Genomic DNA, 71,802 nt, shown 5'->3' with positions numbered 1-71,802 from the left:
GAATGTAGAAGTAATATCTCTTCGTTTCCTTGGGATATCCTATAAAATAGCACTTATCGAATTTGAGTCCCAGTTTGTCCGAGACTTGACATCGAACGTAAGCCTCACAACCCCAAATCCTCATAAAAGACACCTGGGCATCTCTCCTAGTCCATATCCTATATGGTGTTTTTATCACAGCCTTAGATGGAACACGGTTAAGTATGAAGGTTGTTGTGTCTAGAGCATAGCCCCAAAGAGATATAGGAAGATTGTATGACTCATCATAGATCGCACCATATCTAATAGGGTACGATTTCTCCTTTCAGGTACACCATTCCACTGTGGTGTTCCAGGAGGAGTGAGTTGGGATAGAATCCAACCGTTGGAAAATGATATTTAGTATAAATATGATTTTTATCCTATCATCCAACCGTTGGAAAATGTCTATATTATACCCGATCAAATTGAGTTAACTAGTTGTACTCAATCTAATTGAGTTTATACTCACCCAAGCCTTGATAAGCGGGACCAAGATTGTCCCTCCGCACCCTACCAAGATAATATGTGTTGCTCTACTTTGGTAGATTCAACAACAACAAATGAACGAGGTAGTGATGGGTATCAAGACTTGGTAGGCATTTCGAGTTGACTCAATTAAGATCTAATCTAATCGTGGATTCGCATTTTATACGCATCAAGGCACTAATTATCCTACACTAGCATACATCACATACACACAAGCAATGAATAATTAAATTTTTGATTAGGTCATGGCCCTACTACAATCTTCTCAAGCCAATGAGAAGATCGAACGGTCAACCTAGGGTCAACAGCTTCTTCAAGTTCCTCCCTTTGACCGCCATGTGTTGCTCGCACCCTCCTCGTCGTTCCTTCTCGAGTGGACCTTCCACCGCTCCATTTTTGTACATTACAAATATGAAACTCAAGTTACATTCGAGTCTAAAACTATTTTACAACAAAAATATAAAAGGAGAGGTACGACGCGCAGGTCGCATATAACAAATACAACACGCACAACATACAAAAATGGCACGCAGGCCATATTATGAATTACAACACACTTTATCTAATCAAATTGGGTTTTTGGGCTATGACCATCACTAAATCATACATAATTCTAAATTATGTATTTAACATAAATTTCTGTAATTTTACTATTGTTTTTATAATTTTATGAGTTACAATTTCCCGACGGTCCCGTTTAGCGATTTTTGTGCGCGATCGCGGGACAATGCCCCTTGCAGGGTTAGGGGCAACGCCCCTTCTCGTGAAATGAGTATCACAAGTGTCCTACTGCGATCTAACAGCGCCTTAAGCCGCTTTCCCAAAATAATTTGTGTGAGAACTTGCCATTTCGGAAAATTTTTCTCGGTACACTACAAGAAAAAAGCTAATAGACAATGCTTTTAAAGCGTTGCCTTTGTGTCTGAAAAAGCGTTGTTAAAGACACTGTTGTTAAAAGTCTGCTCAATGACAACGCTTTTAAAGCGTTGTCGTTTGTAGCAAAGACAACGCTTTTGCAACTCTTTAAAAGCGTTGTATATTTTTTGCAAAAACATCATTATTGCAACGCTTTAAAAGCATTATCTTTTTAAAATAAAAAATAAAAAATTATATTTAATTTTTTATTTACAAAATTATTGTTTTTATATTTGCAAAACCATTATGTTTCTTTGACCCTACCATAGAAATGAAATCAATCATAAGTTAACAAAAAGAACAGAGTCATGACACATCAAAACCAGGTACACTATATATAATAGAGATAGATACACAGTGTACATAAAAACTAGGTACATAATTCCCAAAATGATGATACTATTGTCAACATGACATGACTATTCAATTTGCACAACAATCTAACATTGTATTTCCTTTGGTCTCTATTGAAGTTACAGATTACAGAATTCTCAAAGAAAATTGTTTGCACATGATTGGCAGACTTTGATTTAGAGCAACTAAATTTGTAACTTTACCAACTTTTGAATGCAACTTGAGCTTAAAGTTTCACTAATGTCCATCTGGGTTTCTGTTCCAAGATAAGTACGATGGATCTCCAAGGGTCCTGCAAGAACAAGTGAACCAATTTGCATGAGTTGTCACTAGGTAACATCGAAGTTGAAATCAATCGGAGCAACAAGTCTATTATTTCCAAGTCAAACCTTGTTAACCTGATTTTTGCTTATCAACTATAGAAAAATGTATTCATTGTACTGCGTACCATAAATGCTAACGACAAGCAAGATACTTACCAAGGCTTGAGCAGATAAAGAACCATGAAGGCTACCACAAGAAATATGCAAAGGCTACCGATTGTAAAATATGCAACACCAATGAAATCATTCTTCCCACCTATCCATGAGGTAGTAGAAAGTACCAACCTCTTCTCCCCTTCAAAATTATAAGTGTTGTAGTTGTTCTCTATTGTCATTGAGATTTGTTCATTGACTACGAGGTCTCTCTCAATTCTCCCATAGAGTTTTCTAAACTATGGCAAGGCAGCTGTCCTCATCCAAACAATGAGATATTCTTGCTCGCTCAAATGCAAATTTTATTACAATGATTGCTACCAACTTGAATACAACATATGATATAGAAATGAAAGACAGAAAAACACTTACAGCTTGGCACCTCATATGAGACCTCCCTGCTGGAAGTATTTAGGGTAGACATCACTACCAAATTTGTGATCTTTGTCACTTTGCCAGGTGATGTTTTTTTTCTTGTTCACCTCGATGACTTTGCTTTGTGTTGCAAATGAGTATGTGTCATTGAACAAACTTACATCCAAATGTAGTAGTTAAATGTGAAAAATAAATACCAATCAACAAGTATAACTCATAAGGACATTTCATCATACACCTAGTCGGCAATATTTAACATGAGTGGTTGAGCATACATACTTTTGATTCTTTTCCTTCTCCACCAAATGAACACAGACACGATCAAGAACAAAAGGATGCCCAAAGTTGTAGCAATGACTATGATCTTCACGAATCTCTTAGATTACTTTTCGGAATTTGTTGTTCTGAAACCTTTTGATTCTAATAAAAACAAGAGGAAAGGAGAGATTTTGATGTGTGCTTACAGATGTCAGGAGCTACAACAAGGCTAACAAAAAGCTCATCACTGCCTTGTGAGAACGTCCTCATGTCGATGGAGCTTCTGTGTGAACATAAAATAAATGAAATGGCTTTCCTAAGACCAGGAAAACAAATGAAAATCAACTAAATTAAATAAAACTGTAATTGCCTCTAATTACTACTAAATCTTGTAAGTTGCATAGAAGCAAAAAATAATCAACGCTAAACATGATCGCCAACAGTGAAGCAAGAACAAAATCTATGATGGAAGAGTAATAGAAGGAAATGTACAGTCGGCTTACCCTATGGTACTTAAGGAGCTCAAGGATGTCGAGGACAATGTCGTTGACGTAGCAGAAGTCGGAGGCCTCGCACTTCTTGGCATGGTGTAGTCTGTCGGCCCAGTTGATGGCAATGTCGGCATCTTCGCGGTTGATCTTCACGGCGGCGCTGATGGAGCCGTCGGCGGAGGCCTGGTAGAACTCAAGGAGGCCTTCAAATACAAGACAACCCTCTCCAATGTTGAACCACTTTAGCTGTCGAGCGGACGCAGAGGAGGAGGTGGAGTCGTACGTGAGTTGCCCTTGCGCGGAAACGAGGGCAGCGATGGCAAGCGAGACGGAGGCGAGAGGGCGGGAAAGGAGGAGTTGGATGGAGAAGGCGAGAGATGAGAAGTTGTGAGAGGAGTTCGGGAGGTTTTCGGAAGATTGGTGGGTGTGAGCGAGTGAAACCTAGGGTTTTTCAACTCCTTACTTGATCCAACGGTTTGTATCATTTTAGATTTAATTTAGATGAGAACTTGATAATAGACAACACTTAAAAAATGGTAATAGACAACACTTTTCAAGAAATGTTGTCGTTGACCCACAAAAATTGCTAAAAGACAACGATTTTTAAAAAAACGTTGTCTATCAGTAAGAAAATAAAGAAATAGACAACGCTTTTTACTAAAAGCGTTGTTAAAAAAAACGACAACGCTTTTTAAAAAAAGCGTTGTCTTTTAAGTGTTGTAAAAGCCCAATTTTCTTGTAGTGGTAGTCGAAGTCTACAAGTGTCCTAGCACTCGTTGCTTCGCCTCTACGAGAAAAATACTCATAAAAATCATAAAAATCATAAACTTACAGAAACTTACAGATCTGTAATTTTTCTAAAAATTAAAATAAAAACAAATACATGCTTCGCACGTGACTCTGATACCACTGTTAGAACTTTCGAGCCGCAAAAACCGCTTTTTTCGTTGCAGAAATCCCGAAGTTCTTAGCCACTGGATCTGTGCGAAGATAAAATTTTCATATACTTAGTTTTTTTATCCTAGATCTACAAGAAAGTGAGTATACCTTTGAAGCGAAGCCCTTCGCAAATCCCGCTCGTCCAAGGTTCTTCAGATCTCAAGTGTGTTCAAGCGTACACACCTCTAGAAGTATCCACACGGACAAAAAGGGTGGAGAGAAAAACACTTAGAGTGTGCTAGCACTCTTAAGGTGTTTTGGCCAAGGAGGAGAGGGAGAGTAGAGAAGAAGAAAGGAGGAAGAAGATGGAGTTACACCAAGCACACCCAATGCACTAAAGTGGCCGGCCACTTAATGAAGGGGGTTTTATCTCCATGTAATACCAAGAGTCAAGGCTCTTGGTATTCCTCATGAGGTAGCATACCATGAAGTAACCTTGATGATGTGGCACATCATCATTGGCCGGCCCTATGCCAAGTCACAATGACATGACATTTGGTCAAGTCAAGGTCATGTCAAACTTGACTCTTCATCTTCCCTCTCAAGTCAAGTCAAACTTAACTTAAATTCTCTCATAGTTGATCAAATCTAATCATTGATTCAAGCCAATTTGATTTAATGAATCTTTATTTATTAAACTAAATTGATTTAATGAGTCATAATCTAAATTAGACTCATTTGACACATGAATCAAATTGAGTCCAACTCAATTAGTTTAATTTGGATTACTCTTGATCCAATTTGGTTCATCATATGAACCTAATTCTCTTGGTTCATCATATGAACCTATTCTCCATCTAATTGCCCTTTGTGTGTGACCCTATAGGTTCTTGTAACGTTGACAATGCTCCTAAACTCATTTAGAAGTATAAGTAATGAGCGGTATCTAGTAACACATCATTACTACCCAAGTTACAAGAATGTTGAGATCCAACATCACCTTGTGACTACTAATTGTAACTCTCACAATATGTGACAATGTCCTTCTATCCTTGTCATCTAGATTGATCAAATGAGGCATAGACCGTGTCATCCTCTAATCAATCTATATCTTGAACTCCAATTAGACTCACTCTAAACAAATGAGCTCAATATCTCATATTGACTCATTTGTGCATGGCCATGTACTTAGTGGTCTCACTCTATCAAGAATGATGATGTCACTCCCGTCATATAGGAGGGATAGATCTCATCTACATCACTCATATCCCTCCACATAATTTGTTACACACCCAGTAATCGCCTTTATAGTCCACCCAGTTACGGGTGACGTTTGACGAAGCCAAAGTATGCAACTCCTTATATAGGGAACCATGGTGACTTCAGGTCCAAAGACTCATAGTCATACTAATAGTCACATGAGAAAGTATATGACACTCATATAATGATCCATGATACTTTCTCATGGTGGGTCATTCAGTATACATTCTCCAATGCATACTCATGTGTCAACTTGATATCTCTATATCCATGACTTGTGAGATCAAGTCATCGAGTTGACGTACATGCTAGTCTCATCGCATTAACATTGTCCCTGAATGTTAATATTTGACTATAAATGATTAAGAGTAGTGTTCTCTATATCATCTCACTATCGATTAAACCAATCGATTGATATAGATAAGAACCTTCTACTCAAGGACGCTATTATACTTAGTTATTTGACACCAATACAAGTAAGTATAATAACCATAAAGAAATGTCTTTATTAATATATAGGAATAAGATACATCGAGTTCATACAACAATCATCATATGATTGGCTCTAGGGCTCTAACTAACACCTCTCCCTCTCCGCACCGCTACTAGCGACCACCACCTCTTGCGCCACTTCCAACGGTCATTGCTTCCCTTCAACATCGCCTCAAGTGGCCAACGTTTACCTCCAGCAATTGAAGTCGCCCAACGCACATTGTCGCCCTTCGATTTGCATTGCCACACGTTTCTAGTGCCTGTCCAACCATTGATCCGCGTTACCACACATTGCCAGCGCCTGTTTGGCCACCGATCCACATTGTCATATGATTTTGGCATCAATCCAGCTTTCGATCCGTGTTGGCATGCACTTTTGATGTGTTCCAACCTCCTTCGAGTCATCGCGGCTGTGCACCTCACTATTGTGTTCTGGCCTTTGAGCTGATATGGTGTTTCGGCCTTCAAGCCAATGTCGTGTTTCAACCTTCAAGCTGAGGCTATGTTCCGATTGCACCGCCCGACCTGTGTGTCGTGTTTTAGCCTGTGTGTTGTTGTCATATCCCGACTTACGTGTCATCTTCCTGTTCCATGCTGCATCTGACTTTATACCGTCAGATCTAGCTTCTCATTCGATTCACATTCATCTACTCTTCTTAGTCATTACGCCTCAATCAGCGTCACGACCAGCTCACTGGTCTACTAGAGGGCACCCCCTAGGCTAGGGTACGATTTCCATACTTATTCTCCATGCACTTCATCATTCTACTATTTATTCAGCTACTTATATATTTTTGGAATGTGTCTCGAACATTAGGATACCAGGGATCGAGGCAACCCGATCGCTGTCTGCATGTAACGTTGATCAGAGGCCTTCTGATGATTTAATCAACATAGAGGATAACCTATCATACCCTCTCATTCAGTATCATAGTGATTTGATCAATATTCGAACCATCTCATCGATAATTTTATCTTCTCAACTTCTAGATGAGATCAGTATAATAACATTCACTTTAAATCTAAATCCTCATAATTTTATCTTTAAACTCTACTTAAAAAAAAAAATCACATACTAATAGAAATTTTCATCCTTTTAAATTTATAATTTCTTCCATTTATTTCCGAGATAAAACTTTGATTGTGAAGCCGATTTAATTTATGAAATGCGTAGGATCCTATTAAACTTAAATATTGAAATATAAAACTATCCTCAAAAAAAAAAAAGGAGTGAAGGTATCAAGATTTAGTGACTCAACAAATGAAAAAGAAATTTTAAATTTAGGACTATGCTTTAAATAATATTGATGAGAATTGAATAATGTGTCGGCTTTGACCCTCAAACGGAGACTATTCCACGAGTTGGGAATTTAATTATATTTTATAATCCTAAATATGGCCTATCCCAATATTGACGTGAATTATAGTGAGAACTTTCGTCCTTTATATTAGTCAACATCTACTTTATTTATGTATTTTTTTTATAATCTAGTTCTTGAGCCTTCAATCCCATTAATTAATTAGTATTTGTATCTATTTAATTTTTTTTAATTTTACTATTTTATTATGGTATGGATCTTTTATTAATTAATTTTAATGAAGTTTAAAATTAAATTAATTTAATAGTTTTTATATTTAAAATAAATTTAAGATTTATTAGTATTTTTTTTTAATTATTTTTTTATAAAAAAAATATGTTGTGTCAACTAAAATATATATATATTTTTACTAGATCAAAGAAATTATCAGTTTTTATTAATTTAATATCTAATATAAAAAAATTAATTAATTTTTTATGAGACGGAACTTAGCACATCAAATTTGAAAGTCATATGATTTTCTTAGATCCCCCATCCTTTTATTTCCATTGGCACGAATTATTTATCACGAAACGATTCTGCGACCATCAGGATTAGTGAGAAAGTGTCAGAGTTTAGCGCGGTAATATCTGGTTCATTATTTGTTGTGTTTTTTCAAATTTGAGAAAACAAATTTAAAATTACATTACGATTTTAGTTTTCGTTTAATATCAGTATTAATTCTAGTGACATTTCTTTAACATAAAAGACATATTTTTTTTTATAATCCAGGATTCAGTTTATTAATCCTATTCAACTATTTGAGTAAATTAAAAAAAACACACAGATTCAAATACCATAAATAGTGAAGATTAAAAATTTTAAACGGGTAAAGTAGAGAAAAATTCTTAATCACAATCACAACTTTGCATGTAATCCTCAATCACAAAAAACTTTGTTTCCACTCTCTTCCGATAAAATATTACTTGTTTCAACTCCCTCATGCGAATATTGTTACCTAAATTGCCCCTCAATTTTTTAGGTATAAAAAGTCTAAAAATAAATATGCAGGGAGTTAAATTCAGCACTTTACACTAGAATCCAGTACTTTATACTAGAATCGAGTATATTTTCTATCAAAATTAACCCTCATATTTTTTTCGATATAAACAGTCTAAAAATGAGTATAATTCCTATCAAATTCAGCACATTAAACTATAATTGAGTATATTTTCTATTAAATTGAGCACGATTTTTTTCTTATTTAATATAATTTCTCGTAAATTCAGCACTATTTACCATTTAAAAAAAATCTAATATATTTTTCATCAAATTAAGTATCATTTAAAGAAAATCTAGTATATTTTCCATCCAATTGAGATGAAAAAAGGATCGTACTCAATTTAATAGAAAATATAATAAATTCTAATTTAATGTACTAAATTTAAAAGGAAATATATTGATTTTTAGACTTTTTGTTAGAAGATGAAGAGTAAAAACCAAAAAAAAAACTATAACACTCAAAATGGGAGGAAACTACTTCTTCATATTTTCTTCATGTCTAAATTGTTAAATCTATAAGGTATTTATAGGGTATACCCAAGATGTATCTACATAAATACATGAATCAATATTAAATGATATACATGCATCATCCAAAGAGTTATTCATGAATCCTCCAAAAGTATTCATGCACACAATATTAAATACTTAATTAATCTAGTTTATATTTTTCAACATCCCCTTTTAAACTAGATTTATTACTCCAAGTAAAAAACGTAGCTTCTTGAAATCATCAAATTTCAACGGTTTCGTGAAGATATCGGCAACTTGATCTTGTGACTTCACGTATTCAAGCTTCACTTCTTCCTTCGATATACAATCTCGAATAAAATGATACCTTGTATCAATATGCTTGCTTCTTTCATGAAACACCGGATTCTTGGCCAATGCAATTGCAGATTTATTATCAACATAAATCTCCGTTGGATCTTCTTGTGACAGATTCAATTCTTTCAACAAACTCCTTAGCCAAATAGCATGGCAAACACAAGAAGTAGCAGGTACATACTACGCCTCACAAGTAGAAAGAGTCACAATAGGTTGCTTATTAGAATTCCAAGTAAAAGCTGAATTTCCCATAAAGAAAACAAACCCAGTAGTACTTTTTCGACTATCAATATCTCCGGCCCAATCACTATCACAATAGCCAACAAGCATAAAGTTGTCCGAGAAAGCATACAAGATACCATAATTAATTGTACCTTTGATGTAGCGAAGAATTCTTTTGGCAATTTTCAAATGTGAAGTAGTAGGAGCTTCCATGTAACGACTCACAAGTCCAATGCCAAAAAGAATATCCGGTCTAGTACAGGTTAAATACCTCAAGCTTCCAACAAGACTCTTGAATAAAGTTGGATCAACTTTTTCACCATCTTGATTTTTGTATGGCTTGATTCCACACTCCACGGGTGTCCCGACCGGCTTACAATTATTCATATCAAATTTCTTGAGAATTTCTTTAGCATATCTTTCTTGAGAAATAAATATGTCATCATCTCGTTGCTTCACTTCAATCCCAAGATAGTAGGACATTATGCCAATATCCGTCATCTCAAACTCCTTTGTCATAGCTCTCTTGAAATCTTCAAACATCTTTGGATTGTTCCCTGTAAAAATTAAGTCATCCACATACAAGCAAACAAGTAACATATCACCATTTTTATCATTCCTTGCATAGAGAGCATGTTCGTGTGGACACTTGATAAAACCATTTGCTTGAAAATATTTATCAATTCTACTATTCCAAGCACGAGGGGCTTGCTTCAAGCCATAGAGAGTCTTCTTCAATTTTAGCACTTTATTTTCTTCGTTAGGCACTACATAACCCAAAGGTTGATCAATATAGACTTCTTTCTCCAAGTCTCCATTTAAAAATGCGGATTTTACATCCATTTGATGGATTCTCCAACAGTTTTGAGCTGCAATAGAAATGATCAATCGAATTGTTTCAAGACAAGCAACAGGTGCAAATACCTCATCATAGTCAATTCCGGCCTTTTGCTTATACCCTTGACAACCAATCTTGCTTTGTATTTTTCAACCTCGCCTTGCGCATTTCTCTTTATTTTGTACACCCACTTCACACCAATTGTGTTCTTTCCATTCGGTAATGATACTAGCTCCCATGTATCATTCTTTGTAATTGCCTTGATTTCTTTATTCATGGCATTTCTCCATTTTTTATCATGAGCGGCATCATCATAACTTATAGGCTCAGTTTCTGCTAGTAAGCAAAATTGAGTAAAATCACCAACATTTACCTCTTCAGTGGCATCATAAATGTCACTCAAACTTCTGAATCTTTGAAGCCCTTCACTTGAGCTTGCTTCATTTGTTTGTGAATCTTGTGGCGGTGGTGTTGGTGGTGGAGTATTAGGTGGTGCCATGCCTTCTTCCCCCTCATCATCGTCAAGGAAAGAACTATATCCCCTCTCTTTCTTTGTAGTACTCCACTCCCAAACACCTGCTTCATCGAACTCCACATCTCTGCTTATGACAATCTTCCCATTGATTGGATTATACAACTTGTACCCTTTAGAGCTTTGATCATAGCCGATGAAGAGATACTTTGCACTTTTATCATCAAGCTTTGTTCTTTTCCCATCATGAACATGTGTGTAGGCAATGCTTCCAAAAACCCTCAAGTGTGAAACACTTGGCTTGTATCCACTCCAAGCTTCTTGAGGTGTCATACCATGAACACTTTTGGTGTGACATCGATTCATCAAGTATACTGCACAAGAGACAGCTTTGACCCAATATTTATTTGGCATATTCTTACTCTTTAACATACTCCTTACCATGTTGAGAATAGTTCGGTTCTTCCTCTCTGCTACTCCATTTTGTTGTGGTGAGTATGGAGTCGTCATGGTTCGATGAATGTCATTTTCTTCACAGAAAACCTTGAATTCATTAGATGTGAATTCTCCACCTCTATCAGACCGAAGAGCTTTTATTTGATAGCCACTATGTTTCTCCACCATTAATTTGAACCTTTTGAAGGTTCCAAACACCTCCGATTTTACCTTCAAAAAATGCACCCAAGTTTTCCGAGAATAGTCATCAATGAAAAGCACAAAGTAATTATTCTCACCAAGTGATGATGGCTTGATTGGTCCACACACATCCGAGTGTATCAACTCCAATGGATGTTGAGCCCTTGTTAAAGACTCCTTGGGAAAACCTTTTCTCGCTTGCTTGCCAAGAAGACATCCTTCACAAAGTTGATTAGGATGGTTTATGGGAGGCAATCCTTTCACCATTCTTCCTTTGCTCATCATTTTCAGCCCATCGAAGTTCAAATGCCCAAATCTCATGTGCCATAGCCAAGATGAATCTTTGAAACAAGATTTCAAACACATAGGAACATCACTTTGAATATTTAGCAAAAACATTCGGTTCTTTGTCATGGGCACCTTAGCAAGCAATCTTCCACTTTCATCTTTCAATGTCAAGTATTTATCTTTTAGATGAATATTATAATTCTTTTCCAATAATTGGCCCAAACTCAAAATGTTACTTTTCATGGCCGGCGCATAAAACACATTGGAAATTAATTGATGACTTCCATCTTTTGAACGAATCAAAATCGTACCTTTTCCTTTCACTTGAACTTTCGAAGAGTCGCCAAAAGTTATATCTCCATCGGTTGATTCATCAAGTTCCACGAACAAATTTCTCCTTCCGCAAATGTGGTTACTTGCACCGGAATCAAGATACCATGTGCTCTCATTCTCATCTTGATCATTTTTGCAAGCTAGAAGCAAAGTATGACCCAAATCTTCTTTTGCATCATTGCGCTCCTCAAAATTATTTGTCTCCTCCATATTATTTCTACATTCCCAAGAATAGTGGCCAAGACAATGACAAGTAAAACACTCAACTTCAGATTTGTCATACCTCATTTGATGGCCTCCACGACTTCTACCTTTTCCACGACTTCTTCTTTGATTGAAGTTTTGACTCCTCTCATTATTATATGAGGTGTTTTTGTCACCTCGTCCACCTCTTCCATGACCACGACCTCGACCTTGGCCTTGCCCTCGAGATCCTCCACGTCCGTGGCCTCTTTGGGATGTGCCTTGGAATGTGTCCTTCAATGATAGCTTTGCTTTCAAAGCTTGTTCAACCGATTCTTGAACTAGTTTTATCAATCTTTCTTCATGTGCTTGTAAAGATCCGGCAAGTTCATCAACGGTCATGGTGTCTAGATCTTTAGACTCTTCGATGGCAACCACGATATAATTAAATTTTGGATCCAAAGATCTCAAAATTTTTCCAACAATACGATCATCTTTCATATCATCTCCATATCTTTTCAATTGATTAGTGAAAGCCAATACTCTTGAAAAATAATCTGAAATGGATTCGGAATCCTTCATGCGTAGAGATTCAAACTCTCCTCTCAATGTTTGGAGACGTACCTTCTTCACTTTATCAACACCTTTAAATGAAGCTTGAAGAGTTTCCCATGCTTGCTTGGAAGTAGTTGCCGCAGCAACTTTCTCGAACATCTTTTCATCCAAACTTTAATGGATGAGGGTGAGCGCCTTTTGGTCCTTCTTCTTGGCGGATGCCACATTTTCATCAACGTCATTCTCCACAGGATCCCAAGCTTCATATGATCCAAGCAAAGCCTTCATTCTTATGCACCAATTATCATAATTTTCCTTGATGAGAGATGGAACAACAAATGGGGTTCCATTCGACATCTTCTTCAAGCTTTGTCTCCAAACACAAATGGTGGCTTTGATACCACTTTGTTAGAAGATGAAGAGTAAAAATCAAAAAAAACTATAACACTCAAAATGGGAGGAAACTACTTCTTCATATTTTCTTCATGTCTAAATTGTTAAATCTATAGGGTATTTTTTTAGGGTATACCCAAGATGTATCTACATAAATACATGAACCAATATTAAATGATATACATGCATCATCCAAAGAGTCATTCATGAATCCTCCAAAAGTATTCATGCACATAATATTAAATACTTAATTAATCTAGTTTATATTTTTCAACACTTTTTATACCGAAAAGTATTCTGGGTAATTAGGTAATATATATTTGACTAGGGAGTGGAAATAAAGATTTTTATAGATAGAGACTGTATACAAAAATGAATTTATGATTAAGAATTGTATACAAATTTATCCATTTAAAAACACTCACCGATGGTCCAGCAGCCGAGTATTACATGATTGTACATTCTATTTATAAAAAAAAATCTCTACGAGTATATTATAATTAAAGATTAAATTATAAATACCTAAATAACAACTTAATATCCTTATGCTGCACTATAATCCTAAAATATTATACTTATCATTGCTATTCCTAGAGTGAAAAAAAAACAGGCATGATCGTTTATCAAATACAATACATGTTTAAATGACAAAAAAAAAAAAAAAAAAACAGGATCATCAAGGGGCTGTCAAAAAACATAAAAGCTTTTTTTTTTTATTTGTCCTCCAATAAATTTTATTTATCTTCTGGACATCTAACCTATAAGTACTGATTTTTTTTTATTTTATTTTTCTCCCAGGTTTAGAATATCTAAGTTATCATCTAGATAATCATAATTCAATATCCAATTATTATAAATTTATAGATTTTTTTTTAAATAGGGCATATAATTAACGGATGCTAAATTTCTTATCCGTCCATTGTAATCATTTTTCTATTTATTTTGATAGTCAATAAAAAAATTTTATAACCAAATCCATCATTCAAAATTAACTGAATTTATCATTTTTTTTTTAACAAAACTTTTTTTATAAACTTTTTTTTTTAACAAAAATTAACTGAATTTAACATATGTTTAATGTCCGTGTATTTTTTTTATCCAGTATTATTTTACCCCTATATATTTAAAAAATAAAAAAATAACATTTAATCCTCAACAAAAAAATTAAATGTGAAAAATCTTAAAGGACAATTATACTCTAGTCTTCTTATTTTATTTATGATTTTTCAATAATAATAAAGGAAAAAATTTGACCGAATTAACTATTATATCATTTGATAAAAATTCTCATAAAAATGAAGATAAAATAAAATTTAATTTATGATTAAAAATCTCTTTCTTATCAACAAATATAACATACAATGAATTAGAAGTGAATTTGATTCATCCATTTATATTTTTTTTATTTTATGAGTATGGTGGAATGGGTTTATAGTTGTTTATCTTATTTCAAAGTTGATGTTTTTCTATTTTTTCTATAATAATGTATGTATAAATTTTATTAGAATTGTTATCGAAAAATATAATAATCAATCCAATATATTTTTTTTCTTAAAATGATAAAACAGAGGAGGACATAATTATCTTTATAAGATTTCTTACATTTGACTTTTGATAAAAAAAAATTAAATATTATTTTATAAACAAGGGGTAAAATATTACCGGATAGAAAATACATAGAATTAAAGGTATTTTACATAATTTATCAGATAGTTGGATCCTCCTATTATAATAATAATAATAATAATAATAATAATAATAATAATAATAATAATATAAAAATAACATATTTATTAGGGAGCTAGATGGAAATTTATAAATATAATTTTAAAGAAACAATAGATAACTGACGTAAGTAATAAACTCGTGGTGAATAATTGTTATTTTGATGAAAATATATGTGTAAAATTGTTTTTTGGTGGAAAAATAAAATGTTTTATTCTTATGAACCAAAGAAGTCTCATTGGAGTCGTCCACCGCTACCGTCGAGTCTTGCTTAATTACGTAGTAGTTACATTAACCCACTCACTTGTATCCAATTTAATTAACTAACCCCATTGCTACACCTCCAACACTCGCACTGCTATTTTGTCGTTTCCTCTCTCTCTCTCTCTCTCTATCTACTTCTACGATCGACGCCTCCAAGTCGACGCCACCACGCACTGCGACACGCCGGGGACATGGCGCCGCCTTTCTACCCAATCCTCTTCCTCCTCGGATTCCTCCTGAACCCTCCGCCCGCCTCTTGCTCATGCACTGCATCCGACCGCCTCTTCATCGCCAAGGCTTTCCGCTATATCTCCGGTTTCCGACTCCCCTCTCCCAACGCCACCGCAGCCCCCGGCGGCGGCGGCGGCGGCGGCGGCGGCTGCTCCCTTCTCCTCCCTTCCAAAAACCTCACAGGTACCATCTCCTGGGCCTACCTCCGCAACGTCTCGGCCCTTCGCACCATCGACCTCTCCGGCAACGCCCTCCACGGTTCCGTTCCCGGCGGCTTTTGGTCCACCCCCAACCTCCTCGATGTCAACTTCGCAGCCAACCGATTCGGCGGAGCGCTGCGTTTCGGCCACTCGCCGACGCTTATCAGATCTCTTAACTTTTCCGGAAACCGATTTAGCAGCGCCGCAGGCCTCGACACCATGCCAAGCTTGGAGGTCCTCGACCTGTCGAGAAACAGCCTCGCCGTCGTCCCACTAGGCCTGGCGAAGCTGAGAAATCTGAAGCATTTGGACTTGTCGCGGAATAACATGAGCGGAGTTTTCCCCGATGAATTTCCGTTATTTGTCGAAGGGTTCGATTACTTAAACGTTTCGTGGAATAAGTTGACCGGCGAGGTGCAGCCGGAGGTGGAGAAGAAGTTCGGGGTGTCGGCTTTTATTGAGTCAGGATCGCTTAAGTTTCTTCCCTCCGCTAGCACAGGACGACGTTCTTCCTCTTCTCCAACTGCCCCTCAGCCATCCCACAAGAAGAAACAGAGGCGAAGCAGAGCGAGAAAATTGGGACTCTTCGTAGCCGGAATTGCATCCGCTATTGTCGTGGTTTTGGCCTCGGTGATCTGCGTCGCGTGTGCCGTAATAAAAAAGAGAAGGAAAATTGATGGAAATAATTGCGAGAAGAAGGAGACGGAGGCTCCACAGGAGGTCAGGTGGGTGGCGGAGGCTATGCAGTCGGCGCCGGTGGTGCTATTTGAAAAGCCGCTGATGGAGCTCACGTTCGCGGACTTGGCGAAGGCCACGTCGGGCTTCGGGAAGGAATCGCAGCTAGCAGAGGGCAGTCGGAGGGGACCTGCATTCAGGGCGGTTCTTCCCGGCGACATGCACTTGGTGGCTCGCGTGGAGGAAGTCGCCGGAGATGCAGAGGAGAGTTCGGCCGCCGACTATTTTCGTGAGATCGCGCGCCTTCGCCACCCAAACCTTCTTCCTCTCCTCGGCTACTGCATCCCAGGTGAATTAAATTAGCTTTGAAGTTTAATTAGTTGAATTTCGATCGCGTTTGGAATTAGTATTAATTAATTAGTCGAATTCGACCGATTGCAGGGAAGCAGAAGATCGCGTTGTACGAATACATGGAAAGGGGCGACCTCCATCGGTGGCTCCACGAGCTACCGGCGGGGCAGCCAAATGTGGAGGACTGGAGCGGCGACACGTGGGAGCAGCCGGTCGTCGAGGACAAACGAGGGGCGGAGGTTTGCGCCTGGCCGACGAGGCACCGCATCGCTCTCGGCGTGGCGCGGGGTTTGGCATTCCTCCACCAGGGGTGGGTGGGCAACGCCCGAGGCGCGGCCCACGGTCACGTCGTCCTGTCGTCCAACATCCTCCTCGGCGACGACCTCGAGCCGCGCGTGGCGGACTATGGCGGTGGCGTTTACCGAGGCACGGCGGAGGGCGACGTGTACGACTTCGGGGTGGTAGTGATGGAACTTGTGACGGGGAGGGACGGATGGTCGGAGGAGGCAGTGAGCTGGGCTCGGAGTCTGGTCCGAGACGGCCGGGCGGCGGAGGCGTTGGACACGCGTCTGCGCTTGGCGAGCCGGAAGGAGGAGAAAGAGGTGGTCGAGTGCTTCCGCGTTGGCTATCTCTGCACCGCACCGAACCCAGAGAAGCGTCCCACCATGCAGCAAGTGGTCGGCCTCCTCAAAGACCTGCGCTGCTCCGTCTCCTCCGGCAACGGCGCCACCGCCAGCTCCATCTCCTGAATCATAAAAATCGATTTTTTTTCCAGTAAAAATTACATTTTTAATTAGCAAAATTTAGTCGGTCTTTATCCTCCCGTCTGTATCATTCTTGCATCAATTGTTTTTTTTTGTTTTTTTGTCTTACGTTGCCCGAGGAAGGCAGGCCACAGGGGCGGCGAGTGGTGGAAGGCGGAAAGCAGCGGGCGGTTGCTGTCGGACGACCAATCCAAGTGGTTTCAGTAAAAGTCACTGGGAACAAAAGAAGATAAACAAACAAACCAAAGCACAGTGCATCAATTTGTTGGTATGCGAATAGCTTGTTAATGGCGAAGGCATCTCCTTCCTCCCTTCTCATGTGTAAATTACCATTCCCTGCTCTTTAATTATTTTCTCGTGTATGGAAAAAGTAGGATGGCCATGCTCTTCTCTCGCCCTTTCGTCTTTTTCCTCTTTGTTTTTTGTAAGGTGCGAAGACTACTTGACGAAGCAAGTAATAATATAATAATAAAAGAATTTGCGCATTTCACCAAATCATGCTCTTTTAATCATTTTTTATTATCACTTTCTATTATTCCAACTCACTAGTCATTATCAGGTAAAGTAAGGTGTGAGTGCTTGTCTCAGTGAACTAACGTGTTTTCGATTTCACTTGTTCAATTCTTCATCGATTGAGCTTGATCTCTAAATTGTCTCCATAGTCCTAGGCTAGATTTGCACGCAAACATTTCAAATTATGTTACGTATAATCGAGCATCTTATATAACACGAGCATATACAAAATAGAACACAAGTCAAATTGTATTCTAATTTATTCAATATATGAATTAGATTGTTTAATTATTATATATATATATATATATATAATTAAAAAAATTCAATTAATCTTATTGATTAGTTTTAGAATGATCTGATCCCATAAAAAATTTTTATTAGACATAAGGTAAGTTGGAAAGCGTGCACTTCGAGGAAGTACAATATTCTTTGATTGCACGTCCTATTTGTAAACAAATTTCTATAATATATTATAACTAGGAATCAAATTATACATATCTAAATGATAATTTAAATACCTAGCACCATAATTCTAGAGACAAAATATATGAATAGGAGCTCCAATCCAATCAGACCTGACTTATAATTCCTAAATCTGGTCCACACAAAATGTCTTCTTCTTTTGGTGTGACAGTCTGGATGGCAAATGTGGATCGGTATCCAAAAACTTGTCTGTTTCTTAGGCTAAAAGTTGGATTGGGGCCCAGCAATTAATTATTTCTGGGTCTCCACGCCTGAGTCAGAGGGCCCAATTAGTCCATTAAGGTCCAAATTATTTGCATTTTAGATTTACTTAAAAGTAATTTAATTTTTTTAATTGTCATTCTCTACACCTAGTGGTGGTTTGTGTTTGATGGTCAGCAAATTTCTTATGACATTTCAAAGTCCAGGAGCCGTGTCATACATCATCAAAACATTAATGGACAAAAGAATTTCCTGAATTTTTTTAGAAAAATCTTGAGACTTTTGATAGAATTAAGAAATGCAGGCAGTCAATTTATTCAATTATCATAATATTAGACTTCCAAGTCATATTTAGTTGATTCTTTTCATGGACACAAATGAAGAGCGTTCCAATTTTTTTCAAATCATGAAAGGGAAACGCCCTTTTAAATTTTCCATCTACATTAATTGCCGTAATAATGTAGATTTTTAACTAAGCTGCTCTTGGTCTACAGGCATAATCCATTTCAGCCTTCTAGTTTTATTCCACTAATTACTTGTGATTAGGACAAATGCTTGGACTGGGCAGACTTGGCTATAAAGAAAGTTTTGCAGGATAGAAGATGCAAATATCGTGAGCTTCAATTGATTCACTCAATGGATCATCCTAATGTGATAGCTCTTAAGCACTGTTTCTTTTCCACAACCAACAAGGATGAACTGTTCCTTAATCTGGTCATGGAGTTTTTCCCAGAAACAATGTACCGTGTCTTGAAGCATTATAGTAATGTCTATCAGAGGATGCCACTTGTCAACATGAAGCTTTACATGTATCAGGTTTGTTTGGTATATTTCTTTCTAGTCTCATGTAAACTTGAAATTACTCTGCAAGTAAGGACCTGGATTTTTTTTTCTTCAGATATTTAGAGGGTTGTCATATATCCATAATATTTTGAGAATTTTCCATAGAGATGTGAAGCCACAAAATCTTCTGGTATGTTTTAAACTTTTTTTTAAAAAATGTTTTCATAGTCTTAAATACTTTGTTTTAGCTTTTCACTCATAGTTTCTTCTAATTGTGGAGGCTGATCCTCTTACTCATCAAGTAAAGCTTTGTGATTTTGGAAGTGCCAAAGTTTTAGTATGTCAATAGTGCAGACTGCTACTTTTTTAAAATTCCTTATTATCAAAGATAAGTAGACCAGCAAATTCTGATATTGATAAACAATAATGGAAGTGGAAGATGATGATGACGTTATATATATAGCTCTTGGAAATTGCACATAAGATGCCCAGCTGATAATTACTTGACTGTTTGTCACTTGGCAAACTTATAATTGTATTTAGATATGCAGCCTCATTGTCCTAAGCTATGATATGACACCATAATCTAGTCTTGCTTTGGAAATTATACATTTGTTAAGAAGGTTTATGAGAGACAACTATTTTGAACTAACTGATTTAGGCTTATCAAATTAATAGGTCAAAGATGTAACAATAAGCAAGCTAAAAAATCACAATTTGATGTTTCAAAGATGTTCATATGATAAATAAGTTACAAATTGAGTTATATGAAAAATGTGATGATAAATAAATTTATGATAAGCAATAATCTATCATATGTGTTTTGCACATAACAATAATTTTGCAGGTTTTTCACAGACATTTACCTCCAGAAGCTATAGATCTCACATCACGTCTCCTTAGTATTCACCAAGACTTCGTTGCACTGCTGTGAGATTTATTTTCTGTTTTTGGCTTCTACCGACAGAATTCTGCTCTTCTGTTACATAAGAAAATTATTGCACTAAATCTAGGCATTCGAAGTGGAAATAAAGCCTTGATAATTCATTGGTTTTATAGGATTTAATTCCAATTTCAAGAGAAAACACTATTGTCCAAAAAGCAAGTTTGTCTATGCTCAATTTTAAAATTTATGAGTTTAACTTCTAATGCTTTATCTAGCTTGAGGCATGCATTCATCCATTCTTTGATGAGCTAACGTGGGTCCTGTCGAACTCCCTCTCAATGGCGTGGGGCAATCGTGAGAGGGCCGCTAATGGGTGGTACCATGTTTTTTTGATGAACTACGAGAGCATAATGCAAGACTACCTAATGGTCGCTCATTTCCTCCACTTTTCAACTTCAACAAGCAAGAGGTAATTTTTTGATAAACAATAAATAGCACTCCGCTGCTTTCTTGAGGATTTTCTCACAATGTTTCAATGAAAAAATAAATATCAATTGTCCATTTGCAGCTTCTGTATGCTTTGCCTGAGCTTATCAACAAGCTGGTACCTGAGCAAGCTAGGCGACAGTGCGGGCTTAGCGCTGCCTAAGCAGCTGGTGCAGAGGATGACTAGAGTAAACCCTAAACCCCAATTTGGAAGCCCGTGAAAGAGTAAATCTGAATTTCATTCATGATTTTCATTAGAAATTCCACTTATGTAAGACTAGAGTTGCTGTTTTACAGTCTGGTCTCATGCCTCCTTTGATCACTTCTCTTGGCCTGTTGTTAGCGGGGTTAAGTTGTGTATCAGGGCCAGTAGTCCATTGGTTATTGTAAAGTGTTTATGAAGACAAACACCTGCTTAATTTTTGAGAACGCAAATGAATTAATATATTTACTATGGCATTTTTTAGAACGTAAATGAATATGGACACTGGTTGGAGTCAGACTGTTGAATCCGAGATGCTTTGTTATCAGTTAAGTTAGTACGATGTGCTGAACAATTCTTCAGAGCAATCCCACTCAAAATCATCACGACTGTGAAATTGCAGCTGTCACAGCCCCGAGCTTGCAACCCGATGGAGATTCGCAATCAAGTCGTTGAGAGCTTGCAACATGGCTGCAAATCGCAGACATTGCAGCTTGGTTGCCAAGCTGCAATTTGCAGCCATTGGGCAAGACGTTAAGAGCTTGTGGTCTGGCTGTGAACCACTCGCAACCATCACGACCTCATGGCCAAGTCACAAATTGCTTGCAGACAGGCCACAAATAGCTCACGGCAGCCACCACCAATTCGTTGCCAGGCTGCTGCAAGCTCATGGTCTAGCCGTAAGTCGTGCCCCTTTTCCTTCCTCTTCCATTTCCATTGAGAATTTGTTTTCTCCTCCATCGTAAGCACTTGAAGGTAAACAAACAGAGCATTAGAATCCATCTCCATAGGATCAAGCTCCACCCCGACCCTCATTTGGTCTACTGGATCAAACCTTGCTTGCTTGAAATGGTACCTCAATATGAAGGTGCTTGTGAGGGTTGTTAAGAGCTCATAGTGAAAGTGCAATTCAATAAAGCGCATGCCTACCTTTTGTTGAAGTTTTAATTCAAACTATTTCCTTTGGTTTTTAGTCCCACATTGTCAAGTTAAGAAGGTTGGAAGGACTTATATATGGAGCCCTTCCATCCATACTTAGCAATGTTAAAGGGGCCTACACGCATGCGCGGGCTGAACTCAAATCAGGTGATTTCGGGGGATTCGAGCCTGAAATCCATAAATCGGGCGCGACGCACGTGATCATTGCACGCAGGGGGGGTGCAAATCCCCATCTTGCGGGCGGCCTAGTTTGTTTTTGCCAGTCTGGTTTGGTTCTGTTCCCGTGAGAAAGCAAAACAGCGCGACGCACTGTTTCTGTCCGCTTGAACGAAGCGACACGGTCCTGTTCTCGTGAGGAAGCAAAGCGACGTACGCTTTGATGCGTGCACTGTTTCGAAGTGTATTTATACACTTCCTTTGCTCCTTCTCAAATCACTCCAAAGCAAAGCATTCCTCTGCTCTCTGCTTTCTCCTTTCTTCTTCCCGAGTTCGAGTTCTGAGGCTTGGTTTCTGCAATCTGAGGTTGAGTCCGAGTGCGGCGTTCGTCTTGGAGTGCACCTACGAACGGCGCGAGCGGTTGTCTGATCTTGGGAGGATTTTGTCGGAGAGCCTCTGTACCGTGGGCGGCAATAAATTCTCTAAAGACAGTCGGCAAGCCCGACGCTTCAACCGGAGATACACAAATTCTTAACTCTACTCTTATTACCGTTTATTGCATGCTCGTCATTTATTGGTGCAATTATAGATTAGATTACTGTGTTACTGTAATCATATCACTACAATTTTAGAGAATTTATTGTAGCATCAATAGACATGATGAATGATAGGGTAACAGGCCGCCCGCAAGCTGGGGGTGCAAATCCCCAGCTTGCGGGCTGCCTGGTTTGTTTTTACCAGTCTGGTTTGGTTCTGTTCCCGTGAGAAAGCAAAACAACGCGACGCACTGTTTCTGTCCGCGTGAACGAAGCGACGCGGTCCTGTTCTCGTGAGGAAGCAAAGCAACGTACGCTTTGGTGCGTGCACTGTTTCAAAGTGTATTTATACACTTCCTTTGCTCCTTCTCAAATCACTCCAAAGCAAAGCATTCCTCTGCTCTCTGCTTTCTCCTTTCTTCTTCCCGAGTTTGAGTTCTGAGGCTTGGTTTTTGCGATCTGAGGTTGAGTCCGAGTGCGGCGTTCGTCTTGGAGTGCACCTACGAACGGCGCGAGCGGTTGTCGGATCTTGGGAGGATTTTGCCGGAGAGCCTCTGCACCGTGGGCGGCAATAAATTCTCTAAAGACAGTCGGCAAGCCCGACGCTTCAACCGGAGATACACAAATTCTTAACTCTACTCTTATTACCGTTTATTGCATGCTCGTCATTTATTGGTGCAATTATAGATTAGATTACTGTGTTACTGTAATCATATCACTACAATTTTAGAGAATTTATTGTAGCATCAATAGACATGATGAATGATAGGGTAACAGGGTCTGATGAGGCTAGCGCCCGACCCGAAAGATTTTTCGAGCAAAACTTCAGACGTTGACAACAACGGATGAAATTTTGGCTTACTACGCTAGGGCTATTCTCCGTTATAGAAACAGATCCTCCTTCACCTAATGAAGAGGAACCTGCCCGTAGTGCTGTCATAGAAAGGTTTAAGCAAAGGGATTATCTCTGCCATGGGAGGATCCTGTCTACCCTCTCAGACGTACTATTTGATGTGTACTGCTCAACCTCTTCAACTAAAGAGCTGTGGAAATCTTTGGATAAAAAATACAACTCCGAAGATTCTGGTTTAGAAAAGTACACTGTGGCAAAATTCCTAAACTTCAAAATGGTTGAAGGCAAATCTGTAATTGAGCAGACACATGAATTCCAAGTTCAAATTCATGGTCTTGCCGAAGGAGATATGCCATTACCTGAAAAATTTCAAGTCTTATCAATCATCGAAAAATTGCCTCCGAGTTGGGAAGATTTTGGCATGACTCTTAAACATCGGAGAGGTAAAATCTCTCTAGAAGATTTAATGATTGCCTTAAATATCGAAGAAGAACATCGGAAGCAACATAAAAATGATGATACAAGAATGCCTATGGATTTTATTCCAAAGGCAAATGTAGTAGTCTCATCTGACAAGAAAAAATTCAAAAATCAGAAAATGAAGAACAAGATGAAACCCAAACCAAAGGTTCAAAAGAAAAATGTAACCAAGCCGTGCTGGGCATGTGGACAAATTGGACATTATGCCAAATTCTGCCCTAAGCGGAAGGACAAGGAAAAAAATCAAAACAATACGTCCAACATCAAGGCACAAGCAAATGTTGTGACTGCTAGTGACGACACCAGCAATAGGTTTGTTACCTTCAAACCCGAACTAAACTTGATCTATCAACCTAATGAATGGTTAGTTGATACAGGTGCTAATGTGCACTGTTGTGCTGATCGCTCTGCCTTCCTTACTTATCAGGTAATTAAAGGCACTTCCGTGACCATGGGGAACCATTCTGCAGCCAGGGTGTTTGGGATAGGACAAGTTGACCTGAGGTTCACCTCTGGAAAACTCCTGTCACTGCATGAGGTGCATCATGTTCCAGCGGTCCGTCGGAATTTGATTAGCAGGTCAAAGTTAGTCCGTGCTGGTTATGAGTTGAACTTTAAATGTAATAAAGTTGTAATATTACATTTAGGAACCTTTATTGGAAAAGGTTACCTTAATGAAGGTTTATTTAAACTCAATGTAGAAAATGCTACCTTAAATAAATCTACTGATATTGGTTGTTCATATAACATTGAGTCTTATGATATATGGCATGACAGATTAGGACATGTCAATTTTAATACCGTGAAAAGGATGATGAACCTAGACATGATTCCTAAGCATGTTATAAATGATAAGAAAAAATGTGAAGTTTGTGTGCAATATAAACAAACCCGAAAACTCTTCAAATCAGTTGAGAGAAATTCTGATATTTTAGAATTGATCCATACTGACTGTTGTGAGTTTAATGATGTAATAACGAGAGATCATAAAAAGCATTTCATCACCTTCATTGATGATCACTCTCGTTATTGTTATGTTTATTTGCTGAAAACTAAGGATGAAGCTTTAGATAAATTTATGATTTTTAAATTTGAAGCTGAGAATCAAACAAATAAATCTGTTAAGAGACTAAGGTATGATAGGGGTGGAGAGTTTACCTCGAACCTGTTTCAAAAATTTTGTCAAGATACAGGTATAATTCACGAGGTAACTGCTCCATATAGTCCTCAATCCAACGGTATAGCAGAACGAAAAAATCGAACCCTTGAAGATATGATTAATTCCATGTTAGGCAGTTTTGGGTTACCCAACTTCATGTGGGGGGAAGCTCTATACACTGCATGTCATGTGTTAAATAGAATCTCCATGAGGTCTAGGGATAAAAGCCCATATGAGTTTTGGAAAGGTCGGAGGACAAGTTTGAAATACCTTAAAGTGTGGGGGTGCCTTGCAAAGGTACTAGTACCTGAACACAGAAGGAAAAAACTTGGTCCAAAGACCATAGATGGTATCTTCTTGGGTTATGCTCAAAATAGTATTGCATATAGATTTCTGATTATTAAATCAGAAATTTCTGGAATAGATGCAAATACTATTGTCGAACTTCGCGATCTACATTTTTTGAGGATTTATTTCCTATGAAGACAAGAACACCTCAGTCTATATCTAGTATTCCTACTAGAGATAAGCCTGCTTCCGAAGAGGCCCCATTATCCGTAGAAGGTATACCTTCCTCAAGTCACTCTAGACTAGATGAATCTAGTGAGTGTACAGAACTGAGGAGAAGCAAGAGACAACATGTGTCTACAGATTTAGGTCAGGACTTTATCACCTATAATATAGAAGGTGACCTTGTGACATATAGAGATGCTATGGCTTCTCCTGAAGCTAAGCACTGGAAAGAGGCCATTAAAAATGAAATGGACTCTATTATCTCTAATGCCACTTGGGAGTTGGTAGATTTACCTCCTAGGTGTAACACTATAGGATGTAAATGGGTGTTTAAGATAAAACTAAAATCTGATGGGTCAGTAGATAAATTCAAAGCCCGCCTAGTTGCTAAGGGATTTAAACAGAAAGAAGAGATTGACTATTTTGACACTTATTCTCCTGTTTCTAGAATTACTACAATCCGAGTGTTGATAGCATTGGCATCTATATATCATCTTGAGGTTCATCAAATGGATGTCAAAACGACATTCCTTAATGGAGATCTTGAAGAAGAGATATACATGGATCAGCCTGAGGGACATGTAGTTTCTGGAAATGAGAATAAATTCTGTAGGTTAGTTAAATCTCTTTATGGTTTGAAGCAAGCCCCAAAGCAGTGGCACGAAAAATTTGATAGTGCTATGCTATCGTTTGGCTTTGAAATGAATGACTCTGATAAATGTGTGTATGCTAAAATGAAAGGTGATAGTTGTATTATCTTATGTTTATATGTAGATGATATTCTACTTTTTGGTTCTAACCTTTCTATTATTAATGAGACTAAGGCCCTCTTAAGTGGTAAGTTTGATATGAAGGATATGGGTTGTGCTAACATGATTTTAGGGCTGAAGTTGACTCGATCAACTGATGGAATAGCAATTTCTCAGTCACTCTATATTGAGAGAGTATTAGAGAAATATGGCTATAGCCAAGTTAAATCTGTAGTCACACCGTATGATCCTTCAAAAACTCTCCACAAGAATAAGAGTGGTGTGGCAGTGTCTCAATTAAGATACTCACAAATAATAGGTAGTCTAATGTATTTAGCAAATTGTTCTAGACCTGGTATTTCTTTTGCTATATCGAAATTGAGCAGGTTTACCAGCTGTCCGGACAGAACGCATTGGGATGCATTAGACAGAGTACTCAGATACCTAAAAGGCACTATATCCTTGGGCTTGTGGTATGGGAGATTCCCTGCAGTCCTGGAGGGATATAGTGATGCTAGTTGGATAGCGGACACTGCTGAGTGTAAAGGCGTTACTGGTTATGTCTTTACACTTGGAGGCGGTGCAGTTGCTTGGAGGTCTGTTAAACAGACGATTATAACCCGTTCTACATCTGAGGCAGAATTGTGTGCTCTGGATACCACAGTAACTGAAGATGATTGGCTGAAGGGTCTTCTTTTTGAAATTTCCTTGATGATGAAGCCAATACCTTCTATTTCAGTACACTGTGATAATCAAACAACAATAGCTCAGATTAGAAGCTCTAAGTATAACCAGAAACAGAAGAGACATGTACGAATATGATTAAAGTCTATTCATGAGTTAGTGTCTCTTGGAGTGGTGTCATTGGACTTTGTAAGTTCAAAGGACAATATTGCTGATCCACTCACTAAAGGGCTTGATTCTGAGAAAATCAAGAGATCCAGTAAGGGAATGAGACTGAGGCCTGTCCTGGATTCATCTATAGCAGCAACTCAACATATCTGATTGGAGATCCCAAGAAGTAGGTTCAATGTGGTATAAACAAGCTACAAGGATGAATCGTAAGCATCAAATTGATTGAGATGTAATCTCATAGTCTCTTCCCTGGATAGATGCTTGACTGCTAGTAAGGATGAGCTTAGGAGCTCTTAATGAGTTCAAGGTCTTAATGACAGGATGCTTGCAGTACATCCTTGGAGAACTCACCTATGTAAGTGTAACTGTGGGGCCGCAGTGTGGGGGGTCTAGGCAACTCTCCTTAGCACTTATGAAACAAGATTCGGTGGCATGGCCGTAATGCACCAACCCAGAAGGATTCAACCGTCGCCAGTGATGAGTTGTTACCAATTGATCTTCACATATAAAAGGTTTAAGATCAAGACTCAATTCTCTTCAAACCTATGTGAATAAGATTGGTGTACTTAGGTGAAAATTCAAACCGGAAGGTATTTTCACTAAAAGCTCATTGCAACCAAGCCTCAGAACATATCTTTATTTTCGATCAAAATAATTTGAATTAGTGGGGGATTGTTGAAGTTTTAATTCAAACTATTTCCTTTGGTTTTTAGTCCCACATTGCCAAGTTAAGAAGGTTGGAAGGACTTATATATGGAGCCCTTCCATCCATGCTTAGCAATGTTAAGAGGGCCTACACGCATGCGCGGGTTGAACCCAAATCAGGTGATTTCGGAGGGTTCGAGCCAGAAATCCATAAATCGGGCGCGACGCACGCGATCATCGCGCCCAGGGGGGGTGCAAATCCCCAGCTCGTGGGCCTCACGCTTGCGGGCGGCCCGGTTTGTTTTTGCCAGTTTGGTTTGGTTACCTGGTTTATCTAAAAGCAAAACAGCGCGACGCACTGTTTCTGTCCGCATGAACGAAGCGACGCGGTCTTGTTCTCGTGAGGAAGCAAAGCGACGTACGCTTTGGTGCGTGCACTGTTTTGAAGTGTATTTATACACTTCCTTTGCTCTTTCTCAAATCACTCCAAAGCAAAGCATTCCTCTGCTCTCTGCTTTCTCCTTTCTTCTTCCCGAGTTCGAGTTCTGAGGCTTGGTTTCTGCGATCTGAGGTTGAGTCCGAGTGCGGCGTTCGTCTTGGAGTGCACCTACAAACGGCGCGAGCGGTTGTCGGATCTTGGGAGGATTTTGCCAGAGAGCCTCTGCACCGTGGGCGGCAATAAATTCTCTAAAGACAGTCGGCAAGCCCGACGCTTCAACCGGAGATACACAAATTTTTAACCCTACTCTTATTACCATTTATTGCATGCTCGTCATTTATTGGTCAATTATAGATTAGATTACTGTGTTACTATAATCATATCAATACACCTTTATGTAACCATCACCATCATTCTGCGACCATTATGTTACACAAAAGCAATCGCCATATCGCGATAAAGGAGCACTACACTAATCAATCTTGCAAACCAAGTTTCCACTAGTGCTCTTTTCTACAAAATTCTCAGCATGGTAGTCAATTCAGATATTAAGCATTATAGCCAATTTAAGGTCATACCAGTAAGTACATTTAGTAGCGGAAAGTGTTATCCAGGCCATACTTGCTTCTAATATTGTAATGATCATATTTTGGATCGCTATAGTATGTGAACTTCATCTCGACCGACTTCGCCTCAGTGCGAAGAGAGCCATAAAGAACCTCTGAATTCTTGTCGCGATGATGGTGGCGTGCTCGATCTTTTGCAGGCTTTGAACTCATCTGAACCTCAGCGAAGCCATACAAGTCAGTATAATCTGGTCTCTTTGAGGATCCGTGCTTACAGGGCTGTGATGGATCCTTGAACTTGGGGATTTTGTTAGATTTCTGGATCTTTGATGTAGTATTACCACTGGCAATATTTGGTTCATGAACAGACTCATGCATTGGTGGGGTGGCCTTTTGTTTCTGCACGAGCTGGGGTTCAGGTTTATCTTGTGGTATTATAAGATGATCTTTCAGATGAGTCATTCCATTTTTCCGTCTGATCCCGTCCGAAAGCTGAGTCGAATGAAGGCGGGCCTTGATGTACGGGACGTTGACGGAAAGTCGTTGAAACGTTGGATCTACCTGGTACCCTCCTGGAAAGGTTCACACGGGCGGATGACGGAGAAAGATGACCAGGACGATGACGCTATTGCTCTGCGCACACTCAGACGAGCCCACGAGTCGTTAGAGACCAGAAACTAGGGAAAAAGTCCCCGGGTCAGACCCTCCGACGCTCAAGTCAAATACTTTTTCCCCGGAAATCACAGAGAAAGGACGAAAAGTAAAGACTAGTGAGAAATGATGAGTGAGCGTACCTGCATAAGGGACAAATCCTCCCTTTTTATACCGCAACGGATGCCTCTGGGACTTGGCAAGTGTCAGGGAATGTCGGCTATCAGGCTTTGTCTGGCGGTGATTGACACGTGGCTCTTCCTGATAGGCTGGCGGCAAAATCGAAGGCATAGCGCGACCCGACTGCTAGCATATTCCCTGACATCTTGATTGTTTTCTGACATTCTCTGACAAGCGGTTACGATTTCTTGGCTTGTTTGTCCTGTAGTGCCTAAACGCTAGGTCTGCATCCTGATCTGCTTGGATCCACTAATATCCATGGCTTGTACGTTCCAACCTGCCTGACCGGTCTATTTCCTGCCCTGCATTTGTTCCCTGTAATCCATGGCTTGCATGTCCCGACCTGCACGCCAAGTCTGTTTCCCAATCTGTTTCTGTTTACCGTTATCCTTGGCTTGTATGTCCCGACCTGCACGACAGGTCTGTTTCCCGACCTGCTTCTGTTTACTGTTATCCTTGGCTTGTACGTCCCGACCTGCACGCCAGATCTGTTTCCCGACCTACTTCTGTTCACCGTTATTTTTGACTTGTATGTCCCGACCTGCACGCTAGGTCTATGTCCAGACCTATTTACTGTTTACTGTTATTCATGACTGGCACTTCCAGACCTATACGCCAGGTCTTGTATCCAGACCTGCTTCTATCCGTTGTTACCCATGACTGACACTTCCAGACCTGCACGCCAGGTCTGTGTACCGACCTGCCTCTGTTCACCGTTATCCTTGGCTTGTATGTCCCGACCTGCACGCTAGGTCTATGTCCAGACCTGTTTACTTATTACTGTTATTCATGACTGACACTTCCAGACCTGTACGCCAGGTCTGTATCCAGACCTACTTCTATTCGCTGTTACCCATGACTGGCACGTCCAGACCTGCACGCCAGGTCTGTGTACCGACCCGTCTCTGTATACCTGTTATCTTTGGTTTGTATGCTCTGACCTGCATGCCAGGTCTGTGTCCAGACCTGCTTTTATCCGCTGTTATCCATGGTTAGTCCTTCCCGACATGGCCGGGGGGCCCGGTCCTTGACAGCTATCAGGGCTGGTCCTTGTCCAGCTTATAATCTCATCCTTTGACCATCCCATCAGCTGAGACTTCGACCCTGTCCACGTAAGCCTGACTTCTGACTGGCCATGGAGGCTTGACTTTTGACCTTCTTGACCTCCACGTCAGCTTGATTTCGGACCGGACACGGAGGCTTGACTTCTGACTTTCCTGACCTCCATGTCGGCTTGACTTCTGACCCTCTTGTGGTCTTGACTCACAATCACATCATCTTACCGACCCCACGAACATGCGTCGTATCACCGTCCAAGATTAAATGAAATGAAGTTGAGAAGCATATTGTCGATCCCTTCAAGGGCGTAGCTAGTACTGGGCTGCACTGGGCTTCAGCCCAGTGCAACCCAGCAATTTTTAACACCCTAACTTTCTAATTCCTATTGTTTTTTTCACCGCCCAGTGCAGTGAACAACGAGCCCAGTGGTAACCTAGCGATTTTTTCGCTGCCCTCCTCCTCTAGCACGCCATTGCACAAATCGTCGCCATCTTCCGTCCTTCTTCAATCTTCAGCAGCCAGCACATCATCTCCTTCTTCAGCCGCCGGTTCACCTCGCTCAGCCTCTTGTAAATCTTCAGCCGCCGATTCTCCTCGCTCAGCCAACCTCTTCCTCTTGCAATACCTTTTCAAGCACTGCTAAGTGGTAATCTACTAATCTCCATCTACATCTTCTTCGTCCTTCGTCAAAGACTCAAAATCCAACCTCTCAATATCTCCAATGCTCTCCTGTTATAGAACTGAACAGCAATTTCCATTTATTTTTGTTTATGATTTGTGATTCTGTGAATTCTTTATTATAGAACAGCAATTTTCATTTCTTTTTTTTTTTTATGATTTGTGAATTCTTTGGTTCTGTCGTCTTCCTTGCTAATTGCTTCACCCTTATAGGAATTCCATGGCTCTTAGAATGTTTTGTGTGAGTTTAGTCTTGACGATCTGGGGATCGTCGTGTATGATGGATTTACCAGAATAACAATAGAAATTGTTCTTCATAGAATCATAGTCGCTTTAATTTGCCCTAATTTTTTTTAGGAAATTTTTTTCCAACCTAGGTTAAATTTCTAAAAAATTTAAACATTCTGTCAATCTAAATGTGATACTCATTATTATTTGTGATTGTTGTGGTTGAAAAAAAAGTGGAAAGTCATAAGTTTACTTCTAAATTCCTATATTTGTTCCCTTTTTAAGTCCTTTATTTTTATTTTTGATTTTAGGCATTTCAAGTTTTAGCATAGCACTGGATTTTACGGGTAGGCAGTGGACTTCTCTTTATCTTAAAGTGACAAATCACAGCTTCACAGGTAATTTTAGATTTGTAGTTGTGATTTTATTTGAAATTATTTAAAATTTTAAATTATCTGAAAATTATGATTCTAATACTAGGGAATGTTGTGATATTATAAATTGATTTATTATTGTGTTTGAGTTTATCATAAAATGAATAATATGATTGAGTTTGTTATAATTGATTGGTAGTTATTTTTTGTTCTTAAGTTATAAATAATTAATTTGTAGTTATTTTTTTTCCTTAGGTTATAAATGGAACACCAACAACCTTCAAATAAAAAGCTAAAAACATTACTATCATTTTTTGGGAAAAGAGATGATCAGTCTGAATCTGATAATCAATTGTAGTGTGATATACCTCTTAGACCAACAGTTGGATCCTCTACTTCCGATTTACAACCTCATTTTGTATCTAGGCCAATAGAACAAAGAGAAGAAGAATTTGATATTTCTTCTATTGAACGAGATCCAGGATTACGAAAATTGATTTGTGAATACTCTGTTAATGAGCGGGATGAGATTAGAAGAGCATATATCAAAGCAGGTCCTTATCAACCCAAACTTATTGAGTATCCAAGAACAAAAATTGGAAAGCAAAACCGTCGATTTCAATATGTTTGGTTCAAACAATTTCCTTGGCTAGAATATTCACCTTCAAAAGACAAAAGCATATTGTTTTCCATACTTTCTTTTTGAGAATACAAGTAATCCAATGGCTCGTTCTGCACTTGTTTCTGAAGGGTTTAACAGTTGGAAGAGAGTTAATGATGGAGAAAAATGTACATTTCTTATTCATGTTGGTTTATTGTCTTCATCACATAATAGATGTGTGAAATGTGTTCAGGATTTAATGAAACCAAAGCAAAATATTGACAAAGTATTGAATTCTCAATCTACGGAAGAAATTATAAAGAATAGGTTGCGCCTAAAGGCAACAATTGAAGGTTTATTATGGCTTGCAACTCAAGGATGTTCTTTTAGAGGTCATGATGAATCAGAGAGTTCCTTAAATCGTGGAAATTTTATTGAATTGTTGAAATTTCAAGCACATTTAAATGATGAAATTGCAAAAGTTGTGTTACATAATGCCCCGCAAAATGCTAAATACACTTCTCCGCAAATTCAAAAGGAAATATTGCATATTCTTGCTAATAAAGTGAGAACAATGATTCGAGATGAATTGGGAGATGCCAAGTTTTGTATTCTTGTTGATGAAGCTCAAGATGAATCTAAAAAAGAGCAAATGTCCCTTATTTTCAGATTTGTTAATAATTCTGGATTTTTTGTGGAACGTTTCTTTGAGATTGTGAGTGTTGAGGACACAACATCAGCAAACCTTAAGAAATCAATTTCTGACATCTTTGTTCAACACAATATTCAAATCCACAACATGAGAGGACAAGGGTATGATGGTGCAAGTAATATGCGTGGTGAATGGAATGGGCTTCAAGCATTATTTCTTAGAGACTGTCCATATGCCTACTATGTACATTGTTTTGCTCATCGTTTACAATTAACATTGGTTGCAGCTGCTAAGGATGTGCCTTATATTTGGCAATTCTTTTCTTATTTGACTTCCATTGTAAACTTTGTCACCTTGTCTCCTAAACGTCTTAGTGATTTACAATCTGCTCAACAAGAAGAGATTGCATATATGTTGGCTATTGGTGAGTGTGAATCTGGTACAGGAGCTAATCAAATTGGTACATTGCATAGACCTGGTGCTACTCGTTGGAGCTCTCATTATGATTCTGTTAGGAACTTGATAGACATGTATGCAGCAACTTATAAGATCCTTGGAAATCTCAGTGAAAATGGGCCAAATGGTACAATACGTGGGGAAGCTTGTGGTTTATGCAACATGATTATGAGTTTTGAATTTATATTTGTGTTGTTTTTGATGGAAAAGATCTTAGAAACCACTGACATTCTTTGTCGAGCTCTACAAAATAAATCACAAGACATTGTGAATGCTTTAAAATTTGTCTCAACCACAAAAGTCATCCTTCTAAAATTTAGAGAAGATGGTTGGGATGAATTTTTTGTGAAAGTAAAGGTTTTTTGTGAACGACATAATATTGAGATGCCTGATATGAGCTGTGGTTATAAAGTTAATCGTTATTGTCAACAACGGGATCATGTTACAGTTGAGCATCATTATCACTATGATATTTTTAATGCTGCAATAGATTTTCAAGTGATGGAACTAAATTGTAGATTCAGTGAGGCGACAATGGAACTTCTTGCTCTTTGTTCAGCTTTGGATCCTACTGATTCATTTAAAAAATTTAATATGGGCGATATTTGCAAGCTTGCATCAAAATTTTATCCGGCTGATTTTACTCAACAAGAAATTCATGCTTTGAGAGTTGAATTGGAACACTATCAACTTGACATAGTTTGTGATCATGAGTTTCAACAAATTTCTACTCTTTCTGCATTATATAGAGAAATGATTGTGACTAAAAAGGCTGAGAGTTATGTTATGATTCAGAGATTGATTCGACTTGTCTTGACTCTTCCTGTATCAACTGCAACTGCAACTGCAGAGAGAATCTTTTCATCCATGAAATTTCTCAAAACGACACGTCGCAATAAGATGGATGATGATTTACTTTCTGATTGCATGATTCTCTACATAGAACGACAATTGTCTGAGAAAGTAGACTTGGAATCAGTAATAGATGAGTTTTATACTCTAAAATCTCGTCGAGCACAACTTAAGTAGATGAAGTATTTTGTATGAAATTTGAACTATGTAAAAGGATATTGGGATATAAATTTTTTATGTTTGTTAAATGTTTAGTATACATGTATGTTTTATTATGGTCGTAATTTAGCCTAGGGCATTTGAAGACTCTAGCTACGCCATTGGATCCCTTCAAATGCAAGTTTAGATAGATCAATGAGAAGGCTTCCCAGAGATGGTCATCCAGCTCCAGGCTCTTCCTTTATGGGTCCTACAACTAGAGATGGCCTCTCATGAGACTTGTGCATGTGTGGTACACTTTCAAAGGCTTGGTTCTGGAGAATCATAAACCAGAGATTAATATCCAATGTGATAAAGGATGTATAATAATTTCTTTACAAATGTTAGAAAAACTGGGAGTGTTTGGGATAAACATCCTTATGTATCATATTCTAAGATGATAATGAGAAAAGATAAGAGAGAGCAGCTAAGATGGATGAGCAATAGATATTGCAAACAAGAGTTTTAAGTATCTTAAACCTATTATTTAATAATGAGATGCTGATGAATATATTAAAAAGACAAAAGAGTGAATGACAAAAATGGAGTTTGAAACCTGATGTGATTGGCGTGCCTCTTATAAAAAAAAGGCAGTCCGGTGCACGAAGCTCCCGCCATACGGGGTCCCGGGGAAGGATCCATTGTACGCAGCCTTACCCTGCTTTTTTGCAAGACACTATGTGAAAATCAACAATAGACTTCGGATATTATCCGAAGTAATAGGTAGATAATTACCGAATTAGACGCACGTGAAGTAAAAGGGTTAATTTATTACTTCACCACACAATTACTGAAGTCTATCACCGGTCTAAAATCGGTTCAAAATCGAACCGTTTTCGAAGTAAAAATGACTCTATTACTTCATCGAGATCAGAAAAAGTACTGAAGTAGTTAATGATATATTACTTCTTAGGTTACATTGATTGATGAAGTAAAATATGTATACAACTTCAACTTTTATATTCTAGTGCAGTAAATGTTTAATTTTACTTCTGGATAATTTAATTTGTTCAAAGTATTTTATATTGTATTACTTCATCGTAGTGTAGACGTAATAGAGCATATTTTACTATAACAAAAATTTTAATTTAGCAAAGAAATTTATACAAACAACTTCACAAATTTGATCGATGGCGAAGTAAATAATTTCTTTAACCACGTTACTATTTAAATTTGTCAAAATCTTTTGTGTTGTTTTACTCCACCATTTATTCATAGTATTGAAGTAATTGATAATATTTTACTACTATACAATTTTAATTGATAAAAATGTATATCATAATATTTTACTACATAATATTTTTCACCACCAAAATTGAACAAATATATCACAAATATCTATAAAATACAATCTAAAAGTATATTCATAAAAGGCATGCAACCAACTTCACCCAAAACATTTTATATCAACAAATCTCTAAATATAATCCAAAAGTATATTCACAAAAGACAAATTTCACTAACTTCGTCCAAAAGCTTTTGTATCCATAAATATCTAGTTACAATCCAAAATTTATATAATAGCTTACACTTAGACACCCACATAGAACCAGACGAATTCGCTTCATTTACTTCTGACTTCATCATACTGAAATTGATTGTAATATTATTTGTTTCTTGATCCTGCAAACTAAAGCATTAACAGAAGTTTAAGGGTTAATGCAAAATGACTCAAATCACTCAATATTACATAAAGAAGATATTTCATAAAGAAGAAATTCACCTTCCTCTCCCATTGTGAATCTTCATCTAAGACTATCTCTTTCATATACCGCATTACACAATATCCACATTCAAAATCACCATTTTATTTTAGATTACCCTAATAAAATTAAAAATTTAATGCAATTAGTCACAATCCAAATAATAAGAATTATTAATTAATGCCTAAATACATTTTGTAAAGGTAACTGCAAGGTAATTGCAAAGTAATGGTAAAAAAAATAATAGAACATACAAGATAACCATAATCATCATCATAAAACTTGAACATATGAGGTAAGCATACAAAAAAAAATACCATAGATGATGGGTACATATGAGGTAAACATACAAAAAAAATACCATAGATGATGGGTACATATGAGATAAACATACAAAAAAAATACCATAGATAATGGTAAAAGAATATGCATAACCATACGTCAGTTTGTAACAACATCTATTAGCAAAAATATCTAACATCAAGCATTATCACCCTTCTCTATAAGGATCGTCTTTAATAAAAATTAAGGTCAAATCTAAATTTACCCCATGTGAACAAAGCAAAGCATGTAAGTCACTATTGACACATTTAAATTTAAGCACCAATAACTAATAAAATTACACATCTTAACTCAGTGAATCAGATTCCAATACATATTGACACTATTAATTATTCTATGGTAGTAAAAGGTTCAGTCACGTTCATAGTTTAGTTTGATATGGGAAAAACAAATTCCAAATCATTTGAATGTGATAAATCTTGAGAATGCTGAACAAAGAGTCTTGTACTAGTGTAAAAACACATATAGCTTATTGAACTAAAGTTATGTGACTAATCTTATAATGAAAGTTTCAAATCCCTTGGGATCTAACATACTAGCTTTTGATGATGTATAAAACTATAAAGAAATAAAGATATTGTTACTGAGATATGAACAAACATGCATTATGCCATCATTGCTAAGCTTGGATGTCCAAAAACAAGTAAAACAGTATTTAAATAATTTAACTTTATAGTAGGATCTTTATGCTTGCTTTTAATAAATCTAGCCACCAGAAACATACAACCTACACTGGAATCATCTTACAAGAACGATATGGCTATTTATTATAAATTGGAACGCATGAATTTTGTATAGCAAATATCCGTCATAAATTGGAACGCATAAATTGGAACGCACTGATAATTGTGCAGCTTAATCCGTCATAACTATGTAATACTGGAAGTTGACATAAGTGCATTTGTACAATATATCCTCTGAGAATAACTATGGCACGTCACCTCCAGTTCGTCCAGTTTCTGCGAAGAAATAAGAGAGTATTCAGCAAATGAGACCAACTAGACATGGGAAGATGCACATTTTTGTGCGCTAAAAATTTTCATGTGTTCAACATTGTAAGCTAGTCAAATAAATAAACTTCTGCCAACATAATGAATACAGCAAATGAGTTAATTTGAAGCACTTAATTTAGCAAATGAGTTTCCCCAGTAAAGGAACAAAGTAACACCAATTCTCTAAATATAAGATTCTCATTGGCTATTCTGGAAGAATTTGTAGCCCCCGACCCCAGAAAAGGAAGCAAATAAGTAAGAAAACATGTTCAAAAAAATTACATAAATTAGATATCCAAACTGAGGTATAAAATAGATGACATGAAGAGCAAGTGGTAGTGATTTATCATAAGAACGACATAAGAAAATTGACTCATGGAGTTTGATAAATGAGATTTTCCTTGATAGCATAGCAAGAAATACATAGAGCAGACTTCAGAAAGCGCATATCATTATGGATTATTTTTTTGCTGTCTATAAGAACAGCATAATTGATTCTCGCGAGACAGTTATTAAAGTCTGTAATGGGCTATGAATGAATCAAGAATATCAATTCTGACAGAAGTGATATCCCTCTAAATCCTATAGCTATTCCATTTATCAATCCCAAAAATCACTTATTATGTCAAGATATTATCACATTCCTTTAGAGCACAATGTAATTAGTGTACCTGTGGATCCCTTTGTATATCTTATCATTGCCCCTCTTCTAGACTTATTTGCCCTTGAGAGCCTCCTCTGCCCTCTTCAGCACCCACTCGCTGATGGTGCAGGCATCCTTGGAGAACTCGGTCTTCATCTCGAGTGCAGCCATGGCGCAACTGTCATGCTTGACCTGAATCTCCATGGACGAATCGAACTGGAATAGGGAGACAACCTCGGAGCAAGAAGAAGAGAAGTCAGCGAACTTCTTCGTCTCTAGATCGGAAGACAAATATCATCAATGGAGACTTCCTCGTTGGAGTCAACTTTTTTTTTCTCTTGCGGATATTCTGTGTCTTTGGGCTTGCAGAAGAAATTGCAGAAATTACTCATGTTGCCTCTTCTTCCCGTGCCCAGGAAACCCCAAAGAGAATGACCTATCAAAGGTCGATTCTACCGGCGACACTACAGAGATGAAGAACCCTAATGGCACAACAAGTAAAGGAAAGAAGGGGGTGGGAGAGGGAACAAACCTAGAGTGTAGAGAGGCACGGAAGTGAAGTTCGCTGGGGAAAAATGAGAAGGTTGCCCGTTGGGGAAAATGCAAAGGCTTGAAACGGGGAAAAATTCCAAAGCTTGCGGTTGAGGCGGCTGTGAAGTGCTTTTGGCGAAAAACAAAAGGAGGACTTAGGGTTTTAGTAGAGAATGATGGAAAAATAATAAATCGGCTCAGCATGGGAAAATTTTTAACTTATTCAAAGTTATTACTTCATCACATAGACATATTAATTTTATTTAATAACTTATTCTTCATCAAATATATATTACGAAGTAAAATGTTAGATAAAATTAAAAGTGAGGTCCGTATTTTTTAACCTATGAAGTTTAAAATCATATTTACTATATCAAATTTATTAGCGAAGTTGATTATCATATATTACTTCGTAATTATTAATTACTGAAATAAACAATGACGAAGTCTATTGCATATTTTCACATAGTGAAGAGGCTATTTCCAGGTTTCGAACCCGTGACCTTTTGGTCACATGACAACAATTTTACCATTGCGCCAAGGCTCCCCTTTCCGATTCGAACCCGTGACCGTTGATCCATTGGCGTGCCTCTTATGCTATTGGAAAATCTTATACTATTAGAAAATTTTACATTCAATGTAACCAAAATTATGTTTTATAACCTTTTGGGAAATAGACGGTACCCGTCCATGCTGCAACAAGCATGAGATGTATCCTGCAAATATTGCACTGACAAACTATAATAACATCTGCACAAAAGAAACAGATATAATGAGATGTTAAATCAATACAATTTGGATTAAAGGAAAAAAGAAACCTCAGTTGAATTGAGTCATTCACAATTTCAGACAAACAACTATATTAAAGTTGACAAAAATAAACATTTTGGCCCGTGTAGCAAATTGCTTATCAAGGAAATGAGACACCAAAAGCATTTTGCTAAAATAAAAGATTGTTAACAAACATTCAACAATGTAGCATTATATGAAAGACAAATATTACAGTTTCTGTTATGAGAGAAGAACTAAACTATAGGTGACCTAGTCAACTTATGTTGCATAAATAAAGTTAACTATTTAATCTATGAGTTGTCGGAACAGTCAACTTCAACAGGAAATTCAACAAAAAATATCAAATTAGAAGTGACAAGAACGACTCAAGCTATAAGAACATGAAAAACACCAACTATGTGTCAATTCTTACTGACCTCCGATTAGTGGCAAGGAGTAAATTTAACACAAGGATGAAATGAGAAGAACATGATACAGATATTTTAATCATAGAAGGAATTATCTGTTTCTTTAATAACAGACTCCTAAATTTCTTAAAAGACCTACTGATCTATGTCATTTATCAAATAAAAAAAGATATTGACAATTGATAATGGTTTCTGTTATGATCCAGGGCTTCAGATGCACGGTGCAAAAAAAAAACGTTTTTTTTTTAAAAAAAAGACCTCATCCAAGAACGTGTGTCCTTGCGAATATTGCATAAATGAGAAAAGGCGCCAAGGAAATCTTGGACAGACACAAATAGGGCACGGTAGGAAATCCTCTAGAATCAAAAGATAAAAAGTGCACTAGAAACTTTCTCACCACTTACAGTTGTTTCAAGTTGAGTTTTCTTCAAAAAAAACATGACACTCTTTTTCATCAAAAACAAAAGTTGAGTTTTCTTCCATCAATCTCAGGAAATAGAAAACCAAACCATCAAATATGCATCATCACGCCCATTTATGGTTTCTGGTTTAATATAATTTCATTTTTCTCTAAAATATCATTTATCAATAAACCATAACATAAATAACCTTGCATTCTTAACAGTGAAGTTTAGATGAATACCTTCACCTTATTTTCAATTTCTTATGCCAGTTTACAAGAAACACTAAATTTATAATCTTTCTTTATAATACTGATAAATTTTATCAATGAAGCTACAAGTGTATGACAGTAATTCGGTAAGATAACAGAAAATACTGGACCAATGGTGCCATATTGTAAGGTTGTAATATGTTGTAGTTCCATGTTTGTTGTGTACAAAAAGAATTACAAAGAACATTACTGGGAAGCTTCAGGTAACCTGATGTTGAAACTGGAGTACACTGGTATTGACAGTCCTCTTGCTGAAGAGAAATTTGGCGAAGAGCAGCATTACCCCTGTCCACGACTAGAAGAGAACAAGTTCTTCCAACATATATCACGTCAAAGTAGTCATACCAGAAGAAACCATCACAAGTAAAAACAGGCTTTTTGACTCAATTGCAGAATTGTGGTCTTTAATTTTTCATTTCTTTGAATATAAAAATTGTACCTGATTCAGTTATCTTTCGAATAGCCATACTGGAGATATCAGCAACATACACATTCCCTTTGTCATCCATAGCCGCACCTTTTGGACGATAGAAACGAGCATCAGCAGGTTTACCATCTCTACATGTCCAGAGAATCCCTGAAATGACCCGGAAACCAATCTTGCTCTGCTATCTGCAACGCGATTTTTGTCAAAACCAGCTCGCAAAACTTTATAAATTGAAGATCTCCAAATAGACACAAAAAGCTATAAGGGAAAATGATAGCATATACCTGATACAACCTCCAATCTCTTATGGTAGATCGCAATAGAAAAACTAGGAAGTGAAGGGAACGGGGGAATTACACTGGGAGAGAGACGGAGTGATCCGAACTATATTGTTATTCGTGGCGTCGACTGCGAAGAGCTCCCCCTCGAGGGAGACCCGGATGGTGTGCGGAAGTACCCCTAGCTTGTCCCCCACAACAAGCGTCTCCACGAAGTACCCACTCTCGAAGTCGACAACGTCCCCATCTGAACACACGGCTTCATAAATTTGCTATTATTTGAATCAGAGAAATTCTAACAACTCATTGATAATGTTGGTTAGCGTATATTATTGTCCCCTCGGATGCATCTAGTGGTTAGCACATAAGGTGTTATTATCATGAAGTTTAGGGTTCGAATCAATACCTTCTTTATGTACTAGTTACTATTCCAAAGGTCAATAGCCACCATAGTTAGTGAATATTATTGTACTGAATTTTATAATAAATTTGTGATAAATTTTATCAAGTCTTAAATTTAAAAATTCATTGCTCTCAATTTATATTATTAAATTTATATTTGAGAGCATAAATAAAGATTTTCAGGAATACATTGATTTTGATTTAAAGTGATTCAGAATTCTCTAGATCTATTTCGAACAAGATTTATCAATCAATTTTAGACGAAATTAACTGATGAATCTAGAGAAAAAGAGGAATATTTCAAAAATATAGTGTGTGATTTGAGTATCATAAAAGTTAAGTACATGTAGGTAATATCGAAACTTATTTACACGATTTAATAAAATGTCCTATATAAATCGACCATTGTTATGAGTTTATCATCATGCTTATTGAAATACAAATCATATATTCTGCAATTGGTGAAATTTATCAGCACAACACCATTGAAAAACAGTAAATCAGGAAATCGAAATAAGTTAGGCCGGCTTTATTAAGAATAGACCCCTACTTCATTCTATAATATCATGTGATAATCAACTAATAGATCATATGATAACCAATTCAGCTATACCATTAGGCGAAACAAAAATCATACATGATTATAAAATCACGGTTAAAAGAAAGGGAATTGCATCTCAAACAAGTAAATCACATGAAAAAAAATAAAAATAAAGGACACTTAGACTAATTAGACGAAATATAATATAGACATTTAGGAAGGTAATTGCATCTCAAACAAGTAAATCACATTGAAAAAAAAAAAGTAAAGCACACATAGACTAGTTAGAGGAAAAATAATATAGACATTTAGGAAGGGAATTGCATCTCAAACAAGTAAATCACATAAAAAAAAGTAAAGGACACTTGACTAGTTAGAGGAAATATAATATAGACATTTAAGACCGCCTAGATTTGATACAATTCAATAGCTATGACTCTAACGATCTCAATCTGTACATTTTGAATTCCTACTTCATGTACACAACTAAAACCCAAAGAATAAGAGCTGGAAGAAGAGCCAGCATAATCAGACCGGAACCATGAATTCAAGGAAGAAGATGACATAGAGCACGGTAGAGGATCGCGGCAGCCGGCGGCCTCGGCATCGAACCCAAAAGTATCTCGGAGGCCTTGACAGGAGCACCGTAGAAACAGGTGTTCACGGAGACACGAGTATTGACCATGTTCCCGTTGAGAGCGCAACCAACAAATGCACCTGCATTATTTGTTTAGAACAGCTACTAATTTCAACAACGTAATTCAAGGTTCAAGCCCCGATCGAGCATCGGGATTTTATTTGGAAGAGACGTACCTTTACTGCAGCTGTACGTGTAACAAGCAGCATAACCACCATCACCCGCACGTACGTCAGCCTCCGCCGTTCGTCCAACAATGCCGGCAGCTGCCCTCACTCCGGCACCAACTGATAAATGCCCATAGCTACTAAAAGTTTTGACGGCGGCTGTGTTCCTCAATACAATTATATAGTCTGTTAGCTCGCCTCCAACCTATTCAAAAGATAGGTCTCGTGATCCATTTCATCAAACTGATCACAGTATGTGCAAAATAAACAAACCTGAGCTCCCCATCCAAAACCAACCGAAGAAATGGCAGAGGGTGGAGACCAGGAGCCATCTTCTCGTCGACAGACGACAAGACCAGTCCCAATTTTATAAGTAACAACTAGACCAACATTGACAACGGTTAGGATCGCAAGGCCTTTCGCTTGTTTCAGAATAACATCAGGGATGGACTTCTCAGGTTTCAAAGATCCAACCTAGCAATCATATAATAATATACAACATATAATTTAAGAGGTAGGTCTCTTGATGTCTATTTGGGGGAAAAAATGACCTACCTTAGTGTATGCACGAAGTATATTTGCTGCTTTGTAAATCTCATGCTCCATAGTTCGACCCCATGGGAAGTTCAACCAAGATCGCAAGGTGGTGAGGTGAGTCAAATCATGGGTCGGAAGTTGTGAAGCGTGACTGATTTGATTCATCGAGTAAGCCTGAACCGACTCCAATCGAACGTCACAGACATCGCAGACGCGTTGTGGGTCGGCCACTCTGAATTTTGGAGGGAGCAAGCTTCTTCCTTTAGAGCAACCGTTGCAGAATATGCCGCCGCAAAACCGGCAATGATGCCTCGAGCAAGTGATCGGGTGGAAGCGCGCATTGCACAGCATGCAAGCGGCGGCGGCACTGTCCGGCAACCACTTGGGTGGCTGCGTTTCCAAAATCTCTGCGGCGTGGCCAAAGTCAGCCTCCGACAGAGTATCAGCCATCTGTTTCCATGTTTGCTCTAAGAGTTCTGTTGACGTACGAGGCATTTGACGACTCGTTAGGTCGCTCGAACTGAGGGTGGCCGCTTTGCCACGGAGTGTAAGAAGCATTTCAGAAACCACGTCCCACATGGTCATCTCCTTGCCGAAGTCTTCTTCTTCCTCGGGAAAGTAGCCGCCATTGGCAGACACGGGAATCCAAAAGCCAGTTTCTTCGTAAAGTGGTGAATCGTAATAGAAATATTTGGCCGGTTTCCTTTTAACGAGATCTTCAGTAGCGTCCGTTTTATGAACAGGAGATTGAAGCATTACTGAAGTGAAAATTTCATCCATCTCAGAGGAAGGGATATCATTGTGGCCGTCCTCTGTTTTATCAGATACCTGATTAAAGATTTCAGAAATCAATATACAGACACAACTTCCAGCAAACTGTCCTCTATTCACGCTAAAGAAGAAACTTAACTCCATGAATTGGAAAGAAAATAAAAATTTTAAAAAAATGATCTGCCTGAAAATGACAGATAATTGCGGCGTCTTTCCTTAATTTATGTGAGAATCTGAAACGTGGAACCTAATGAAAATTTTCTAGATTATGTTTCCGTCCTAAAAATAGCGATGAATCTATTGAATATTCAAACCTCAGCAGACGAAAGGCATATATTCTCCAGGGCTAGCTCTGGCACGAACAGGGAAGGATCTGATTCCTCGACTTCTGTTGCGGGGTGGAGATTGCCGCTGCCTATCATATTGAATTGAGTAGGCGACTACTAAAGTTTCCAAAAAGAAATTCACGTTGATGGATTGGAAATTGGAATAGATTGATGGGAGATTCAAGATTATGAAGGGAATTTTGATTGTTGCTGTGAAGGAAACCAAAACCAAAACCAAAAACAAAACCTAAAGAGAGGATGAATTTGGCCCAGTATACTGTATACATACATACAAAGTATACTAGATAATAAACCAGGTAACCATAGCCTAGATGACTTGAGTTGGCCCGATCACAAAGTTCATATGCCCAAATTTAATTGTTGGGCCAAAAATCTAAATCAAATTTTATTATTTTACCTAAGCTGATAGGGTTGAATAAAAATTAATAAATTAAATTTCAATTCGGTCAGATCAATTTTAAACCATTTGCTTAATTTTAAAGTGGCAAAGAGATACTTTAATTAGATATATTTCTATTTTTCCATCTTTTTAGCTAATTAGACATACTTCTTCACTTTAAATAATTCTAAATATGATTATTTATGTTTCAACTATCTTAAGAAAAATTAAATAATTTAATAATTTTTAAATAAAAAAATATTTATTATCAAAACTTAATATAAAAATTTAATTAATAATTTTATATTTAAAAAAATCAGAAATTTAAATTTTATATACAAATTTATTTTTTTAAATTAATACTTTAATTTATTTATTTTTTAAAACTCACCGTTAATTGATCCTAAATCTGAATGACAAAGGATATGAATTTATTTTTTAAAATAATATCAAAGGCCTTTGTTATTTTTCCATAAGATTTAAATAGACTTAAGCAGCACTGCCACCATACAAAAGAAGTTTTATCCAAATAAAATTTTTCCTCATGGTAGACTATGCATATGCTAATTGTAGATAATGATATTTTTATTCTTAATGAAAAACATTCGTAAGCCCACCGGAGCCACCTATAGGAAAAGAAATTGATAAATTTATTTAGTCTTGTTGATTAATCTTGGGATAAACAATTTGATCCTATAAAATTTGAAAGGCCTTGGTTTAGAAGTTTTTCAACGAACTCAGAAATTCACTTCCAATGCTTGTGTGCTGTAATTTAGAATTAAGCTTCTGTTTTCTGCGCTTCAATGTTGTAAGAGACTTCTCCGCCTGAAGGAGTATTTAGTACTTCAACTTCCTTGGATTAACAACCACATCGGTTGTAATCAAGTAAATACTTGTGCCTCTTCTTTTAATGTTCTATTTACTTTCTGCTTATCCTTTATGCAAGTATTAATTTAAAAGTTCGAGAATGGTTGGGTTTATTTTTGTGTTTGCAGGCTATCTAACCCCCCTTCTAGCCGACCCAACGGTCCTACACTATCAACCTCGAACGTCAATCAAGGCCCAAGCCTTGGCAGATTTCATCACAGAGGTCCAAAATATCGAGCCGGAGACAACCTGGAAGATATATGTGGATGATTCGTCCACTCGGTAAGGTAGCGGGATTGAAATAATGTTAAACTCACCACAGGAAGACTGTGTGCACTTGTCCGTACGGTTGGACTACAGAGCTATCAATAATGAAGCTAAGTATAAAGCATTGATAGCTAGCTTACAAGTGGCCTGGCATGTGGGAGCTGTTAAAGTCCTCTTCCACTCGGACTCTCAGTAGGTTGTTCAGCAGCTCTCAAGGACGTTCGAGATAAATAATGCCCGTCTCGAGCTCTACGCGGAAACCTTTGAGAAGCTGAAGGCCAACTTTAAGGAGGTCATCATACTGAAGATCCCCCGATCGGAGAACCAAGTAGCAGATGAGTTGGCAAGATTAGCAAGCTCCCTGACGTCGATCGCCATAGAGCACTCAATCGAGCAAGTCTCATTAGTGATGCATATTGATAAGACAGAAGGGATAACCCTCTAGAGTGACTGGAGGACGACGATGATAGAGTTTCTTCGATCGGGAGTCATACCAGCCGATCAGGAAGAAGTCCATCTACTGAAAAGGAGAGTCGAACGGTCCACTCTTGTCGGAGATTAGTTGTATAAATGAGCCTTCTCCAGGGCCCTACTTAAATGCATCGGGCCAGAAGATGCCTAGTACATCTTGAATGAAGTACACCAAGGATCTTGTGGAGGTCACCCGGGCAATTGCTCGCTAGCCTGGAAGGTACTCCTGGTCGCATATTTTTAGCCCACTCTTCAAGAGGACTTCGCTCGGACAGTAGGCTCCTGCCAGAAATATTTTGATATTTCGCACCGTCCGACCGAAGAGATAAAGACGTCCATAGTGTCTTGCCTGTTCGACCTATGGGGCATGAACATCGTTGGGTCATTTCTCATGGCGACAAGCCAGCAGAGATTCCTGATCATCACGGTGGACTACTTCTCAAAGTGGGTGGAAGACGAGCCACTCGCGAGAATAATCGAGCATATGGTCATTAAGTTCGTTTGGCAGAACATCATTGTCAGTTCAGCATCCCACGCTGGCTCGTATCAGATAATGGGAGACAATTCGCCAATCAGAAACTTAGAGAGTAGTGAGAGGGCTATGACATCCAGCAGACCTTCACTTCTGTAGCCTACCCCCAGAATAACAGGCAAGCGGAAGTCGCCAATAGGGAAATCCTCAGAAGGCTACAGTCTCAGCTTGACCACACCGGAGGCAGTTAGGTTGACGAGCTCTCCAGTGTGTTGTGGGCCCTCCGTACGACACCAAAGGAGGAGACCGGCATAACTCCTTTCTACTTAGTATACGACAGCAAAGCAGTCGTCCCTATAGAGATTGGAGTAGAATCAGATCGGGTGCAATTCTATGATGAAGGGAACGCCGGACAGAGATTCATGGAGCTCGACTTGGTGGACGAGACGCGGGCTAAAGCAGTCATTCGACTAATGACGTACTGACAGCGGATGAAGCAAAACTACAACCGGAGGGTGATCTCAAGGTCTTTCCAGGTCGGCGATCTTTTGTGGAAGAAAGTAAAGCCGGTCATTGACATCGTCAAGCTCGAAGCCCCATGAGTAGGACCTTTTAAGGTTGTGCAGAGGCTCCGTTCAAGCGCCTACTATTTAGAGGATGAGAGCGGAAGACAAGTCGAGCGGTCGTAGAGCGCGAATCATCTTCAACCCTACAGGGCGAGATGAGAGGTGCGCAAGTGAATACATATGTACTTGTATGTTGTTTCCTGGATGCAGGACAAATATGAATAAAAGTGAAGTACGCCACTTTTGAGCTGAGTCAATGATTGAGCGACGACCTTAACCCTAGTTTTCACCAACGGTCAAGCGGCGACCTTAAATCATAGTCTTCACCAACAGTCGAGCGGCGACCTTAAACCCTAGTCTTCACCAACGGTTAAGTTGCGACCTTAAATCCTTATCTTCACCAGCGGTCGAGCGACAACCTGAAACTTTAGTCTTCACCAATGGTTGAGCGACGACCTAAAACCCTAGTCTTCACCAATGGTTTAGGGGCAACCTTAAATCCTAGTGTTCACCAATGGTCGAGCGACGACCTTAAACCCTAGTCTTCACCAATGGTCGAGCTATGACCTTAAACCCTTGTCATCATCAACGGTCGAGCGGTGACCTTAAATCCTTATCTCAATAAGCGGTTAAGCTGTAACACCCACGGAATTATAAGATATGGGTAGTATATTTCTCATTAGAGTATAAGGGTAAGAGGAAGCAAAAGAAATAATAGAGATAAAAAGAAAGGAAGGGAAGGTTTGAACCTTTAACCTCCCACAAATAATAGAGTTAAATTAGTGTATAATAACCACTAGAATAATGAATAATAGATGGATAGAAAGGAATAGAAATTGTAGTTAAAGGTGAGAAGAAAGAACTAAGAAAAAGAGCAAGAGAAAACCAAGTTGCTTACCTTCTCTTCCTCTTGGTTAAGAGAGGGAGCAAGAAAAAGGTAAATTGCCTTCTTTCCTTCTTTCCCTTCTAACTTTTCGTGAGAATCAAAGAGGGAAGAGATAGAGGAGTTAAGGGAAGAATAAATGAAGACATAATTCATTCCCATGATGAATAAATAGAATTTAGAGGAGAAAAGAGAAAGAGAATTTCTCATTCTTCTTTTTCCTCATTCTTCCTCCTCCCTTTTCCTTCTCCACCGAAACTTAGAGCCTTCTCCCTCCTTCTCAAAAGTCAAGTTAAGGTTTCCTCTCTAAGAAAACCTTATTTCTAAGAAGGAGTCTCAAGGTTTACCTCTCACAAGAAGAAGAAAACAAAAAAAGGGAAAACTAAGAAGAGAAGTTCTTCTTCCTCCTCATAAGGGTATCATTTCCTTAAGGAACAACAAGCAAAAAATTATGTAAGTTTCCCCTCACCTGTGGTACAATAGCTCATGTGATTTTCTATGAGGTTAGGTTGCTTAAAAACCTAGGATCTTCTTCATGGACTTTCGGCCAAGACAAAAAGAAAAAAAAAAGGAAGACCTAGGCAATGTTAAGACCCAACTAGATATGCTCAATATGTTTCTTGTAATATGTATCTTATGGTAGGGGATTAATCTAATGTTTCTATGCTGGAATGTTTGGTTAGAACATGGATTTATGATCCTAGACTCTCGGCCAAGCATGAACAAAAGAACTAGGTAAGCTTAAGACTCAAATTAGACATGATCCCTTTGTTTTTATGATATGTACCTTAGGATAAGAGGGTTGTTAACTTTTCTCCTACTTGTATGTTGCTTGGAATTAGGATGTCTCCCTTTCAACTTTCGGTCATGATAAGATTAAGGGCCTAGGAGAACCTTAAAACCTAATCTAAGCATGTCATGATTCTCCTTAAGATAAGATAGGAAGTTAATATGATATGCTCATGCTTGTATGTTGATTTAACTTTATTTTATGCTCATGAACATTCGGCCATGGTAGATTTTAGGGCTTAGGAGAACTTTAAACCTAAATTAAGCATGCCATGATTTTCCTTAAGGCAAGATATGAAGTTAACATGACATGCTCATACTTGTAGGTTGACTAGAACTTTATTCATGCTTCATGAACTTTCGGCCACAACTAGTTTAAAGGCCTAGAAAACTAAGAACCCAACCTAACTATGCTCATGATGTTCTTGGTAATAAACACTATGAAATTGTTTAGGGTTTCCATGCTTCTATGTCACATGAAACCTAGTTACATGATTTACAAGTTTCGGCCATAACAAGTTTACAAGCTTAGGGAACCTAGAACCTAAACTAAACATGCTTATGATGTTCCTCATGATAAATAATATGATATTGGTTTAATGTTCACATACTTGTATGTAAATTTTTAACCAAATGTGATGCTTGATGACATTCGGCCATAACAAGTTCACAAGCTTAGGAAACCTAGAACCTAAACTAAACATGCTTATGATGTTTCTCATGATAAATGATATGATATTGGTTTAGTGTTCACATGCTTGTATGTTGATTTTTTAACCAATTGTGATGCTTGATGATATTCGGCCATAGCAAGTTTATAAGCTTAGGAAACCTAGAACCTAAACTAAACATGCTTATGATGTTTCTCATGATAAATGATATGATATTGGTTTAGTGTTCACATGCTTGTATGTTGCTTTTAACCCAATGTAATGCTTGATAAGATTCGGCCATGACAAGTTTCTAAGCTTAGGAAACCTAGAACCTAAACTAAACATGCTCATGATGTTCCTTATGATATATGATAAGATATTGGTTTAGGGCTCACATGCTTGTATGTTGATTGTTAACCTAATTTACAATTATATGTTTCGGCCACTATATGAAAATTAGGGTTAGAGACCTAATTATGATCTTCATGTGTCTCACATGCAATGCTTCATGATATGATAAGAACTTGTTATGCTTCTATGTTTATTTACGTATGATCATGATCTATGCATGTTGATAACCCTTAGGATATGATGTGTGCCAAATTATGTATGCTATTATGATGAGCTATGTGCCCAAACTATGCATGTATTTATGATGTGCTGTGTGCCCAAATTATGCATGCTATTATGATGAGCTGTGTGCCCAAATTATGCATGTTTTATGATATGTTAAGAAAAAAAAATGATATGCATAAAATGATAAGAACCATGATATGTATGACATACTACTTTACTTTATATGGCTTGTACCAAGGGTGGGCTCCATAAGCGCCCCGGGGTCGATGGACTAAGAAACGAGTCTCGTTAGGGATGGGCTCCTAAGTGCCCCTAGGTCGATGGACTAAGAAACGGGCCTAGTATGTATGCCTTGTAGGGTTCAAGACTTGCTACCTTGGACCTACATAGGACACGCGCATTTATGTATGTGGTACAAGCCGGGCCCCCCTTATGTTGAGATTATGTTTAAGTATGTATATAATAAGTTTTTTAAAAAAAAAACATGTTGCATATATATATCTGTTCATGATGCATGTTTTGAAATTCATCTTGCATATACCTTATGATTATGCCATGATATGTCATGATACTTATGATTATGTTACGATCTACCAGAATGCACTTTATGATTATGTCATGCTATGCTACCTTATGATTATGTTACGATATGTCATGATGTGCTTATGACATGATATGATTTGATGCTCTTATGAATATGACATGATATGATAAGATGTTCTGTATTTTACGTTTATGAGAGTTATGATATGATGCTTCTATACATGAACTAATGAGTTTATCTCCATGCTTTATGCCTTGTGATTATACTACGCTATACGGTTTTTGTGAGTAGGAAAGGATCTTACTGAGCTTTGTGTGCTCATAGCTTACTTTCCTTGTACCACAGATAAAGGCAAGGAATGGATGAACTAAGGGAGCAACAGGAGGGGCAAGAATGATGTGTGTGGTAGTGGCTCGGCTAAAAAGAAAAAGACCTGCTTTTGTTTAAATAAGAATTATGTCTAGCTTATGTTATTGTTTCATGACTCCAGGACATTTTATTATGCTTATTGGTATTATGACTTAAAATCATGTTAAGCATGCTATGTGACCTTATATGCTAGGTAGTTAGTAATGGTGATTTGAAAAGAAAAGTTTTTTTAAAGAAAAACTCTATAAACAAGACTTCCGCTGTGTTAAGTAGAAAAGAATATTAGTATGCAAGTAAGTAAGTAAGAAAGTAAGTATAAGTAAAAGTAATCCCCCGTCCCTTGAGTAGGAGGGGCGGGGCGTTACATAAGCACCGATCTTATAACTCAAGAACGATGAAGGACCGATCGTGAATACGCACTACTCAAAAGCTACAAGTCTTCAAAATACGATGATTGTTCGGGATTATTTTGCTATGACTTCTCGTCACCGATCAAAAGGTCTCAAGGCCACAATAAGCAACTCGCAATCTCGCTCAGGGTTTTACGCGGCAACATGAGCAACTAAAATGCGAGTCAAATTGAAAGATGCCAAATGGCGGCAAGGGAACGAACGAATAAGAAAAGATCACCGGACGGGCGATCATTCATTCAGACTAAGCATTAGGATTACAAACAAGGGTGAATACAAAATCACTCCAAATAATCAAGCACATCGTCAGGCAGCGACTCGGTGTGTTTGTCCCGACTAATGATATTGTTGGTCAGAGCAGCCGACAGATAGCCTCCCTCTCTGAGCTGGTCGATCGTCCCGTCGATGGCCAAGTTGAAGAGGCGGAGCGCCCGATCAGAAAGCTGATCATTGAAGGCATCCGAGCAGAGGTAGTTTTTCTTCATAGTCTCAAATCGATCAGCCTCGACATCTTGATAAGTTTTCAGAGTCGCCCGGGATGCCTCCAGCTCGTCCTTTGCGACAGCCAACTCATCATTTTTTTTGCAGAAAGTTGGCTTCGAAGGGATAGCTTCTGCGGCTGATCGACTCTCCCGTTCAGCAATCAGAAAATCCTCAGCTTCTTTGAGTTTTGGGGCGAGAACCTGGGGCCTCTTTATTCTTGATCTCCAGATCGTCGATAGCCTGGAGTTTCCTAGTGTTAGCCAAATGGATTTTTGATTCAAAGGTGTTGACTTGTTTATTAAGCCGAGCTATTTGGGTGGCTTGCTCGGCATTTTTTCCTTTCTCCACCTCCAGCAGCTCGGTGCTCTTAGTCAGATCAGCTCTTAGTTGAATCATCTCAGTATTCATTTACTCCAACCGCTCCTGAGAAGCAGATGATTGGCCACTCGACGCCTTTAGTTGCTTAACCTCCTCTCCAAAAAAGCGAGCATTTGGCACATGGTCAGACTCTCTACCCAATACTGCGAGTAACCAAGAAAATATAAGCACTGATCAGAGACAAATTAAGAAAATACAACTTACTCCAATGGACATCTAGGTGTGGTTGTCCGTGAGCTCCCCCGGAGGCATGACCGCTGCGCGGGCTCGGGCGTTAGCCCATATCTGTCCTAGTAGCCCTTGAATGATTATCTAGTGCTCGGGGGCTCGGGATTCAGCGTCATCTGACTCACGTCATTCCTTAGTCGGAAGATGGAGAACCGCCGTTATGTGGCGCTGGGCGCTCGGGGTTGACTAGGCTGAGGTCGCTCTACCGGACGTCGGACGGATGCCAAATTTTTGAACCTTCAATTGTGGCAGCATGAAGGCAACTGGTGGCGCGCAAATGGTTCCCTGTGGCAGGTCGGACAAGGATGGTGTCCGATCAGACGATGTAGGGGGAACAATCACTGAAGCTGGAGTGGGGGTCGAGGTTCCAACCCGTTCGGCGGAAGGGCATGGGATAGTTCGTGTGGGGGTCCGCACCACTGAGGAAGCGAATCGCAATGAAGTCTTCGCCCCGCGCCTCTTGCGCCATATCAGTGGTTCCCCAAAGGAGGCCGAATCCGACACCCGCTCCACCAGAATCACTGGTAGTCGTTCGGAAGGAGGGTTCGATGTACCGACCGCTCCACCAGAATCACTGGTAGTCGTTCGGAGGGAAGGTTCGACGTACCGACCGCTCCACCACTGGTCGTCAGGCTGGCTATCCCTTCACTCACTAATGCTAGAGCCCCTTCGCTCTCGCCATACGAGTCTTCCTGTGAGCCGATCGGCTTCAGACCGCAGCTCTTCAACTCAGCTGTGGTCGTCGCGTTGATCTCGGCATCCACAAGCTTGGCCTTTCTGGTCAGACACGCATGCAGCATGATGTCAGCTGTAAAAGAAGAATAGAAATCAATTAGAATCAAAGGAAGAAGTGAAAAAGTTGCATACCTAGACTGGACGGAAGCCTTATGCAGATTGGACTCAAGCTGGAAACGTAGAGGACATCTTCTAGCAGCCAGCATTGAGACTGCATTGAGGTAGTCTGATCGGATCTTGTACTTTTTTGTGGAGGATGACTCGCCACTTCGAGCTGCCAGTTGGTCGGGAAGTCTGGCTGCTCGGGGAAACGCACAAAAAAGAAGTACTCCCTCCAATGTTTGTTGGAGGTCGACATTTTATCAAAAAAAACTAAGCCCACTCGGGCTTGGAAAAGAAAAGTCTTCGGCTTGGACAATTTGGGATAATAAAAATATGAAAAAGTAGGGGAGTGAGAGGAATATCATGCAGGCGGAACAGAATCATCACCTCACACAGCAACCGAAAGGAGTTCGACACTAGTTGATGAAGAGAGATACAAAAATATTTACATACGGTAGGAAAAAGAGGTAGATGGGAAACTACAGACAGGTGGTAAACTAATCCCTAAAGAAACAAAGACAGTCGAGCGGCGAAGTATTTGGTCGATTGGAAGGAGAAGGAAAAATTATTGGTTGATACTAGGAATATCGTACTGGTTCCTCTGTATAAAAATTTTATACAAGTCCTGATCCTTTCCTAACAACCTATTGTGTTCTTTAGAAATTAAATTCGGAATCGCAAACAGAACTTAACATTATTGATTCCAAATTTAATTTATCTGTTCTTAGATGTTTAGACTTGGATCGCAAATGATACTTAACATTATAGATCCAAATCTACTCATGTTACAAATTTAATTAAATATTTATTTCAGAGATCGGCTCCCAGGTCAAACATGACGAGGCACTTGACCTTCTTGGGTATGGGAACATCCACCACTGCCTCGACAAAGCCTCTCAACGAAATTCAATATTTAATTTCCTTATAGTAACCTTAGGTTTAACCAAAAAGAACAATCGAATCACAAGATCGAAAAAACAAAAGAAGCACAACTTCGAATCACAAATCTGAAAATCTAGAATTACTAGCCTCTTGTGTTTGGTATTTCAAGATCCATACAAAGAAAACTAGTATGATGCATAATAGAATTACTAGTTATACCTTTCTTTGTAAGAAACAATCTCTTTATCTTCTATCGTATTCCTCTTCTTATCTCGGACGTTGTGTGGGCAACGATCTACCGAGATGATAACCACCAAGACACCTTCCTTCTTGCAAGTTTCGGTCACCAACCTTCAAGCTCCAAGGGATGTTAGAACAAAGTCTCCTTTCTCTCCTTCTTCTCTTAGCAAGAACCGGCCACCACAAGATCTCCAAGAGAGGGATGCACCGGCCACTAAAAAAGAAGAGAAAAAGAGTATAGAGCCGGCCACACCAAGGAAGAGAAGAGAGAAACAATAGAAGATGTGTTGTGAGGTGAGGCACCTTTACCCTCTCTTTTATATTCCTTGGTCTTGACAAATAAGGAAATTTAATTATTATTAAAATTCTCTTATTTTCCTTGCCATTGGTTAATAAGGAAAATTTAATTAAAAATTTCTTTTAACCCTTCTCATGGCCGGCCCCTACAAGTGCACCAAATAAGGCAAGTTTTAAACACAAAATTAAAACTTCCTTATTTGTTTCCGAAAATTTTAAAAATAAATTTTCTCTTTAAAAATTCCCTTCATGGTTGGTTATAAAAAGAAACTTTTATAAATTAAAATCTCTCTATTAAAACATGTGGATGATTATAAAAAGGAAAGTTTTCTCAAAATTAAAATCGTCCTTTCAATCTACAAATAAGGAAAGATGTCAAATCGTTTCTCTTAATCTTTTGTAGAAATTTATAAAAAGAAAGATTTAATTTTAAAACTCTCTTTTAAAATAAGGAGGATGGTTACATAAAAGGAAATTTTTATCAAAAATTAAAATCTTCCTTTTAACTACAAATAAGGAAAGATATCAAACCTTTCTCTTAGTCTTTTGTAGAAAATTATAAAAGAAAAAATTTAAATTTTAAACTCTCTTTTAAAACCATGACTTCCACATAAGAAAAGATTTTAAAAAATAAAATCCTTTTATTTTATATGGCCGGCCACACCAAGCTTGGGCTCCAAGCTATGGCTGGCCACCCTAGTTGGCTCAAGCCTTTGGCTTGGTCAGCCTAAGCTTGGGCTCCAAGCTTGCTTGGCCAGCCACCTAAGGGTGGGTAGGAAGTGGGTATTTGGTGGATATAATTCTCTATAAATAAGAGGCTACGATAGGGACCGAGAGGAGAATTAGTTTTGGTCTCTCGATGAAATTAAGCTTCCCGTGTTCGCCCTGAACACCCAACTTAATTTCATCAATAATAATTCATATCACTAAAAAATTATTATTGAACTACCACACCAATCCCAAATTACATTTTGGGTTTCTTCGTATCATGAGTGTGTTAATCTCCCTGTGTTTAAGATGTCGAATGTTCACTAATTAAATGAGTTGCTGACAACTCACTTTAATTAATATTTTAGTCCAAGAGTAGTACCACTCAACTTCATCGTCATATCAGACTAAGTCCACCTGCAGGGTTTACATGACAATCCTTATGAGCTCCTCTTGGGGACATTATCAACCTAGATTACTATGACACAGTTTCCTTTTATAATCAACAACACACACTATAAATAATATTATTTCCCAACTTATCGGGACTATTGATTTATCGAACTAAATCGCACCATTTGATAAATTAAAGAAATAAATATTAAGTATATGTGTTTGTTATTATATTAGAATTAAGAGCACACACTTCCATAATAACAGAGGTATTGTTCTTTTATTTAGTCAGTATAAAAAGAACTTACCTTAAATGGTCCTGCTCAATACACTCAGAGTGTACTAGTGTAATTTTTATAGTTAAGATAAACTAATACCAAATTAACTACGACTATTCCAATGATTTGTTCCTTTCCATCTTAGTCGTGAGCTACTGTTTATAATTTATAAGGAATTGATAACATGATCTTCTGTGTGTGACACCACACACCATGTTATCTACAATATAAATTAATTGAACAACTACACTTAGTATATAAATGTAGACATTTGACCAATGTGATTATTTATTTATAAAATAAATGTTTATACAAAAGGTAGGCTTTTAATATACACTCTAACAAAAATAACTTGGTAATCAAAAGGAAACTCAAAGGTGGTTGTTAGGCTCTCAGCATCGCCGACATCAAACCTAGACTCAGTAGAGGTGTACCAAGGCCCAGGGGTGGCGACGGGAGGCTGTGAAAAACTCGCCATCGCAAAAAGCAAAGAAGGCGGCGAAAAGATGTGATTGAAGGGAAGGAAAGCTTACTAGAATATCGCCGGAGGAACAGAAGAGGAAGGAAATCGCCGAGAAACGCACGGGCTTATCGCCAAGGAGCTCGAGGACGAAGATGCGCAAAAGAAGAAGGCGACGCGCACAGGTTTATAAACCCTAGGGTCAGTCAATCGGGGTTGTCCGATCTAGGGTCACGAAAACCTAAGCAGAAATCTGGCTGTTGAATTCAAAATGCCAAAAGTCACATCACCAGCGGATATCTGTCTGTCACGTCAAGTGTGCGGCGACAGCAGGAGGGACATGTGGCGCTTGGCCACGGGATGACATTTAATGAAAGCAATTAAGCGGCATGGAGGCGCGCTCGACCATGATGAGCAGGGATTTGCACGATCTCCCAAAAATATGGGTGACGTAAACCCAGATCGCGCATACACATGGAAGCTCAAGAGAAGAGACTAAGGATGGATCTTGCTCATGTTGATCGACATAAGGAAGCAGGTGTATCGTCGAACGACAGTCTTCAACAGGTCGATCGGCAGGGAAAGCTGCTAACACATTCGCTCAGGTATGAGGGAGCGGTCACATAGCCTACCTTCGAGTTACATCGGTCCGATCAGAAGCTAAGGAGTGGCATAAACCGATCAAGTGAAAACCGTCTTTGACAATTTGTCCAGTCAATTGGACTTGTAGCCTCCTTCGACTAGACTTGAGGGGGAGACATGTGATGAGGCGATAAGGAGGGGCCCACCCGATAGGGGTCGGTTGCCACGATGGAGGTTAGAGCCAAGGCGGTCAACGTTTAGGTATGATATGACTAAATGGAGGATAATCGCATTGGTCGGTCGGGCGATCAAGCCCCCAACAGGGAGGCAAAAGCTCCAGTCCGACCCCGCCTTTGACTCGGGGAGGTGTAAAATGACCGACGCTCAATGGAGTATTAAATGCTAGGAGGAGGAAGAGATGATATGCAAAATCTTGGCCGATCAGCTTCCCCACTCGGCTAGACAATAGGACTCGACACAAGCTCAGCGGAGGTCCAGCCGAGCGGACGCGGTACAGGCTTAGCGGAGTTCTGGCCGAGCGGACGAGGCACAGGCGCAGCGGAGTTCCTACCGAGCGGCTAACCCGCTCAGCCCAGCAACGGACCCACTGCATTATCTTTCGACATCTTTTTAAGAGTTAGTGTCACTGACACCATGCATAGTCGATAGGAAGATCATACGACGGAATCTTTCACCGTCACATCAGAGGTATGCTCGGCTTGTTAAAGTATTGTGTCAAGGACACTTTACTGACGAGTATTTTCAGGGAAAACTTCGAGAAATGTGCTCGCCTAGGGAAGCGTCGACGCGCTACAGGAGTTCTATATAAAGGGAAGCCTAAGATTCGGCCGAAGTACGCGATATACACTATTTGCGCTACAGTTTCATTCTTGTTGTTCCGCCTTCTGCATCATCATCCGTGATTGACTTGAGTGTTGGAGGGCCAACGCTGAAGACCCCTTCCCTGGCTCAGCACTGACATCATCTGTCTTATAGGGTGGAGTGGAGTTTACGAGCGATAAGTGGGATATTCACATTCCTAATTTTTCATCTCATCAATTTTCGGATATGATCAAATTAAATTGGTCAAGTTCGCCTGCCTTCGCTGGTAGAATGAGCTGCTTGACCTAACCAAGCTCTGCAAGCTCCTGGTCGCCGTGGGTGTCATCGGAGATCCTGGGCTTGTTGTAGTAGGCTCTAAAGATAATTTTAGAAAAATTTATTTGTTAATCTCATAATCGAGAAAAACATATAACACTTTCGAGATAATCACATTTAGCTTTGATTCTCCTTTTGCTGGCATTTGCTGATATAGCAGGGCATATGTCATTATCTGAGAATCATTTATTATCTAAATTAAATAAAATTTTTATTGATGACTTCATATATAGATAATCAAGATTATGAATAATAAACTTAAACAAAATGCACCCTTAGTTTAAAATTTGATCCAAATCTTGGGAAAGAGTTAGTGTCAACTGTGTCATAAGATTCCAACGCTAGTTTACTTTTAATTATTTTTTATTTTTTTATTAGGTATTCAGATTTTATAATCTGACAAATTTTAAAATAAACAATTTGACCTTATATTTTATCCATCAGATAAATTGGAAAGGGCTGGGGCAACAGATGCTTAGGTTTGTGATTTTATTGAAGAAAATATGTCTTGTAAGATTCAATTTTTAATATTTAATTAATGGTCACATCAAGTCAACCCGTTGGGTATCGAGGTGGAAATGGATATCCATGATAAACGTAAATGAACCTTGATGAACACTTGGGTATCGAGGTGGAAGATGCAAGCCCTTGCATTTGGAGTTTTGATAGGCGAATATGGTGATAAAAAGTGAATACATTTGTCTCTAGTGTCTTTGTCAATTCATTCTAGGGTCAACATGGAGAAGATAAATCACTGACGGTTACTAATCTTTAGAATAATAATTGACATATAAGAGAGACATTTATCTCGATTTTATCGAGATTCGAACCCTAGACCTTATGGTGGCAACAGTCTTGATAGACGAACATGACATGTGTCCTAGCGTTCAACTTCTATTAACATATAGTTATGATTAATTAAATTTTAAGCCCAACATTTTGTTTTTAAGCTCTATTTGGAAAGACAGAAATAAAAATTGTGAAAAGATTTTTACCGTGAAATTTTTTATTTTATTTATTTTATAAAAAATAGATGAATTATTTTTCCTCTTTTATTTAGACTAAAGGAATTATGAATATGTTAACAGATCAATTTTTTATCCGTCCAAATCAAACGGAATGCAATTTCTTCCTCCCCACTTGCTCTGGCCCAATTGAATCCATATGATACCAATTGAGTCCATATAAGTCTCAAGGTTTACACGGAGAAAATAAATCACGGACGATTATTAATATTTGGAATAATGACTAGCACATAATGAAAATATTTATCTTAACTTTATCAAAATTTAAATTTTAGACATCACGATAACAATACTTCATGACAAATTGAATCCACATGAGCCATGAGTTAGAGGTCGTCTCGTGAGGGTAAGATTACCACGGTATGTGGCCTCAGGTGCACGAGGTCACTGACGGCACCACCAGTGAGAGGTCTGTAGCGTCGCCGTGAGTGAGAGGACGCCTCTCGATCGTGAGGTCACCGCGGCATGCAGTCTAACAAGTGCAAACCTCACAATTTAATCTTTATTATTTTTTTATTCCTTTTTGCTATTCATTTTTTTCCCACCTTCCATTTGGTTCCTTTCCATCTTTCCGAGTATCAAAGCCTTAATATTGAAAATAAATAATATTCTTTTCTCAATCAATTGCACAACTTTTATTGTTTTTATGAGAATTGAGATTTATGCATGCTCTGTTAATGCATTTGTGTTCATAAAGTTCAGTTATGTATAAACTCAGTACTTACTCCCTAATTCGACCAAATTAACTTGAATTATTCTTTCATCTGTCAAATAATGCTAAATTTTATTCTTTTTATTAACTTATGATGGTTTATTTATAAAATAATTTAATTAGTTAAGAAAAAAATGAATCTTACATTACTTTACATATCCTTTTTTTTCATCGATATCAATAATAGAATCCTCATTTATGTCACAATTAATACGATCCAAATTGCGACCCTTAAGAAAGCCACGGGTACAATGTAATTAGGAGTTCTAAACCTTCAACTTTCCCTCGAAGCAATGGCACAAAATTAATTATAACAAGATTAATTAATTAGGTGATAGATAATCTCTGAAAAGCTCACTTGTGGTAGCTTTATGATTTGAAATTTTGGACAAATTCTAAGTGGAAGGGGAATTGTAGCTCACAATGGCGGATAAAAGGGAAGAAATCAACATCAGTCGGCATAAACAAGACTAAATTTCCACATTTGACTTATTCACACATTAAATTTGCAACTAAACTCTTCTATTTTCTTTAAAAAAGACTGACGCATAGATAAGTTAATTGACAAATTTAGTGTTGGGAATATGGCCATTGATAGCCAAAATTAAAAGACAGATATGCCGTAAGTATTGTGGTAATAGTTACTTAATGTGGTACATTAATGAGAAGCTTGGTGCAGCTTCTGGAGTATTGTGAGAGGGTACGAGATGAAACGGACGTTGGACCGTCCGTCATGATTTATCTGTATTTTTTAATTTATTCTGATAATTGATAAAAAAATTTCATAGGATTGAACAGTTTACCTTCAAGATTATGCTTTTCGATTTCTCTAAATTGTTAAGGAAAAATTTTTGTGAGATCAAATCGATCACCTCCAAGAATAATCAAATTATTGTAAGAGCTGGTACCTGATAAAATCATGATCCTATATGCGATCAGTTTGGGGTGGAGATATCATTGTAGCATTGTAAGATCCTAATAAAAAATTTTGAAATTTAATTTAATATTTGATTAGATATCATGACCGCAAATTAAATCAATTTGATATTTGATTAACAAATTTAGAATAAATGAAATCAAATTAATAATAATATTAATAAATTGATAATATATATAATAAATAAATAAAAATAAATAGTAAGATTATGTGATACTACAATTTGATCGCGATTTTATAACCTTGTCAAGATTACAAAAAATAAATAGTAGAAAATTTTCATGATCTAATCAAATACTAAACAATAAATAACTTGATTAAAAATAAAAACAAAAAATGAGAAGTTTATTGCAACTTTATTTTTGATTGAAACTTAGTTATTTCCCCCCCTTAAAACTTAATTATTAATTTTATGACCATAACACTAGGCCGAGAATTAAAGAGATCTTTTAGTTTTGATTTAAAAGCATTGAAAATACAATTGTATGTCGATATTTAAATTATTAGTAAATATACAAATTTTCTTAATCAAACCATAATGCTAAAAATACAATTGATCGTGGTAAGCACGGCCTCATCTTATTTATTAATCAGGTGGAGCCGCAAGCCTCACATGATACTGTATAGTAAAAATAAATAAGTTGAAATTAAAATAATTAAATTAATATTCACATTTTACATTTCCCTGAATATCAATCGAAAACTATTTAAGGTGGCGTTTAGTTCGTTTTTGAGAATTGAAATGGAAATAAGAATAATAGTAATATTGTGGAATATAAATGATTACAAAAATATATTTAAAAAATAATATTTGATTAGTTAAATATTTTTTTATCGGAATAAATTATTTTTTTTTATTTTTAGAAGAAAATAAGAGAAAAAATTAAATGAGAGAAAGTTAAATGTAAGAGAAAAACATAAGAAAAAAAAATAGCGAATAGTGACCGTGTGAGAGAGAGAATAAGGAGAGTGAAAGTATGATGGGAGAAAATGAAAATGTGATGAGAGAAAATAAGGATAAAGAATGTATTAGAGAGATTGGAAGTGTGATGGGAGGGAATGAAAATGTGATGAGAGAAAATAAAGATAAATAGTGTGATTAGAGAGATTGAGGAGCGATAAAGTGTGATGAGAAAAAAAATAAGGAAAGAGTTTGTGATAGGAGAGATTGAGGAGAGAGAAAGTATGATGAGATAGTGAAATATAATGAAAAGAGAGACATTGTAATAAAGAAAATGAGGATATAGTATGTAATGAGAGAGAATATGTGATTAAATAGAAAAGGATAGAGAAAATATGATGAGAAGTAATAAGGAAAGAGAAAATACAATGAGAAAAATGAGCAGAGAGAAAATATAATAAGAAATAATAATGAGAAAATAAGTGATATACAAGAAAAATTGAAAAATATGTTAAGATATTTTCGTATAAAATAATTTAGATGAAATCAAAGTTTTTGGATATGATGAAACTCAAATAAATAAATTTCATCAATACCTAAATTTTTAAATTTTATTTTAAAATTTTAATTCCTATTCCCATCAACCAAATATAAAATTTAGAAATAAATTTAATTCTCTATTCCCATATCACTTTTGAGACACCACTTAAAAGTTTCTCTAATATTTTATTTAGAGACGTATAATTGTGGATTGTTTTCATGACCTAGCGAGCGAGATCTTCATTGGAATCTTACCCTTATTTTTCTTCAATTTATTGTAAAATTTTATTTATACATGTGCGGCAGGAATTAGTAATTTTCTCCGCCAACTCTGCCAATTAATTCTTTAAATAAAATTTTTTTATTAATCATTAGCTAAATTAAAAAGCACGAATAAATCCTAATATATGATCTAAGGTTATATATTTTCAAACGCTCTTGGTGCAATATGTCCTTTATAAGACTTAAACCCATCATCGCATAGAAAACTCATATTTTTCTCTTTTTTATATTAAATATCTAGATCTTATAACTCTACTAATTTTAAACAGACTGTCCAATCTCATATTCTATTTATCAAGTAAATTTAAGAAACACATAATATTTTAATGTTACATCCCAGTTTCAGTAATAGTTTAATCACCCTAAATAATATATCATGAATCAAACCCCGATCACTTTAGAAATGCTCGAGAGTGGAGGTTGATTTTATCAGGCGGCGTCAGTTCAATCAAAAGAGGTTGATGCTCGTCTTGACTCTTGCTTAAGACCGATCCAATTGCTCAAATTGTCATCTCAAATTAAGATTCCAACCGTTCTTTTCTCTCTTTATATAAAGGCTTACCCTCTGTTTCTCCATACTTAATTCACAAAGCCTCATCTCTTCTTCTAGTTCTACCATGTTTGGCTCGCCGGAACACAAAGCCTCTGGCGACATCGTTGCCGACGCCTGGGACTACAGTGGCCGCCCCGCCGTCCGATCCCGCACGGGCGGCTGGACCTGCGCCGCCATGATCCTAGGCACGTATATATAGTAGATCTCATACTCGATTCTCATCGGAACTTCTAATTCCAGCTAGCTCTGGTAAATTAATTATAAGTAACATTAATGGCGAATCCATGTTCACGATTGAAGTGGTGGAGCTCAACGAGCGACTGACGACGCTGGGGATCGCCGTCAATCTGGTCACCTACTTGACTAAGACGATGCACCTGGGTAATGCCGCCGCTGCCAACACCGTCACCAACTTCATGGGCACCTCCTTCATGCTCTGTCTCCTAGGCGGCTTCGTCGGCGATACCTTTCTCGGCCGGTACCTCACCATCGCCATCTTCACCGCCGTTCAAGCCTCCGTACGCACCCCTACTTCTCCCTTTTTAAAAAAATAGTAATTTATTTTCCAAATTTTAAGGGGAAAATGTAATATTTTGAGTAGCAAAAAGAAATATTCATTTTTTATTGAGATTTTACATGAACAGGGGGTGACGATCCTGGCGATCTCGACGGCGGTGGAGGGGATGCGGCCGGCTCCGTGCACGGCGGACGGCGTGTGCGAGAAGGCCACTGGGGCACAGCTGGGCATGCTCTACTTGGCACTCTACACGACTGCGCTCGGCACCGGGGGCCTCAAATCGAGCGTCTCTGGCTTTGGCTCCGACCAGTTCGACGAGGCCAACAAGGAGGAGAAGGTGCAGATGCAGAAGTTCTTCGATTGGTTTTTCTTCTTCATCAGCTTCGGATCACTGCTCGCCGTCACCGTCTTGGTCTACATCCAGGATCACATCGGGCGCCCGTGGGGGTACGGTATCTGTGCCGCGTCGATCGCGCTGGGACTGATGGTCTTCCTCGCCGGCACGCGGCAGTATAGATTCAAGCAGTTGGTGGGGAGCCCGCTAACACAGATCGCGACAGTGGTGGTGGCGGCATGGCGGAAGCGGGGGAGAGATTTGCCGTCGGACCCTACGTTACTGTACATCGGCGCAGCAGAGGAGGAGAAGGGGACGCCGGAGAAGAACGGGAGGCAGAGGTTGCAGCACACTGATCAGTTAAGGTAATTGGAAAATTATTACCTGCAGTTTCCACTTACTTATTTTTTAAAAAATTATATTAATTAATGGAAAATTGTTATATTTATTATTATTATTATTATTATTTTCGTCAAGGTTCCTGGACCGGGCCGCCATTCCCGACGCCCCCGCTGCCGGCCGACAACCGTCGGCGCTGCGGCCTAGCAAGTGGCGGCTCTCGCCGCTGACTGACGTCGAGGAAGTCAAGATCGTGGTCCGGATGCTGCCCATCTGGGCCACCACCATAATGTTCTGGACGGTGTATGCCCAGATGACCACATTCTCGGTGGCCCAAGCGACCACCATGGACCGCCGCATCGGGTCCCACTTCCAAATCCCCCCGGCCTCCCTCACCGTCTTCTTTGTCGCCTCCATCCTCGCCACCGTCCCCGTCTACGACCGCCTCATCGTCCCCCTCGCCCGCCGCCTCACCGCCCACCCCAATGGCCTATCCCCCCTCCAGCGCATGGCCGTCGGCCTCCTCCTATCCATCCTCGCCATGGTCGCCGCCGCCCTCTCAGAGACTAAGCGCCTCCGCGCCGCCCACCGCGGGGCAGTCCCTGTCAGCGTCTTCTGGCTCGTGCCGCAGTTCTTCCTCGTCGGTGCCGGCCAGGCCTTCACCTACATCGGCCAGTTGGATTTCTTCCTCAGGGAGTGCCCCAAGGGGATGAAGACCATGAGCACGGGGCTGTTCCTGAGCACGCTCTCGATGGGGTTCTTCGTCAGCTCCGCGCTGGTGGCAGTGGTGCACAAGGTGACGGGGACCGGCGGCCACGGCGCGTGGCTCGCCAACAGCCTCAATCAGGGGAAGCTCAACAACTTCTATTGGCTGCTGGCAGTGCTGTCCGGCGTCAATTTGGCGCTGTACCTCCTCGCCGCCAAGGGGTACATTTACAAGGAGCAGCGCTATTCGGTGGAGGATGATGGCGTCACCGGCGTGGAGTTGGCCGAGGAGGCCTGCTACCAAGCGTAGACGATATAGATACGTATCTTTTTAATTTGCTACTTGTTTTTGTTTTGCTGGTGTATAATTGGCAACGCTTTGTCTCTCTTATAACTAACCATCAACTGCTTTGTCGTTGTCTAAATTTTATGATTTTAGTATATAATCATAAAACTAGTTTGATTAAAAAGGAAATTATATTCCGACCCTTCAGATCTTCACTTTCTTTTCCAAACTAGATTACTTTTACTTGGATTTCTCCTACATCAGCATTTGAGTTTTCAGTCTTGATTTGTCTTCTAGCGTTTCCTATCTTATCCATTTTTGCCGTAGTATTAATATGCTCGATCTGAGTTTGAAGCCTCGGAGCACTGATCGTTGCATCTCCTAGTGATGCTCGATCTGAGTTATTTATTTCTGGATTTTGAGAATTTCACTGATTTGTAACGGTGGTGTGATTTTTGGTTGATGGCTAGCTAGTGATCACGATCTTGATCCGGTTGCTAGGATCTGTTAATGAAGATTTTCGACAACTGGAATATTATGGTTCTCCTAGCACCTACTTGAAAATTGGTACGCAAGCTACCTTCCTGCTCATCCCCTGCTACTTCTTTTTCTGATGTGGATCGATGTAGGTGATGATGTTATCACTATGTGAAAAATGACTTTTTACTTCGCCACAATTTACTTCGTCAATTTAAATATACGAAGTAAAAGTGTATAAGCAACTTCACTGAAAAAACCGATGAAGTATATACAAATATAGACTTCGCAGATTTAAAAACGCGGGCTTCGCTTTAAACTGAAATAAGCTATTACTTCGGAAAGTTGTTAAATACTGAAATAGAAATGTCGTGAATACAATTTTTAGTGTTTACTCCGAAGTAATAGTACAAGAGTTAACTTTTATTTTGAGACCACTTTTATTTCCCCCCACTTTTTCGTTTTCTTGGGTTAGGGCTTCCCTCTGCCGAAATTGTTTTTTTGGACCTCCTCTTCCTTCCCTTTCATTTCAGTCCTCTCCGTTCCCCCTCGTTAGGGCTTCCGATTTGAAGTCTTAGGCAACAGAGATGAAGGTTTCCTCGTTAGGGCTTCTGAAATAAGGTTTGACAACTTGAACTTTCTTACGCAGGGTTTAGGTTGCAAGTGTTTGAGATATACCGTATGTTTTCAATTTGACAGAGCTGGCGGAAGGCTGAGGTCCAGGTTTCTTTCCTTCGATTTATTTTTCTTATTCTTCTTCTTTTTCTCCTCCTTTATTTTGCAAAATCATGTTTTAGACGGTCTCCAATTTGTTATAGGTTTGGTGCTATTCTTCCAACAAAGACAAGTGTTTGGAATTTTTTTTTGCTTTTTTTTTTCAGTCTCTATGTTTACGAGGTCATTACCTAAAGGGCTGATTCATGATGCTTTCTTGGAGTAGATACTTCTGTTTTCGGTTGTTCTTTATTTGGTTTGTTGTTGTGGATCGTGATGAGACCCGTGGTGGGGGCTGCCATAGTCCTCACTGGTCAGTGGGAAGGCAAAGAACACAAATTTCCAGCGACGGCAACTGCTTCTGGTGGCCCGCAGACCTTCAAAGGTTTCTCCGGTGAAGTCTTGGGGAAGAAGAGTGTGGCAACCTTGGAAACCGTGGCCAGCAAGGCAAGAGAGGTTGCATTCAAATTTTGTGCCCCGAAAGTCAAAATGAACAGGGAGGGCGGTGGTTTCAAGAATGGCACGTCACCGCTGGAGCTGTGCACGGCATTTTCCAAAGTCGAGATCAGTCAAGGCACGACATTTGAAATACAAAATTTGAATTCATTCTAAGCAATTCAGTCAAGGCACGACATTTGAAATTTTGAAATTTGAATTCAGTCAAAGAAATTCAGTCAAGACATGACATTTGCGGCATTTGAAAGTCGAAAATTGAATTCAGTCAAAAAAATTTAGTCAAGGCACGTCATTTCAAATTCAAAATTTGAATTCACAATTTGTTGCTGTAAAATAGTATCAACTACTTCGGTTATTACCAAAAATTCCGAAGTAGTATCTATCTATTATTTCGATCTAGAACGAAGCTAAATATAATTTAATCGAAATTACTTCAGGAATTAATGATATATGACGAAGTAAAAGTAATCCATTACTTCATTTTTAACCGAAGTTAAAGTAGGTATATTACTTCACAACAAATACTAAACGATGAAGTCGAAAAGGATTAATTACTTCGGTGTTTTTAAAAACCGACGAAGTTATATGCACTTTTTACTTTGTAATATGTCCGAACCCGACACCCAATACGACTTCGTTTTTTCTGGGCTTACGACTTCGGAGTTTATCCGAAGTAAAATGAATCTTTTTACTACACGCGTGTCTACTTCGATAAAAACAGGTCTTTTACTTCAGGTAATCAACGAAGTAAAAAGTCATTTTTCACATAGTGTATTCTTCTAGTCATTTCCTCATCTCCCTTTCCTTTTCGCTCTAGTATTGAAATGGTTTTGGAGTTTGATATGTTGACGTTGATTTGGTGTTTGCTTGTGTTCTTGATATATATGCTTCGAGAGGATCGGACGACAGTTTACTTTACAGATGCTGATTAGATTTTTATGTTTATTTTCATGTCGACGTTGATTTGGTGTGTGCTTGACCGATATGCTTCGAGAGGAAGGACGACAGTTTGCTTCGCATATGCTGATTAGATTTTTATGAAAATGAGTAGATGAATGATCAGTAAGAATGCAAGATCAGTAAGAATGCAAGAATGTTGATGGAGGATGAGTAGATGAACGATAGGTAAGAATGCAAGAATATCGATGGAGGAAGGACTTAGAGTTGGAAACTATGAATATGCACATATCATAAAGAGAGTAAATAGGAACGTTAGAGTGAAAACTAAAAAGAGGGTCATTAACACATACACTCCGACGTTCAAGTCTGATCCTGTCTGAAAGTCAGGGAGACGGATGCTGGGGATATGGCGCTCCTATTGATCATGCGTAAACTCCACTCCGACCTGCAACCACAACTATGTCAGTGCCAAGCCAGGGAAGGGGTCCCCGGCGTTGGCCTCCGATGCTCAAGTCAGTCACTGATGAGGAAGGAAGCAAAGGAAACTATAGCGAAACTGTAGAGATCGTGAGAAAAACATACCTCCATCGATACTTGGATCCCCTTTATATAGGGCCCTTGTAGCGTCTGTGCACGCTTCTTAAAGCGGGCACAATATTCCAAGTTTCTCATGAAGAGACATGTCAGTAGAGTGTCCCTGACAGAGTACCTTAACAGGTCGCGAGCATATCTCTGAAGTGATAGTGGAAGCTTCCGCCGTACGATCCTTTGTCTAACCATGCTGCCCGTCGGCGACACTAATTCCCAAAAAGATGTAGGAGGATATCCTGCTGTGTCTCTTAGTTGGCCGAACGGAAGAGACGCTCGACTGAAGGTCCCTTGTAGTGTCATCATGACTTTGCTGGGCCGAGCGGGACAGTCGCTCGACCTGAATCTCTGTTGTCTGGCTGATGAGTCCACTGCTTGGCTGAGCGGGATAGCCGCTCGGTTGATACTTCCACAGTCTGGTTACTGCTCGTGTACCATAGCCGAACGAGATAGTCGCTCGGCGGTAGTAGCATTGTCCATGTGCGGTATGCTCGGCCATGACTTTGCTCCGCTAATGTTGGGTTATTGATGTAAGGCCGAGCGGGAAAGCCGCTCGGCATGCTTTCGTGGACACTTGGCGCGCATTCCTATCTTAAGCGTCTTAGTTCAACTGGTGGCCTAGTTGGTGATGATGTCGGATCGGGCTTTTCATATCTCGGGCGGGAGAACCACTTGTCCGCCCAGTCAGTGATAGGGGGTGTTGACCGCCTTGACTCTGACCTTCATTGTGACGAAGAGTTTTCCCAAGGTGGGCCCCTCCCTATCACCGCATCAAAGTCGAAATCATAGCCTAGCGAAAAATGAAAAAGAAGATGAACAGTAGAATAATAGTATGGATGCATGTGTGTGCGTGTACCTGACAAATGGAGAAGACTCCCTTTTTATACTGCCTCTCATAACCTCTACAATAATGAAACATTAGTAAATGTCTAATTTCAGAATATGTCGGGTAGTGGAGGATGTACAACAACTTTCTCCTAGGTAGTGGAAGATTCCGTTGCTCGTATATGTTAGATTAGTAGGATATTTCTTTAGTGAGTAGCCGTTATTATCTGACAGGTGGTTACAATTCTTTGACAATATTGTCTCCTAGAGAGAGTCCAATTGGCTTGGAGTTGACCAAGTTTAGGTTGGGAAGTGGGAAGCTGAGCCCCAGAAATCTGACCAACTTTGGGGTCGATCGGGTTTGTACTAGGAGTCATGCCCATGAGAAGTGGGGGGTTAACCCCTGGAGATCTCACCGGCTCTAGGACCGATCGAGTTTATGCTGAGAGTCATGCATATGAGAAGTGGGGAATTGAATCCCGCTGAAAGTCATCCATTCGGATACGTACACCTTGACTTTGACTGCTACATTATTTTGACTATCGACCCCACATTACCTTTGGGGTCACTCACAATGTTCGTATCACAAGCCTCCCCTTTAAGTCTAGCCAAAGGAGATTCATGATTGACTGACTAGACTCAAGTCCTACTGTCGTCCGATCATCTGATCGGCTGGGAGCCATGTATGCCCATGACAAGCGATGCTAGGAGTCATGCCCAAGTGAATTGTTGTTGGGAGCCATGCTCAAGTAATTTGGTGACGAGGGTCATGCCCAAGTGAATTGGTGCTTGGAGTCATGCCCAATTATAACTCACAGCTGTGGCAAGAGTCTAGAACAATCGACCGGATGGTCGTTAGGTGCGTGGGTCATACACGCTTATAACTCGCAGCTGTGGCGAGAGTCTGGAACATCCGGCTGGATAGTCGTTGGGTACATAAGTCATGCACATTTATAATTCATAGCTGTGGCAAAAGTTTGGAACAACCGACCAGATGGTTGTTGGGCGTGAGTGTCATATACACTTATAACTCGTAGCTGTGGCGAGAGGCTGGAATAGCCAACTTGGTGGTCGTTGGGCACGTGAGTCATGTACGCTTATAACTCGCAGTTGTGACGAGAGTTTGGAACAGTTGTCCAAATAGTCGTTGGGAGCGTGAGTCATGCACGCTTATAACTCGTAGTTGTGATGAAAGTTTGTAATAGCTGACCGGATGGAGGGGTTCGGTAAAAGAGTTCTGAAAGACCTCAACGTGTTATATCACTCTTGCTTTATGAGCCTATAGAGGATTCAGTCGAGGGTCTCTGGGGCTTACTGGAGGTGGTGGTGGTTTCCGATCGACTTGGTCGGTCGGAGTTGGGACAATCACCTCCTTCTTTCAAGCGGCTTGACCTTCTTCTACAATAATGTATTTGATTATCTTCCCCAACAGGTTGTCGAAGTCCTTTGTAGACTTTCTAACGAGGGTTTAGAAGACTCCTCCCTTGAGAGAAGACACTTAATAATATTTTTGAAGTGGTGAATGGGACATTTAACGTCACTTGGTTGAAACGTTTAATGTATGATCACAAAGATTCCTTGACCCCTTGCTTGAGCGTGAACAGACTCAAGCTAGTCTTTTGATACTTCCTGCTGCTAGCAAAATGATAC

General features: G+C 38.7%; 5 protein-coding genes and 1 long non-coding RNA gene across 9 annotated transcripts; 4 read left to right on the top strand and 2 right to left on the bottom strand.

Annotated features, from left to right (window-relative positions):
- Positions 1-15,182: 15,182 nt before the first annotated feature.
- LOC122043201 (calmodulin-binding receptor kinase CaMRLK-like) lies at positions 15,183-17,820 on the top strand. 2 transcript variants are annotated; one of them, XM_042603713.1, is made up of 3 exons: positions 15,183-16,559; positions 16,652-17,335; positions 17,449-17,820. In XM_042603713.1, the coding sequence occupies exons 1-2, from the start codon at positions 15,296-15,298 to the stop codon at positions 17,308-17,310; spliced, it is 1,923 nt and encodes a 640-aa protein (XP_042459647.1). In that variant the 5' UTR covers positions 15,183-15,295; the 3' UTR covers positions 17,311-17,335; positions 17,449-17,820. The 2 variants fall into 2 exon arrangements, with proteins under 2 accessions (XP_042459647.1, XP_042459646.1); XM_042603712.1 differs by having other exon boundaries at positions 16,652-17,820.
- A 1,346-nt stretch (positions 17,821-19,166) lies between these two features.
- LOC122040264 (probable serine/threonine-protein kinase sky1) lies at positions 19,167-21,105 on the top strand. The gene is made up of 4 exons (XM_042599593.1): positions 19,167-19,341; positions 19,424-19,498; positions 20,470-20,663; positions 20,763-21,105. The coding sequence occupies exons 1-4, from the start codon at positions 19,243-19,245 to the stop codon at positions 20,899-20,901; spliced, it is 507 nt and encodes a 168-aa protein (XP_042455527.1). The 5' UTR covers positions 19,167-19,242; the 3' UTR covers positions 20,902-21,105.
- An 11,559-nt stretch (positions 21,106-32,664) lies between these two features.
- On the top strand, positions 32,665-34,680 carry LOC122044243 (zinc finger MYM-type protein 1-like). Its single transcript, XM_042604764.1, has one exon. It carries the CDS (start codon positions 32,665-32,667, stop codon positions 34,678-34,680), a length of 2,016 nt encoding a protein of 671 aa, XP_042460698.1.
- Positions 34,681-36,087: 1,407 nt separating this feature from the next.
- LOC122043200 lies at positions 36,088-39,085 on the bottom strand. Of its 3 annotated transcripts, none has more exons than XR_006129459.1 (5): positions 38,914-39,085; positions 38,410-38,845; positions 37,587-37,705; positions 36,425-36,523; positions 36,088-36,331 (listed from the first exon to the last, which is right to left on the bottom strand). It is a non-coding gene; the product is annotated as an uncharacterized LOC122043200 (long non-coding RNA). The 3 variants fall into 3 exon arrangements; XR_006129460.1 differs by having other exon boundaries at positions 38,410-38,833; XR_006129458.1 differs by having other exon boundaries at positions 38,410-39,081.
- Positions 39,086-42,979: 3,894 nt separating this feature from the next.
- LOC122044242 lies at positions 42,980-46,782 on the bottom strand. Its single transcript, XM_042604763.1, has 6 exons — positions 46,666-46,782; positions 44,859-44,984; positions 43,792-44,601; positions 43,510-43,710; positions 43,246-43,441; positions 42,980-43,149 (listed from the first exon to the last, which is right to left on the bottom strand). The coding sequence occupies exons 1-6, from the start codon at positions 46,780-46,782 to the stop codon at positions 42,980-42,982; spliced, it is 1,620 nt and encodes a 539-aa protein (XP_042460697.1).
- A 17,242-nt stretch (positions 46,783-64,024) lies between these two features.
- On the top strand, positions 64,025-66,403 carry LOC122043199 (protein NRT1/ PTR FAMILY 6.3-like). Its single transcript, XM_042603710.1, has 4 exons — positions 64,025-64,196; positions 64,312-64,529; positions 64,656-65,227; positions 65,340-66,403. Exons 1-4 carry the CDS (start codon positions 64,076-64,078, stop codon positions 66,214-66,216), a joined length of 1,788 nt encoding a protein of 595 aa, XP_042459644.1. The 5' UTR covers positions 64,025-64,075; the 3' UTR covers positions 66,217-66,403.
- The last annotated feature ends 5,399 nt before the right edge of the window (positions 66,404-71,802 follow it).

This window comes from Zingiber officinale, chromosome 2A (genome assembly GCF_018446385.1).
Source record: "Zingiber officinale cultivar Zhangliang chromosome 2A, Zo_v1.1, whole genome shotgun sequence".
In the NCBI taxonomy this organism is placed as follows: Eukaryota; Viridiplantae; Streptophyta; class Magnoliopsida; order Zingiberales; family Zingiberaceae; genus Zingiber; species Zingiber officinale.
The sequence above is the reverse complement of the archived record's forward strand: the minus strand, read 5'-3'. Positions and strand labels throughout refer to the sequence as shown.

Excerpts from the sequence above, each read along its gene's own strand:
- LOC122044242 (XM_042604763.1), bottom strand. The coding sequence starts at position 46,782 with ATGGCGATCGACGTCAGGGAGCTTGCTAATCTTGCCAACTCATCTGCT. Across the intron at positions 44,602-44,858 it reads TATGCCTTTCGTCTGCTGAG|GTATCTGATAAAACAGAGGA; the intron begins GTTTGAATATTC and ends ATCTTTAATCAG. Across the intron at positions 43,150-43,245 it reads CACGTACAGCTGCAGTAAAG|GTGCATTTGTTGGTTGCGCT; the intron begins GTACGTCTCTTC and ends CAAATAATGCAG.
- LOC122040264 (XM_042599593.1), top strand. The coding sequence starts at position 19,243 with ATGGAGTTTTTCCCAGAAACAATGTACCGTGTCTTGAAGCATTATAGT. Across the intron at positions 19,342-19,423 it reads TGAAGCTTTACATGTATCAG|ATATTTAGAGGGTTGTCATA; the intron begins GTTTGTTTGGTA and ends TTTTTTCTTCAG. Across the intron at positions 20,664-20,762 it reads TCAACTTCAACAAGCAAGAG|CTTCTGTATGCTTTGCCTGA; the intron begins GTAATTTTTTGA and ends GTCCATTTGCAG.
- LOC122043199 (XM_042603710.1), top strand. The coding sequence starts at position 64,076 with ATGTTTGGCTCGCCGGAACACAAAGCCTCTGGCGACATCGTTGCCGAC. Across the intron at positions 64,197-64,311 it reads CTGCGCCGCCATGATCCTAG|TGGTGGAGCTCAACGAGCGA; the intron begins GCACGTATATAT and ends TCACGATTGAAG. Across the intron at positions 64,530-64,655 it reads TCACCGCCGTTCAAGCCTCC|GGGGTGACGATCCTGGCGAT; the intron begins GTACGCACCCCT and ends TTACATGAACAG.
- LOC122044243 (XM_042604764.1), top strand. The coding sequence starts at position 32,665 with ATGGCTCGTTCTGCACTTGTTTCTGAAGGGTTTAACAGTTGGAAGAGA.
- LOC122043201 (XM_042603713.1), top strand. The coding sequence starts at position 15,296 with ATGGCGCCGCCTTTCTACCCAATCCTCTTCCTCCTCGGATTCCTCCTG. Across the intron at positions 16,560-16,651 it reads CCTCGGCTACTGCATCCCAG|GGAAGCAGAAGATCGCGTTG; the intron begins GTGAATTAAATT and ends GACCGATTGCAG.